We start from the raw sequence: 72,089 nt of genomic DNA, 5'->3' as shown, positions 1-72,089 counted from the left end.
TTCAGAAACGGAACAAGCCTGGTGCAATAGGCTCAGAGATCAAGACAAAGCATCACTACATCTGGAAGCTTCCTTACGCTCTCTCAGCACCGTCAACTGCCAAGGTCAGACCGGGGCCTGCCTTAAAGCAGCCTGGTTTATTTGGTGTGATTCTGTTCTTATATAAATGGAACAAGGTAACGTGACTTTTTTTTCTTTTTCTTTTTTTTTTTTTTGCATGATGCCCCTTCCTGTCAATGTCATTACGTGGTATCTACCTATGTCATCGTGCGTAGTTGCAACTCATGTGCTGAATATGCAACTTGTTTCCATTCAACTGTGGCAAAAAAGTGGGGAGACATTCATCTTTCCAGAACTGTGTTGAGATCATGTTCTAGAGAATCCTAAATTCAGCCTCTCCTACCTGTGTGTCTCCTGTTCCAATTTATGGTAGAAATGCAAACTGAATTCTTTGTAAAACATTGAGCATTTCAGGAAAAACTACACACACACACACACACACACCAAAAAGTGTAAGTTCTAGCTTTCTTTTCTTCTGCCTTCAATCCAACCCACCCTCTTACTGCTTCTCTGAGTGCCCTTCCAGAAATTTCTGTCTGCCCTGATAAATGCAATCTTTAGTAACGTGCTCTCTAATTTTGTTTCTACATGAATGCAATTGTTCTGCAATTTTTCCCCATTTATCAATACGTCCTGCAAATCCTCCCGTCGATTGCTCTCGTGGCTCTAAACTGCTGAACATTCTTTCGCTGCACAAAGACTCTGTGATTTATTTGGCCAGCCTCGTTATGAGGCGCATTCAGGCTCTCTCCAGCTTTCTGCTGCCTCAAACAGGGTGGCAATGAACATCGTTTTATGTGCATCTTTATGGGCATTTGCAAGTATTTGTCTTGGAGAGAAATGGAGAGGTGGAATTGCTGGGTGCACACATTTGGCTTTAAGTGGTTTTTATGAGGTCAGAGGTAGTGTCCAAGCCAGCGCAAATTCTGGGTAAAGACTGAGACTTACATGAAGGCATTTGACAGAGCGATGGAAACTCACTCCAGGTTTCAAAGATGAGACAGATGCTTGGAATTGGGGAGGACAAGAAAAGAAAGATCATTCAGTCTTTGCTAAGTGACACTTGGCCAGTACCTCCCTCCATCCCTTGGGATATTGACACTTTCCAGAGATTCCGTAAAGGGGAGAATCAACTGTCAGCTTGGTGGTTGGAAGTGGGATCTCTGAGACAGAGAGAACAGCTCACCAGGAACAATGGAATAATCATGAAAATAACACGGCAAACATTTGCCAAGCGTCACTCAGTTGTGACCACGTTCCCGGGGGAAAGCACTGTTTGAATCCCATTTGCAGCTGGGCACACTGAGCCTCTGCTCGTCAAAACCACACTGACACGCCTTGTTGGATAACTGCTGTGGGACTCCGTTCCTGAGCAAGCTCGATGTGGCTTTTGTCCACAGGAAGCTCACGTCCACTGGTGGGAAGGGACAACCCCGGGAGATCACAAGGCAGCAGGGCTCGGAGCTGCAGATAAGACCCCTCCGTCTTTTCTGTCCCTCCATACTGCACCAAATGCTGACACCCTAGCCCGGAAAAGGTGAGTCCTAAAGCTGCTTACCACCATCAGCACCCAGTGGGGGCAACATCGGGCTCACCACTTCACCCCCTCAACCCTTCCAACAGGCATTTGGGAAACTGAGGCTCAGACAGAAGCAACGTGCACAAGCCGCACAGTGAATAGGGAGCAGAGCCAGGATTTGAACCTGGGTCTCTGTCATTCTGAACCATGAAACTCCAGAACACAGACACAGACAGACATTCTTCAAAACCATCCAAGACCAGGTCATCGGATGTGCTTTGGACGAGGATGGACTGGGCTGAGGGCAGAAGTCTGTGGCTTTGAGCCCCAGCTGACAGTCCCCCCCACTTCACAATTAACAGTACGGGGCACAGCCCAGCCTCATGTCCCACGTCAAATCAATGCATCACGACCTCCTCCTTTTGAGATCGATGCCAACTGACTTTCTCATGAAGATTGATTATTACTCTATCTAATTCTTTCAATTTTTAATTTTCAAGTCAGCTACCAGGCAGGCACCAGGGTCTGCACCGAATTCTGCAGACCTCCGACAAACCCATCCAGGGTGGACCCTGGCAAACCCAGCTTGGATGCCTGGTCCGTGGTGCGGTGGGGGTGAGGGCACCCTTCCCTTGCCACTCTTTGGAGACCTCCGACACTAAACAGTTTAGGTCACATCTTGAAGAAAATTGCTCTATCCTTTCACCTTTAAGTGGATTCAGGCGCAATTAGTTGACTGGGGAGCGCGTGGAGGTCAAGATGCACACTCTGGGATGGGGGTTCTCTGGTGGTGAGTAGAGCCAGGGAGACAGGGAGGCTGGGGCGATCGGGTCGCGACCTCTACCATCTGGTACACGCGAGAGCACCTCGGCCGAGACTGGGGAGTGAGGTGCAGAGGGAGGTTAGGGAGGAGGAGCCTTTTTACTTTTAAAGATTAAGACTGTACAAACCAGGCCACCGGCCCCTCTCAGATGTCACGGGAGGAAGTGGAGGGGGTGGAAAGAGGAAGAGGGAGGGAGGAAGAGGTCAGGGCTGCAATCCCCACAGCCAGAAGACCCTCAAATGCTTGCAGATGGCATGCAAATAAGAACCGGGCACAAGCCACACCTGGCTGCCGGAGTGCTGGGGAGGAGGGCGGTTTCACTAGTACGCATGGTATTCCCAGTACCGGGGCTGATGGGAAGGAACCCTAATAGACAGCAACCCCCTTCCTAGGTTCCTAGAGAGATCTGCTCTGTCTTGGCAAAACATGAGCCACCTCCCTCCCAGGTCTCTGTGGCTAGACCTGGCGCCCTAAACTTGGATCCCTGAGAAGAGACTCCCTGAGAAGCATTAAACTTCAAGCCTAACTTGGCCCCATTCTTTCTCAAGTTAACAGAATACGTACTTTCTTTTCTTTTAATTGTTTTTAGCAAGAGAGCTATTCTGTTCTGCTCCAACCTGAGTGAGAGACAGACACTGCAACTCAGCCAGTTTCTAAACTGTGGTCATCTGGAAGATTCCTAGACTTGGATGCGTTCGCCGATGTGTTTCTGTTCTAGTGAGGGCATTGTAACCTCCTCCCTGGTCCCCAGCACAATGGACCAAGTTTGCCTTCACCCTCCGCTTCTTCCCACATCTCTTTCTTCTTTTATCTTTCTTGGGAAGTTTTCAAAGACACCTCTCCCAGAGGCCTAAGGCTCTGATGACGGAACTGACCCAGCCCCAGTGAGGTGCCTCCAGACGTCAGGCATAGGAAAGCCACCTCCCCACCGATTAAACCTGGAAGATATTGGACTTGGAGATGGTTGGATATCCATAGACAGGCTTGGGGCAACCCCTCAGCTGAGCATGGGGCTAGCTCTGTGCATCCATCCACTCTAGCAAGCTCAGTGTCTCCACTTCTCTCCATTGTTGCCAATGGATTCTTCCAAGATGGCGGTCACAGCCCAGGTGCCATGACCTGAGACAAAGGCAGAGGTGTAGGAGAGAAGACAGGCCTTTTTCTCCTCGGATCAACAAAGAAGCAACATTTCCAGAATCATTGTAGCCTCCATTCAGTTCTTGTTGAGTAAAATGGATCATATGTCCACCTCTAGACCACTGGTCAAAAGATGAACAAAATCTCTTGCCAGGAATATGGAGGATAGCTACCAGATAGGTGAACACCGTGTCCGTGTCACATCCCCACCACCCATTCTTTCCCTTCAGTGCCCTAATCTGGTCAACAATTCTGCCTTACATCTTGTCACCCATGCCAGTCTCATGGGCCACATCACCTAATAATCATGCCATCCCTGGGCTCACCTACTTCTTCCCAAGTCCTGTTCTGCAGGCCCCTTTTTTCAACCCCCGCCCCCAAAGTCCCTCATCTGATGCTGGGCACACAGCGGGTACTCGGTTAATGCCAAAGTTATTTTTTCTGTCTCTACAATGTTGCAATTCAAATTGATTAACCAGGAAATTTCCATTAAGAAATTCAAATTTCTAGGTTCTGGCCATTATTTAAGAAGAGATTAGTGGCTCAATTTAGAGCAGGCAGGCATTGGAGTCTTAGAGCCCAGATTCCAATCCCTGCTCTGCTGCCCATCAGCCATGGAGGTTCTGGGCAATCTGCTAAAACCAGCTGGAATTCAGTTTTCCCATTTGCAAAATGAAAATAATTTTACTCCATACCAGGCTGGACCTCAGCACTGGGGTTGCTGAGACGGTTAAGTTAGAGAGTGTATTCAAATAGTCGCGTGGCACATGGAAAGTAATGAGAAAAAGTCAGGTCTCGTGGCTAAGTTTCCCAAATGGCCAAGTCCATAGCTAACCCGGCCCCCACTGCCCCACCAGCTTGGATGTACAAATCAGGAACCTTCCTGCAACCCCCTGCCCTCATTTTAAAGGCTGCTCCACCATCTCCCATCAAATCCCCCTCAGGCGGCCGAGGAACTTCAGAGAGTCAACAACCTTCCCTTTGCAAGGTGAAGGTCACACCCCCGACCTTAGCAGTGCTGAGGGGTGCGTGGGGGCTCTCGGGCTGAAGCTGATTTCTATTGGCTTAGATGGGATCAGGCAAGAGCTCTCTGCAGCTTCCTTTATATTTATTTCTGGCCAGATCAAAGGTCCTGTCGGCAACCTGTCCTGATGTCTTCATTCCTGTTTTTCTTAGCTAAATTGTTTCCCCTGAATGGTGTTCACTCCAAATAAGCCCCGGAGAGTCACTGGGAGAAGGGGGTGGAGCTGGGGAACAGCCTGGCCCGACAGGCAGAATTTAGTGATGTCCAGCTATAAATAAGTGTACAGAATTATCCAGATCTCAATTGGCCTAGAATTAGCTACTGCTTTCCACAGTGGGGAAAAAAAAAAAAAAAGACAAGCTTGGAGTTATTTCTGGATTCCCAATTGGATTTCAACAGGTTTACAGGATGTCCGGTAAAGATTGGATTCATGACACACCAACAGTAGTCCCTTATCGGGAGGGAGTTTGCGTAGACGCTGCCCCTCCCCATGCCTTTATGAACTGCATCACCTTGGCAAAGTGCTCGCACCACTGAGTCTCAGTTTCCTCATCTGTAAAATCGGGACAATACTAATCTCTGCACCACAGAGCTGCTGAGCAGATTTTAAGTCAATGAGTGTCAAGGGCTTAGAACGGCACGTAGCCCAAGGTAGGTAGGGATTCACATACTGGTATTTATTGAACATTGGACACACATTCTCGTGTTCTGTCGCCATGGCAGCCTTTGAGATAGATGATAGCCATTTATAGCTCATTCAGCAAGAGAGAAAACAGAGAGAGGAAGAGTCTTGGGCCACTTGGCCTCCGCCAGTCAGTGGCAGGGTTCATAGCCCGGTTTCCCCGACTGTGAGACCAAGCCCTGTATTCTGCCTCACCCTGTTAGGCAGGACCAACTGTAGACGTGTTGACCCAGCAAGATGCCACGGGTTTACCAAGGGCAGACTGCGCAAGACTGGTCCTGCCGGCCTAGCTTTTCGGGGAGTTTTAAGGGGGTTACCCCAACCACACAAACAAGCGTCAGGAAGGGAAGTGAATCACTCTGCCCTTCTTCTCCGAGGACGGTGGCAGGCAAGCTCCAGGCCTGTGGAGACGTGAAGTAGGTCAGGCCACCAGCCAAGCCTGCGGGTAGCACTGGCCACGCCATCAGTGAAAGTTCTGCACAACTTATCAGCTGGGGAAGACCTCACCTACCAACAGGCAACACCTGAGAACAAGCACCCACAGCCCTGCACGCTCATGGGACTTCCAGAAAAATGTCCAGGCTTCTAAGGTCTAGGGGGAGGGAGTCCTGGTGCATCCTGAGGCCCCCGGATAAAAGTGCACCCTGCTAATACCTTCCCCATCGAACTTCAAAGTGCTCCAAACATGCCCATCACTTTCCTGCAACGGCCAGAGCAGACCTTTGAAGAGTTCTTTGAGGGTTTGCAGAGCCTCGGGGACATGAAAGACATTTGTCAAAACTGGACAGGGCAACCGTGGAGTGACTTGGAGCACCTTCCTCTATACCCCCCCCCCCCAAGGGCTTCGTTTTGATTTGTTTTTCTGTCTCTCTCTCATTTCTGATATTAGCATGTTCCCTCTGATTCATTGCTGCTTCTTCCAAACGTGCTGTGATTCAGAAGTCTCTAATCCCAGCAGAGGCCAAGGCAGGAGGATTGCAAGCTCAAGGCCAGCCTGGGCAATTTAGAGAGACCCTGCCTCGAAATAAAAATAATAATAATTATTATTAAATAAAATAAAAAGGGCTACAGATATAGCTCAGTAGTGGAGCATCCCTGGGCTCAATTCTTAGCACTGAACAACAACAACAAAAAATTTAAAAAACCCAATTTTTTTTTTCTGGCTTCCTGTGTTCCCTTGGAAGCAGTAACAACTCTTCATTGAGCAATCCCTGTGTGCTAAGAACAGCGTTTAGCACCTTTCAATGCAGAACACACCTGTGAGACATTACTAAAGGATTACTGGGCCCATTTTACAGATCAGAAAACCAAGGCCCTGGGAAACAAAGGAACCTGCTTTCAACCCAGTGCATAAGTAGAGACACTGAGTTTTGAACCAACAAACTCACATTTCTAGCCCCTGCTCTCCTGTTTCCCGTCTCTTTATTTCAATCTGTTTTGAAAAGCATCTTTATAATGTTTTTCCTGTCGGCACGTCTGTTTCATTTCCCAACAGCAGGGTTCATTCTAACAAGCGCTTAGGAAATAAGCACCCCGCCAGTGGGTCAGGCCCTGCTCGGGTGGATATGCGTGCATTCCCTTCTCTAAATCCTGCAGACAGACTGGTCAGCTGGGTGGCAGGAGCTCTATTAGAGAGTGAGCAAATATCTCACCAAGCTCAGAGAGGTGAAGTGCAGGGCCCAGGAACTGGTGGGCGGTGGAGCCAGATTCTGGAATCAGGTTTGTGGGCTCCTAAGCCCATGAGCTGGGTTCTCTGTATCAGCAACTCCCACCGGGTGTCAGCTTCTCATCTGGTCCAAAGTGGGCTTAGTGTTCCGACTGGGGAGACCCGGGGGGGAAAAACAAACAAACAAAAATCTAGAATCAAGGAGCCAAGTTGGTTAGCTCAGGGCTTTGGTCAGTGTGGATGGTCCAAGTTCAAACAGAAACAATGTTTCCTTTTAATGAATCAACTAGAGAAAAATGGAACAAAGAATGAATGGGCATGCCAATCTTTTACACCCAAGTTGACAAAGTTCCTTATTGATATGGGGACCCGAGAAATAGCTGTTGAATGAACACACGCACATTCTCTAGATGGATGTGCTAACATTTAATGGGCATTTCAAACTTCCTGTTCCCACAACTAACCTGCCCTCCCCCACTATGTATCATTGCTTGTTTTTTTTTTTTTGTTTGTTTGTTTGTTTTTCTTTTTTTTTTTTTTTTTTTTTTTGGTTTTTGCTCAAAACTGTGCAGACATCCATCCTCAGGACCTTTGCACAGCGTCCCCGCAGCCTGGAGTTCTCTGCCCTGGGAAGGCCCGTCCCCCTTCACCTCTCCACTGGCCCCTTCTCGTCAGCCTTCTCCTGACTCCCTTTTATAAAATAGCACCTTGGCACTCGCTCAGCAGCCGGCCTTCTGTGTCTTCCTCTCATGGCCTTACTGCTCCCCCGTAGCCCTGCTCTGTTTATATTTCTGTAACACCTGCTGTAAGGGACCAGGCTGCCCAAGGCAGGGGTGTGTGTCGTCCCCCCACCCCAAGAACTAAGTATGATGTCTCTCTACTCTTTGGAATATCTAGAGGTTCATCCAGAAGGGTGCACTTGACCTAGACCAGCATGGTCCCCCCGGACTTTCTCTATCTGTCCCACAGGGCAGCCACAGGCCACATGTGTCCTTGGAGCACTGCACACATGGCCAGTGCGACCCAGGAACTGCCTCTTTTCCATTCAGACTTGACTTTTTAGGTTTTACAGAAAAACTGAGCACCGAGGAGGACAGAAGGGGGGCTGCATTGTATCTTATCTTAGTTCCCTTAGAGAGCCTTGCTGCCCAGTGGGCATCCCCCTCGGGGGTCCGTGGGCGGCAAAAGCCTGCAGGACTCTCCCAAGCAGCACCTCAGACGTCAGGAAAGAAGGAAGTAGGCGGCGCTGGGAAGCAGAGTGCTCACAAGCCCTTGCCAGTCACTACCAGAAAGGCCCCTGGCCAGCTGGTGAGCAGTTGACTCAGCCCCCCGGGGGGGGCCTGGCTGACTCACCTGCCCTTCGCTCCCCTCTGTCTTCCCTTCACCTTTGTTGTCTGTAGGCCCAGGTAAGTTCCTTCCAAGTCAGAGCTGGGCCAAGAGCCACTTTAGGTCCTCCTGCCCCACCTTCCCTTCCCCATTCTGGCCTCACTATTTGAGGTCAATAATCTAGCTTGTGGTTTCCATAGCAACCACTAAAGCAAACAAGCAGCCCTAAACATAACAATGATCTCTCTCTCTCTCTCTCTCTCTCTCTCTCTCTCTCTCTCTCTCCATAACCATGTTTTATTCCATCTCCTTCACACCTACCATATACCCACACTTTCAAAATCTGTGTCTGTATATTTTTTAAAGGCTAAAGCACAAGGAGAGTCAAGCAATGGAATCCAAAAAGGAAAAAGAAGACAGTCTCGTCAAAACATAACGAGACGTCGTTCCAGGGAAAAGCAGAGACTATGGAGCTGCTATTAATGAACAGCTACTGCATCCTAAAGCAAAATCAGACTGGCAGGATTGGCAGCTTCTTTGCCACAGAAATAAGATCCAAGGCCCATCAGGCTGTCGATCCAGAGGGGTTCCTTACCTGACTGTGCCCACATCCAAGGGAGTCTCCCTGAGCTCTTTTATGGTCCAGATGGTACCCAGGGCCCCCTCATGTCTCCAAAGGAGCAGGCAGAGGAAGAAAACAGCCCCTGGGAATGATTCAGAAGCAGGGATTTCCAGAAACTCAGCAGGAGAAAGACTCAGCTAGACCGTGTCTCGCCGGGCTCTCTCTCCCATGGATGTGCGTCCTGGTCACTGAAAAGTTGGGAAGGATATAACACATAATTGCCTGGGTGGAAACTTGAGAGGCAGTAAACACATCTAGGACTAGGTAATTGAATGGAAGATGTGTGATCTTTAAACCCAGTTTGGGAGCTTTAGGGTGGACAGGGCATATGAGAGACTCAGACTTCCAAGGGCCAGGAACTGTCCAGTTGGTGCTGAATTTTTTCAGGGGGCCCACGATGATGGTTCTATTAGAGGACAAAACTGCAGAGTGGATCTTGGGGCTGCTACTGAAACTCATCCCTGCTGCTGGGGTGACTTGATATCAACAGCCAACAAGCAAGTCTCTTCCTCTTCCATCTCTCCCCCTCCCCTCATTTCCTTCCCACACCCACCTACCCGCTACAAAGCATTTCTCTAAAAAGTGGGTGCAGAGTCTCAGCCATAGCACCAGAAAACCACAAATAAAAGAATGGCATTGAAGATCAGAGTTAATACCTTAATAACCAAGTTCCCCGCCATTATACTTCAACCAGTTTCCCATAGTGGACATTTAGAATGTTTCTAATTCTTTACTATCATCGATGAGGTTCCAATAGTGAATCTCCTGCACCTATAACTGTATTTCAGATTATTTATTGCTGATGTATTCCCCAAAGTGTGATTAATTGGCTGAACAATATCTACATCTTGCAGGTTCTTGATACCTCTGGCTACAGGGTTTCCTTCAAAACTATGTTAACTTCAATTCTATCTATCAATAATAAATGTTCTAAATACAAATCAATGATTATGAAAATCACTTTGCATATATTCATTAATGCAGTTCTCTCAAATCCCCCAAATTTCTGTTTTTTCTCTGCTTACCATCAGTTCACCAAGAAACAAAAATGAACCAACTACCAGAAATCTTTTTCTTTCTCTGAGTCTTCATGAAAGAGTCACGATCATTCATTTGCCACACATCTCAGACAGTAGAGTCCTTGAAAGCAGGAACCGTGCTAGAATTCCTTATCATTTTTGTGATTTTAGCAACTTTTTATTAGATTTTAGGAAGCAGACACTCAGGCAAGGTAGGTTAAGCAAAGAAAGCTTATCATAAAAATCAAGGGACATCATCGAGCAAACCGAGACTATGCTTTATTTGAATCCCAAACAGAGAAGAGAAAGAGAAAGGGGCCAGAAAATATGCTTAAAGAAATAATCACAGAAAACCTCCTCCATGGATTTGGAAGCACAAAGGATTCCAAATCCATGGAGCCTAAAAAGATCTGCATTAGACACATTGTAATTAAATTGTCACAAGCCAAGACAAAGAATTTTTTTCCCTTTTTTTTCCACAGCCTTTATTTGGGAAGGAGGTGTATTTTATTTTTTTGTATTTAAATTTTTTTATTTATTAGTTCTAATCAGTTATACATGACTTAAAAAGCTCTTCAATTCATTGTACACAGATGGAGCCGAATTTTTCACTTCTCTGGTAGTGCATGAAATAGTCACACCATTCATGCAATCGTACATGTACCTAGGGTAATGATGTCTGCCTAATTCCTGGTCTTTCCTACCCCCTTTACCCCCTCCCCTCCTCCCCTTTGCCCGCATTCATCCTATGCCCACCCACCACCCAATGTGGATTAGCATTCACGTCTCAGAGAAAACATTCTGGCCCTGTTTTTTGTTTTGTTTGGGTTTTTTTTTTGAGATTGGCATGATATTCTCCAACTCTATCTGTTTACTTTGCAAATGCCATAATTTTATTCTCTTTTAATGCTGAGTAATATTCCATTGTGTATATGGACCACCATTGGACCCAGCTATCCCACTCCTCCGTCTATACCCTAAAGACTTAAAAACAGCATACTACAGGAACGCAGACACTTCAATGTTTATAGCAGCACAATTCATAATTGCTAAACTGTAGAAGCAACCTAGATGCCCTTCAATAGATGAATGAATAAAAGACAAAGAATTTTTAAAACAGCGAGAGAAAAGTAGCTGGCGGTAGACAGGGGAATCCTGCAAGACTATCAGCAGATCTCTTAGCAGAACCCTTCCAGTCCAGGAGAGACTGGGATGATATTATCAAAGTATAATAATAATAATAATAATAATAATAATAATAATAATAACGCCAATCAAGAGTATTATACCCAGCTAAGTTGTCTTTTAAAAATGAAGAAGAGGACCAGGGCCCTCTGTGGCTCAGTGGTAGAGCACTTGCCTAGCATGCATGAGGCACTGAGTTCGATCCCTGGCACCACATTAAAAAAAATAAACAAATAAAATAAAGGTATTGTGTCCATCCACAACTAAAAAAAATGAAAAAGAGATGAAAAAAATTTCCCAAACAAAAACTGGGTTCACCAAATGAAGAGTCCTAAAGGGAAATCTTCAAGTTGAAGCAAAAGAATACTAAATAGGAACATAACAAGCATATGCAAGTATAAGTCTCACTGGTAAAGCAAATACATAGAAAACACAGAATCATATGATACTGTAATGAGGCTTTTCATACCACTTTTAATACTGGTATAAAAAAGTTAAAAGACAAAAAGTATTAAAAATAACTATCACTACAGATTTATTTTATTTATTTTTGGGCATAGAACATAAAAAGAAGTAAAATTTAACATTAATTATATATTTTAAAAAGGGCAGGAGGCATACAGTGTAGAGTTTTTATAAGCAATCGAAGTTAAGTAGTTATCAGCCTAAAGTACACTATTTACAACTACAGAAAGTTTTACGTAAGCCTTGTGGTAACCACTATGTAGAAATAAAAGAGAAAATCAAACCGTATTACTGCAAAAAAAAAATCGTCACAGTAAAAAAGTGTCAAAAGAGGAATAGAGAAACAGAAGAATTTCAAAACAGAAAACAGCAAAAGTAAGTCTTTACCTATCAATAATAATTTAAATGCAATTGGATTAAATTCATCAATCAAACAATATGGAGTAGCTGATTGAATTTTTAAAAAGAGATCCAACTATAATACTATTTACAAGAGATATTCTTTACCTTTGAAGACATTCGTAGACTAAAAGTGAAAGGATGGGGAAAGATAGTCCTTACAAAAGGTATCCCAAAGAATACATGAGTGGCCACACTTTTATCAAACAAAATAAGTAAAAAAACTGTCATAAGGGACAAGAAAGGTTATTTCCTAATGTTAAGCTAGTAAGTTCAACAGGAAGTTAACAATTCTGTGTTGCATAGGTACTCCAGCTAATGTTTCAAACAATGACAAGAAATATTAATACACCTGACAGGAAACATAGGCAGGGTACAAAAGGAGAAGGAGGAGGAGATTTTAATAACCCATTTTCAATAACAGATAGATCACTCAGACAGAAAATCAATAAGAAAACAGAGAGCCGAACACCGTAGGGAAAATGGACTTCACAGACATATCCAGGACATTGCACTCAACAGCAGCAGAAGACACACTCTTCTCAGGTACACACGGAATGATCTCCAGGGTAAACCGTGTGCTGGATCACAAGACAAGTCTGAGCACACTGGAGAAGACTGAACCCATTCCAAAGATCTTCTTCAACCATGATAAAATCAAACTAGACATTTGTAACTAAGGGGAAAATGGGAACGTTCACAAACACATGAAAATGAAACAACAAGCTCTTGAATAATCATTGGGTCAAAGAAAACACGGAAAGGGAAATTAGGAATCATAGCATAAAATGAAAATTTTTTTAAAAAAATGATTTCTCAACTTAGGAGATGCATCAGAGACAGTATCAAGAGGGAAGTTTATAGCGAAAAACATCTACATTAAAAAAGAAAAAATTGATTAAGCAGGCTAAATTTTAATTCCAAGGAAAGAGAAAGTACCGGGTGTTGGCCACAGAACAGTAATCCCAGCTACTTGGGAGACTGAGGCAAGAGGATTACAAGATGGAGGCCAGCCTAGAGAGCAAACCAAGACCGGCTTCAAATTTAAAAATAAAAAGGGCTATAAATGTAGTTCAGTGGTAGAGTGCTTCATACACGAGACTCTGGATTTGATGCCCAGTGCTTCAAAACAAAACAAAATAAAACAAACAAACAAAAAAAACCCCAGCAAACTAAGCCCACATTTAGCTTAAGATAAAAGATTATGAATATTGGAGCAAAATAAGTGAAATTAAGAACAGAAAAATAGACTTGATTTTTGGGAAACTAAACAGAACTAGCAAACCCTGAACCAAACTAGGAAAAATGTAGATTTGAAAGAAGTAAAACGAGAGACAGAGAGAGAATGCATTACAACCAATGAACGAATACCAAAGAAGTCTCAAAGACCGTAAGGAATTGTTATGAAAAGTTAAACAAATTGGACACGAGGAGAAATGAATTCCTAGAAGTGTACCTTTTAAGACTAAATCAGGAAGAAATTGAAAGGCTTGACAGAGCAATAATAAATACGGAGAGTAAATCAATAATCATAAACCTTCAATCCAGAAAAGTCCAGGTCCAGATGACGTCACAGATAAATTCTATTCAACATTTAAAGAAATATTAAGCTGTAGATGTAGTTAAGGGGTGGATGGATGGGTGGATGAATAGATGGATAGATGGATGGATGGGTGGATGGATGGATGGATGGGTGGATGAATAGATGGATAGATGGATGGGTGGATGGATGGATGGGTGGATGAATAGATGGATAGATGGATGGATGGATGGATGGATAGATGAGTGGGTAGATGGATGGATGGATGGATGGATAGATGGATGATGGATGGATGGATGGGTGGATGGATGGGTGGATGGATGGATGGATGAATAGATGGGTGGATGGATGGGTGGATGGATGGACAGATGAAGCATGTGTGTTCTACATTGAGAAATAATGAATCAGAGTCTACCCTGCTCAGTCTCTCAGTTCTCAGAGTAGCTATTCATTTTCTGAGAGCTGGGGACAATAGAGTCTAAGCCAAGGAAGAGATGCAGTACCCACCAACTGTCTCTAAATAAATCTTTTCAAAGGAAGAACTGCATCGGGGCCCCATCCCACCGTCATTTCTGGTTTCCTAATATGAAAAGAAATGCATTTGATCATAACCCACTGGCACTGCTGGTAGCAAATCAAGGTCCCAGGAGGGAGAGATGGTATGTCCTTTCTTCTTTCCAAACCCAAGAGGAAGGTAATGGAGGAGGAAAGAGAAAGGAGGAGAAACAGGTCAGGAAAGGAAGAAGGAGCAGGTAAAAAGAGAAAGAGGGAAGTTCTGACACCTCCTAAGGGATTTCCAGACGTTGAGCACCATACACATAGTACGCCATTAGTCAGGCACCCCCAAGGTCCTGGGGCCATGATGGTGGATAAGATGGACACAGTCCTGCCTTCCGGAAGCTAATGGTGGAGCTGGAAAAGCCCATGTTGCCTAAGCAGGATTTGACCCCAGAAGGCTGGATTTTGAGTTCCAGAGTGCCAACCTTCACCCAGGAGAAAGACAAAGTTGCCAGGGTGACTTTACAAATGATTGATACAAAAGAATAATGATTTAAAAAATGAATGAATGAATGTCTCATCTCTCAACAGAACCTTTGCTCCTTCCTGGCAGGAGCCAGGCCCACTTCATTGCTCGGGGGCCACTCACTTCCTCCCTGTGACGTCCATGATGTGACGGTAGCAGGCCTCGTGCATTCCAAATAAATCCTATTACGTCGGCCCCAGCTTGACTCCCTAGGGAGAGAACGACCCCCCCCACCCCCCGTCAAACTTCCCTCTTGAGCCTTTGGGGATGAAATAAGGAGCCTGGCAAAACGACGACGCAGAGATTGATTTCCATCAGGCCTCCTCCACATGCTAATGACATCTGTACACAGTGTGTTAATGGTGCTCAGTTTCTAGGCAAATCCTGCTCTCCTCGGCTACAGGAAAGTGAAAACAACCTGAGAAGAAACGGGGATCACAAGGCCAATATTCACGTCAGCCATTAACTTCCCTCCACGGATCCACAATGGGCTAACTCCCTCAGAACTGCTCCAACCTCAAACCTCCTCCTTCGTTTTGAAATGAAGGAAGATGGTCCCATTTCTTGCTGTGGCCACTGTGCCACCAATGTCCAAATATCTGCCACCCTCTCCTGGCCTGAGCAGCCATTTCTCCCTGTTTACCTCTGCATCACAAATTGTCACCAACTTGCGCCTTAAAAGCAAAAAAGAAAAGTGTATTTTATTATCTCCCAGTTTCTATAGGTCAGGAGACGGGGCCTCACTTTATTGTCCTGTGTCCTGCTTTGGGTTCCTCACTAGGCAGCCGAGTCACCTGGGTTGCGGGCTCATCTGAAAGCTCAAGTAGGGAAGAACCCATTGCCAAGACCCCTGGACTGTGGGCCGCACCCAGTCCCTTGTGGGCTGTTGGCCTGAGGCCTCGGTTCCCTGCTGGCTTTGGCTGAGTAGTATTCCATCCTGTATTTATACCACATTTTCTTCATCCATTTATCTGTTGAAGGGTGCTGAGGTTGGTTCCAGAGCTTGGCTCTTGTGAATGGAGATTCTATAAACACTGATGTGGTTGTGTCTCTGTAGTATGCAGATTCCAAGTCCTTTGGGTATATGCTGAAGAGTGGGTAACTGGATCAAGTGGTGGTTCTAGTCCCAGTCTTTTAGACAAAGGGGAATGGAGGGAAGGTAGAAGGGATGAGAATAGAAAAGACAGTAGAATGAATTGGACAGAACTGTCCTATGTTCATACATGAATCCACTCTCAGTGAAACTCCACATAATGTACAACCACAAGAACGGGATCCTAGTTAGAATACTCTCTGCATGGAGAATATGTCAAAATACACTCTACTGCCATGAATATCTAAAACGAACAAATAAAAAAAATATTCAGACAAAAACAAAACAAGAATAGGCCTGCAGTTCCGACATCCATGAAAATCTGAAATAAAACAATTCCTCAGCCCTTAGGTTCCCACACAGTGGCCTACATTCCCTTAAATCACATCTATGCACTTTCTTGTTTACTGTTCTTTATGAGAGCTTTAGAGTTACACATAGTAGCTGGGTTCATCCCAACAACTCAGACAGCATGGAAGCTTTTAACTTGCTTCATGGTTGTCTTCACCAACGACCTGTTGAGTTCCGTGAGGAAAGGAAACTCATCTGTTCAGAGCGGGACCCCCCCCATTAACTAACTCAGAGGCCAGCTGACTCACTGAACGCTCAACACGTACGCTGACCTATCTTTGAAAGAATGAATGGCTAAGCCAAAGCATTCTCAGTGTCTCGGTGTGTTTGGACACTTTCCCCAAACTGAGCAACTTATAAAACACCCAGACTCTCATACGTTGACCCTCTTAGGCCCAACCTTATCCTTTCTGCCCTTTTTCAATACCAGGGCGAAGAAAAGATCTTGGAAAACCTAGAACATTCCAAAATAGCATGGCTCAAAAAGTAGACTCTTTCCTACCCAGCGATGTTGATTCATCAACCCATAAATCCAGAGGAACACTGAAGTCCGTGTTTGCTTTCAAATATTAGTTCAGGGAGAAGAGAGGGTTGGAGAGGGAGACGCTACTCTTCCTGGCCACTGCTCTGTGCCAAGCACCAGGATGTGTTCACACTTGGGATTGACGTGGCTGTAAAGATTTACATGCCCACTCTTCAGAGAGGGAAATAAGTTCAGAGAGGGAAAATGCATTCCCCGGTGCTGTGCTGCGAAGGTGGGCGGCACAGGGAGCTTCGTCTAGTCCTTGCTGATTTTCTGGATGGATGTGTTCTCAGGGTGGCTGATCCCAGGATTCTTGACGATTTGTCTGTTGGTTCCTGCAAGCCCTGGGTGCTGGCCCTGGCTCACCCCCGCCCTGTGCAGGAGGAGACTCCCGTGGCTCAGTGTTCTTTCTTTCATCTCTTAGCTTCTGCCAGATGGAAACTCCACGGAGCTATTAAGCTCCTGGAGGCGGAGGCCTTGCCAAGCCCAGAGCCTCGCTGGAAGGTAATGCTCAGCAAATATTGGTTGGGTTCTCGTGATTGGAATTTTCAAGGGCAATCCAGAAGGAACCACATCACCACTTGGCAGGACCTAATCAGGGACAGAGGAAGCCACAGGGACACACGCTTAGAGGCCCTGGAGAGCTCCCAGGTAATGCAGGAGTCAGCAGCAGAGTAAGCAAACAGGGCCACGACGCCAGCTCCGTGGGGGGTTGGCGGGCTCCTCTCTCACCTTCCTGCCCTCCCAGCCCCTGACGCCTCTGAGCTGTTTCCCAGCAGGTGGATTTGTGGACTTAGGATCTTGGGAGTCCCAGAGGAAAGGGTGGTGCCTGAGAGAAGCCGGTCCTTTTTCCCTACCCCCAGGCTCCAGAGATCTGAGAACTGCAGATGCTGGAGCTTGACAGAACATTCTAGAGCGCTCCTCTTCATAGATTCATTCAGTCACCACGTATGGAAGGTTGTGTACCAGGCTCAGAGTTCCTCAGTAAGACTCAGTAAGAGTAGGAATGAATTAGGCAAAGGCTCACAGAGTCAGCTGGCTGGTGGGAGAGAGAAACAAATGAGCAAAGCACAACGTGCTTGCTGACCAAGGGGACATGAGAGAGGCACCTAAGCCAGCCCGTGGTATCTGGAAAGGGCTGGAGGAAGCAGTGCTCAAGCCAGCCAGGTTGAGGCCAAAGAAAGGAAGGCTAGTGCCTCCTTTGTTATAGCATCTAGTTCGACATGTCTAGCCACCTTTCTGTATCCAATATCAAAGTCTGCTTTGTAACTTATTGCTCTGCAGCAGAGTACCTAGATTTAGAGGCTTAAAATAATTGCCATCGTATTGTGTGTATAATTTTGTGGGCTACGAATTGTGAGCAGGGCTCAGCTGGCTGGTTTGCACCATGAGGTATCAGTGGAGGGTACCCGGAGTTAATCAGTGGGAGAAGGGGCTGTCCTGGGCAGATCCAGGTCAGCTACATCTTTGAGTAACTGGTGACTGTTAGGTCGGTGGCGGCGACTTGGTGGCGACTTAGTGGCAACTTAGAACAAAGCAGCCCGCGCAGAGAAAGAACATCAATCAGATGCCGGCGGAAATGCCTGTCGATCAGCCAGATCTCCTGACTAACGCCTGTCAATCAGCAGGACCCCCTGGCCAATCCTGGAGTTCAGCCAACTCCCCTGACCAACTTCAAGGGGGCAAGGGACCCTAGAGACACCTTTTCCTGTCCCAAGCCCTTCCCTTCCTGCTGTAAGCCGCATAAAAGTCCAGTCTGGTTGAGCTTCCACGCGGTTTCTCCTCAGACCCTTCTCCTGTCCCCTCTGTGGGTCTGATCGAGTTCCGCCCGGGAGTGATATCTCAATAAAGCCTGTTCAGCAGCCCTTTTAAATCTGCCTCCTTTGGTCATTGCCTGCCTCAGCTGATCTGACAGTGACCAAGCTGGAATGGATGGAAAGCTGGGGTCAGCTGGGGGTGTTGAAGAAGCAGCACAGGACCTTGCCATATGGCAATCTCAGATAGTCTAATCTCATGCATAATGGTTCACAGTGCTCCCAGAAATAGTAGTGAGACAGGAAGTGAGGTTTCCAAGTTCTTAGGATGTTGAACCCCAAACCTGTCAAGATATCACTGTCGCTGTATTCTATCCACCGAACCGTTAGAAAAATCTCCGTATCCAATGAAAGGGAGGGTCCACCTTGCCATGGTGGAGCATTGAAGAATTTGCACACAGGGTTTTTTGTTTGTTTGTTTGCTTGTTTTTATAATAAGATTCACAAGAAGATGCAAAACTACTACAGGTTGAGTATCCCTTATCCTGAATACTTGGGAGCAGAAGTATTCCTGACCTTGGAATAGTCATACAGACTTTACCACTTAAAGTGACTCTAATCTGAAGATTCAAAAATCCCAAAATGTTCCAGAATCTAAAACCTTCTGGAGAATCACATCAAGGTTCAAAAAATCTCAAGCTTCAGATTTTAGAGTTTTGCATTTAGGGGTGCTCAATTGGTAGAGAGGATTCCTTTTACTCTTTATCCATTTTCCCCCAAAGATAATATCTTATAAAATGATACTATTGTACATGACCACATGATATTGTCAAAACCAGGAAATGGACTGCAACTTTCATGATATGTACTTGTGTGTGTGTTTGTATGTGTATGTGTGTGTGTGTGTGTGTGTGTGTTTGCAAAGTACCAGGAAATGTTATCATGCGTGTAAGTTTGAGTAAGTACCACTGGTGATGAAGATATACAACTGTTCTGTCATCTCAAAGAACTTCCCTCATTATGGGAGATTTTAATCCACATGAGAATGGATTAATCCACATTCTCAAATACCTGAAAACGACGCTCTCGGTTGAGTCTCAACACAGCTCTCCAAAACCTGGATGACCCCATGGCTGACCCTCAGTTTCCTCCTCTGTTAAAATGGTAAGCAATGCCCAACCGAGGATTCCGAGTGGGAAATCAGTGAAACTATGGAGATCAGAAAGCCCAGGTCACAGATCCGACTTCAGATCCCTGCCTGATGCCTCACTATTGCCAACCCTGGCAAATGAGCTTCATTCAGTTCGTTCCTCAGTAAGACTGGGATCAAATGGCACGCACATCGTGAGAACATGGTGAGGATTAGGGGAAATCATGTCGGCCAAACCCCCAACACAGCACTGCCAGAGGACCCTCTGGAGTCCCTCTCTCCTTCTTTAGGATCTTTCAACTCATCTGCAATTCTGGCATCTTGAAGAATTTGCATAGCTCCCTACCGGGCTTCATGGTAATTAGTTTTGATCATTTGTTGTGTAATCCATCAGATAAAATCCTCAGAAGATTGTTAGCAAGGTATTGTTTGAAACAATCCATTCCTTCACCAATTCTGAAGCAAACCATCTTCCCCCCATTTCCCTGAATCATTATAAAGGACACGCCAGGACACAGCCCTGACATGATTAGAAAAACCTCCATGTGAAAAAATCCAACTGTCTTATTTCCATAGGCACTTGGAAGATTCTGTCCAGTTGTGTGCGCCTTCACCACGTTTCAGTCAATGACAGGCTGCATGGACCGCAGTGGTCCTGTAAGTTTATAATCCAGCTGAAAGACACCTGTTGCCCAGGGATGTTATAGAGTCATAACATCATAGCACACATAAGGCTTTGCTCATGGGTTTGATGTGATGCCGGTTTTAATTTTGTTCGGCCAGTTATGCGAAAATAAAGCATGTGCAATTATGCCCAGTACAGGCCACTTGATCATGAGGAAAAGGGACTATGCTATTGGTTTACATGTTTATCATACTATTCAATTGCTATTCTAGAGGGCACTCTTATTCTACAAACAAAACATTTCTGTAAAACAGGGTACCAGCCTCAATTTTTATTTTTTACTTTTATTTATTTTATGTTTTTTTTACTTTCTGCATCTCTTGAGCACTGAGCTTTTGGCCTAGGCCATCTAGTTTGGGGTAAGTACAATCTAACTTGGGTGCAAAATCATGAAATCATGGAATGAAGCGTTTCTCAGAATGTGTCCCTGTTGGTAAGTGACCCATGACTACATCTGGTTCTGCATCCGGGGTGTCAAAGTGAAGTTTCCCCACAAAGTCCCCGAGGGAAATAGGAAGAAGGTGAGGTTTCCCTCCAACGTGAAGGAAGGAGCTGTTCTCCTTTCTCTTGACTCCGGCGTCTTATCCTCAAACATTTGCTCTTCAGCTCCCTGACAATTTCCTTCTCCACAAACACACCCTACAGTCTGAATTCATTTCTGATGAAGAGAATCGTGGGACCTGGACTCAAGATAGGATGCCACCCAGCGTTAACAAAGTGTCCTAGACCAGAGGCCTCGATCCTGCTCCCTGTCCCTCACCCCCAGCCTTCCACCTCCTTGTGAACATCTCAGGAGCATCCCCCGTGTGGGTTCCTGCAGGCTTAGAAATATGGCATTTCGATGGCTTCACTTGGGGAGAATTTAAATGGAAACAGCCCCGTAGCGTGACTTCAGAGCAAAACAAAACCAAAACCAGCTTCTGAGAGCCAGTCATCATGACCAGGCCACCTTGGTCAGAAGTCAAATCATGACCATTTGCAGGAAACACGAGCATTCTTCTGTTCATCTCCCCTTTGAGGGAGGCTCGTGGCTCGGCTGGGTGAAACCTTTGGCCCCTTTCCTGGAACATGCTGAACTTCGCTTTGTACATATTTACTGGAGAAAACACACAGGTGTCTGTTTTCTGTTCGGACTGGAAGAAGCATCAAGTGACAATGATCCGTCCCATCCGTGGCCAGATCAGACTTCCCACATCTGTAGCTGGGGACATTCACTCGGCTTTGGCACTCCTGCCCCCATGCAGGGCCACCTCCCTGTTAGCTTTAAAAAGGAAATAACCCTTCTCACACTCACTCTGAGGACTTCTGCAAAGATGGGGTGATGCAATAGGATTTGTGAAACAATGCATCTGTCACTCGGATGTGCTTTCACTTTGCTGGGAATCTTATTAAAATGTAGGTCCTGACTCCATAGGATTGGGATGGGTCTTGAGGTTCTGCATTTCAAGGTGATTCTGCAGCTGCTGGCCTGGGAACCACATTTGGCACCAGAAGGTTTTTAAAACACTTCCCTGATGGAGTGTTGGAACAAAACATTAAAGCTCTTGGCACATATTTTCTTCTTGGAAATAATATCTACAGAATATCAAGACTATCTTGGGCAAAGCTTTAGAATTCCTCATAACCAGTGTCCTGGTTCAGCCTGCCTCAGGGTGAGTGAGCAGTATGCAATCAGCCCTCAAGTTCTAGAATCAAAGCCAGCCAGCATGCTGATGGGCTCTCCTATGGTGTATCAGTTAAGTATGGCTGCTGTAACAAAAGATCACAAGCTTATGAACATGCAACACCACAATTTTATTATCTTAGTTCTGGAAGTTAGAAGTCTGAAAATGGATTTCTCTGGGCAAAGCCTCAATGGGTATCATGACTGCATACTTTCTGGGAGTTCAGGGGGAATATGCATTAATTTGGCTTCTACAGCCACTTACATTCTTTGGCTGGTAGACCCTTTCATCTCTGAAGCCAGCAACATTGCATCTTCAAACCTATGAGTCCTGTTTTCTCGTTACTTCTCCTTCTCTGACTCTGACACTTCTGCCTCTCACTTATGATTTCCCCATCTCAAGATAGAAAATTGAATCACATTGACCAAAGTCCTGTTGCCTCATAAGATAGTATAGTCACAGATTGGCTGGGGAGTAGCTCAGTGGTAGAGTGCTTGTCTAGCATTCATGAGGCCCTGAGCTCCATCCCCAGCACCATGGAAAAAATACTTATATATGTATATATTCATACATAACTTTACATAAACCTATATTCATATGCATTTGTATTTATGTATATTTACAAATAAAATATACATATTTACACAGACATAAATAGTCACAGGTTTCAGGGATTGGGACATGGCCATACTGGGGGCATCATTATTTTACTTTTATATCCTATATCCTTTCATGAGTCCTGGTGGAAGTCTCACCCTGGTCAAGGCTGGGATGTAGAGAAGTTCACCAACCTAGGAATCAATGGACAAATGAATGGATAAAGAAAATATGGTATACATTCATGATGGAACCCTGTTCATACACAAAAAAGGGATGAAATCCGATCATTATGGATGTAACTGGAGGTTATTGTGTAAAGTGAAATAAGCCAGACATGGAAAGATGAGTACTGAGTGACCTCAAGCATGCAGAAGCTACGAATGTTGATCACCTAGAGGTAGAAAGTAGAGTGCCTGTCACTGGAAGTTAGAGAAGATATTGTGGAGGGGATAGAAATACGAATTACCATGATTTTATCATTGCATATTATATATATATATAATTATCAAGCTGTACTCCATCATTGCTGAGAGCCACAGCCGGAGTGGCCCCTGGCATTTTGCCAACAGTATTGGTTGACAGGCAAGGCATTACTATCCGCCTTGGCTGCTACTTTGGAGTTCTCGTGGGGATTGGGCGGGGGGATTCCCAGAGAGTTCCCATTGGTTGGGGAAGTGCAGGAGGAGGGATTTCCGGAGGAGATATTTCCGGTTGCTGGTCCCTGGAGGAGCCGCATGGCGGTCGGCAGAATTCCCGGGAGCGTGTGTGGAGTGTGCTGGTAGAGTTCAGAAATAAAGTTTGTTCCTACTTCAGTGGCTCGTAATTTGTGCCCAGCCAGACTGCGGCACATCATAAATGCAAATATCATGTTACTTAAAAAATGAAAACAATTAAAATTTATAAATGGTGAATTGTAAATAAAATGTGATAGTAGAAAGAATGAAGCTTCTAGAAGTTACCATAGGAGTTCTTTTTTTTTTTTTTTAATGTTTTAAGGCAGGGAAAGGTTTTTCTCATGAGATACAAATATCCCCTATCAAAATCAACCTAAAAATGAAAAGATATGTGTATGTATGAACACACATGGATGTGTGTCTAAGAACTTTTTGTTCATAGAGGGACGTAATGAAAAGAGTTAAAAGGTAAGTGACAAGAGTAAAAAGGACACATTTGCAATGCTTATACCTAGTGGGAGCTTCTATGCAACATACGCAGACTGTGGAATAAATCAATAAGAAAAAGAGAGACAACCCAGAAGAAAAATGGGCAGGAGGCAAGAACAGGCATTTCTTGAAAGATCTCCAAAGAGTAAACAAACATAGGAACAGGTAACCAGCTCCAATAGTCATCAAAAATTGCTGCTTAAAAGTACAAGATACTACCACACAAATAGCTACCAATTTAAAAGTCAGACAGTAGAACGACCAGAAAAGTTATTGATTGACGGTGGGAATGCTATTTGGTGGGAGGACTTTTGAAAGCAGCTTGACATACATATGAATCTGTACATCCTTGACCCAGCAATTGCTTTCTTAGATGTGTACCTACCAGAACTAAATGCACCAAGGGTCAAGGAGAAGAATATTCATGGTGACACTATTCACACTGAACCCACGCTGGTGACAACCTAAATGCCCATCAACAGAGGTATCAAGCAATCAGCCATGATCAGTTCCTATAATGGCATGACACGCAGCAATAACCAAATATCACCATGCACAACCAAAGCAAAGCACACAGACTCCCAAACCCTGAGCTCCCGATGGTGTCGAATGAAAGACGCCAACACCAAAGGAACACAACTAACTGACACCAAGTGTAAAAGCAGGCCAAAGTAAGCTTTGGCCTTCAAAAGGTCCAGAGATGGGTTAACTCTGATGGAAACCTGACAGATAGCAATTGAGAGGAAGCCGGAGGGAAAGTTCTTGGGGAGCAGTGTTCTATTTCTCAATCTGGGTGTGGCTGATTGGATGTTCTCTTTGTGATTTCCTCGAGCTGTTCATTTAACTTTGTAAGACTTTTTTTTTTTAATTGTTTTCCCTCTAGGTACACTTTAGTTCATAAAAGACTTCAAAAGCCAGAAGACCCCCAGGGTAGCTGCCACCCTGCCTCCCATGCAGCCCAAGCCCGGGGAGCTGTTTGCCTTAGGATTGGGAGGATCTCTGCTCCCAGGCTCCATCCCCAGACCTCCCTGTGCGGCCCAGCAACTTGGATACCTCCGGTTGGCCTTCGGCCAGCTTCCTCCACTTCTGGGGTCTTTTGTGCCCCTCAGGTGGAACTGTTTTCCGAGCATGCTCTAAACCCTGCCTTGGGGGCCTGGGGGGCCTGGGTTTTGTTTCCTCCATGTCATCCCTCCCTGTGGGCTGCTTCAAATGAATCCTGTGGACGACAGAGAAATAAGAGAGTATTAAAAATGTCAGAGCCAGATCCTGAGCTGCACAGCTGGGTAAATAGAGCCAGTGGAGATGTTTTTATTAGTGGCTTTATGGTTATGCTCACTTAAGTTATGGATTTACGGTGGGGGTGAGCGAATCTTCTACCTACTTCCGGACCTGCTCAGATCAAATCATTCGGCACCCTTGTATTTGAGGACAGAAGATACTCGGTTTCCGGGGTGGGGGTGGGGGCACGGGTGCGGTCACCATTTTAGGAAATTGTCTACCTTTGCACTAATCCTTTACAGAGCAATTTCCTTCCTGGTGGTGCAAACCTAATTCCCTTTCTCTTGAATCTCCCAAGGGAGCCTCCCCTCCCTGCTCTCCCCTCAAGAAGAATGGATATGGCAAAAGTTTCTTGGTTTCTATATGAGGGAAGTAGAAAGGGGGTGGTGTTCTGTACAAGATGGAACTTCTGTGATCGAATGTCATGGTCAATGTCCTCAGCAGAATTCAGAAATGAATTCTATCTCTGCAGTTACAATGCCCAGAGCCATCTTTCAAGAACACCCATGACATGGGCCAGAGAGACCAGATTTTAAGTTCATGTTTACCAACATCATAAGCTACACTACCTTGGAAAAATTATTTGAAGCATCTGTTTCCTCATCTGTCAAATATAAATAAAAATTGGACTTACATAGGCCAGTTGTGAGGAGAAAGTAAATATATACCTATAAAGCACTTAGCATAGTACCTGGCACAAAGTAAATCCTCAATAAGATTAAATATGAACAATGGAAGGTAAGCTGTCCCAGAAGATGTAATATTTGAGTGTTATCTCAAAGGATAATAGTAATAGTTCAGGATATTACCGTCTTATTATTGCCAAACAATCTACCTCCAAACTCAGTGGCTGAAAACAAACACCATTAGATCATGTGTTTTGTGAGTCGAAAATTCAGACAGAGCCCAGAGGAGATGGCTGATCTCTGTGACACTGTATCTAGAATTAAGAGAGAAAACGTGAACAACTGGGACTAGAGATTCCACTTCCAAGTGTTTGGTGCCTTGGCAGGGAGGACCAGGCTGGAAAGCTAGGCTCAGGAGGGACTGGCAGCCGGTGTACAGACCAGAGGCCTCTCCAACCTGGAAGCCTTGGGCTGTTGAACTTCTCAGCTGGTAGCTCAGTGTTCCAGTGTTGAAAGCCAAAGTTGGATTGCTCTTGATGATCTAGCCGTTGAAATCCTGTAGTACTATTTTTGCCACACTCCATTGGTCAAAATGGTCAAACACACTCATGAAATTCAATTGGAAAATCACAGACCCCTTTTCTCAAAGAGAAGGATGGCAAAAGATTCATGCCATTGTGTGTGTGCATGTATGCATCTGCGTGCTTGTGTGTGTGTGTGTGTGTGTGTGTGTGTGTGTTATCACAGTGTCTACTCTATGTCAGGGTCCTGAGCTAAATTCTTTTTTTGTGATTGCTGTTCTCATCATTGTCCCCCCGTTTGTTGAAAATATCACAGCACAGCAGAAAGATTCAAACACGGTATTTTGAAATTCATCCCAGTTGTAGGCTGAGCATCCTGAAGGTTGGTGAGACACCAAAGTCAGAAGCCCCAGCATTGCCTCAGGGTGGGGACCTACTCTAGTATCCCAGGGCTGAGACTGGGGGGGTGTCATTCTCCTTTCTCTCTCTCCCTCCTGCGGCTTGATGGCAATGCGTCTCGCTGGGCCATCTAGGTCCACTTCACCAGATGGGTTACAGCCTGAGATCTTGTTGCAGGGCCTCAGCCTGGGAATTATGATGGTCACCTTACTGCTGTGCAAGTCCTGCCCAGGCTTGTGTGGCCCTGGGCCAACCACTCCCTAGTTTGGGTGCACACATGCCTCTTGTTGGGGGGTGGTCCCTGGTAAAAGATCCTAGGCTGAACTCCTGTGGCGCAGGATTTCACCTGATCCTTGCAGTGAACCCATGAATAAGAATGACCACTTTCACTTTGTGCTACATGGATAAGGAAGCTGAAGGCCAGGTTGTCTCCTGCTGAAGGTTAAAAACCTGGTCATTCAAACCTACCTGCATTTAAACCACGTCGCTCGAGTCTGGAGTTGGTGCTACGTTAATCCCATAACATTAGATCCCCCATAAACAAATCTATTAATAGATGATAGAAATGATAGAAGGAAGGAAGAAGGGGAGAGAGGGAGGGAGCCTGCCCCTACACTAACTCTAGGAGGAGGAGGAGAGAGTCCTTAGGAAATGGAAAAACCACAAATACCCCGAGATGGCCACCTGAGAACATGAACCAAGGTCTCAGAGGCGGTGTCTACAAGATGCCAAACATCTGGCTACTTCCAAATATTTGGACAATGGACTACCATATTTTGTCCAGCTTTCCTTGCATTTGTTTGATAAACACAGCTGTCTTGAAAACTAGTGGTAGGATCTTTGTCTGGGCAGAGTGAGTCCTGAGAGATCTTTCTCATGCAAACTCAGTGCAAATTCATGAGCCCATGGGAAGGTACCCAAGTGGTTTGGGCATCTTGATTTCAGTATGACTTGAATAAAATCTATTCTGATTTAAGGAAGATGTACCTTAGGATTCAACAATCTGCCTCCAAAACAAACCTACACACACCTCTCACTGTGCTGATTATGGTGGGGGGAGTTGGGATCTGCCTGGGTATCCACCCTTATGGGAATGACACTGACACTCCGGAGAGTGTATACTGCAGAACCCGTGCATTGACTGCAAACAAATAAATACACGTGCACAATACAAACATACATTTTAATATATTCACACAGCCACAAGGAGAAATCTTAAAAGCATGGTGCTGAGTAAAAAATGTTAAGCAACAATTTGGATGTGTGCATGGCTAATGCCTATAATCCCAGCAACTGACAGGGAGGGGGTCCCCAAGCCAGGAGGATCGCAAGTTCAAATCCAGCCTCAGCCATTTGCAAGACCCTCAATAACTTTGTGAGATCCTGCCTCAAATTAAAAATAATAATAATAATAATAATAAAATTCTAGGGATGTAGCTCAGTGGTAAAGCAAACCTGGCTTCAATCCCCAGTACCCCCCCCAAAAAAAGTTAAGTAACAAAGTGAGATTTATTAAGCGCATGTACTGTATATTTTATAAGGAAAAAATGCTTAAGGGCATATTTTAGACCCATGGAGTAAATGCCTTTAGGTGCCTTTAGTTAGGGGGAGAGGTCAGAGTGGGGAGAGGGTTGGGGTGAAGGATGTAAATATGATACATAAAATACAACATATACAAATACATATAATACATGCTCTACAATATATACATGCGTGTGATACTGTAATACAATAAACAGTGCACACAGTGCCATCCAAACATTATAATACAGTGCATACATTATAATGTGATACATGTATCATCCTATAGTGAGATGAGAGAGGCGCCTTGTGTATACTAAGACAGGAACACGTGGCCCAAGGAGGAACTTGCCACCTCTTCTCAGCGCCCAGGTGAAAGGAAATCCTACGTAAGCTTCCATCCAATGACATCGCTTCCAATGCCAGGAATTCTTTGGCTGCACACAACACCAGCTTCTGACCAAAGGTCCACGGAGCAAAGTTGAAGGGTAAAAGAAGCATGGCCTTTAAAAAAAATCCGTTCTCATGGGGCGATCTTGGGCTCAGGCCACGTGTAAAATATCCTGCCAGCTTCACCTTTGGGGCCTCCAGGAACCCGATTTCCTCCTCCTGTCCCGGGAATTTACATCTCAGCAGGTGATCCTACTGTGGTCCCCCAGGAGGGAGGGAGATCATTTTTCCAGAATGACTTGCAAACAATGGATGAATTTCCATCTTCCCAGAGGACAGGTTCTGTGTGTGTGTGTGTGTGTGTGTGTGTGTGGTGGTAGGGGGTGTGTGTTACAGCCATGGGCTCTGCCTTCCATTTGGTCCCAAGCACCTTGGGTACTGCAGAGGAAAAGAAGTCTTTTTCCATTTCTAGGACCATCCATGCTTTGTAAAGTGTCCTCAGTATTATCATGTGAGTTGTGTGTGCATAAAGGATTATTATCCCTATAAAAATGAAATTAAAAAGTCCATTTAGCAAAGTGCATCTTTTGAGTCCTATACTGAGATTTGCAATGCATTCTTTCTCATGTACTATCTGAAGTTCTACTATTGCAAAGAATAATTTTATTGATAGATTTATTACTATGTGTCACGTATTTACATAAAGGACAACTCTGGGTCCACCTGTGTTTCACACACTGTTTTATCTACTTTACTGACAAGGAATTGAGGAGCGGAGGTCAAGTAACTTGCAGGAGATCACACACTTCATATGTGACAGTGCTGGTGTTTGGACCTTACCACTCAGTTTCAAAGTGTAACCTGCTTACTTTTCTACCTTGGGCCATAAATCCAATAGCTCATGTATGATAAATAGGTAGATAGATAAATAGATGATTGATAGATAGATTTCCCTTATAAATACATCATTAATTCATTTGTGCATTAATTCATTAAGCATTCATTGAGCACCTGTTATGTGCCAGGAACCATTTTAAGCTCTTTAGTGAAGAATACAAACCTGGACGTTGGGGAAAATAATCAAAGTTTCAAATACTAGTTTCAGTACTCTGTAAGCTTGGCTTCCCCAGAACTAGAGTGAGACAAAGATTTCTGTGTCCTTCTTTGGTGGCAAGTGAAAGATGAGCCAAGCATGGAGAAGGAAGGAGAGCCAGTGTAGGAAGCCTGTCCCCGAGCAGACCACCCTGAGGGGCAGCAGGCACTCTTCCCAGGCTCACACCCCTGTCCATCAAAGGTGCCTCAAGTAGGCATCTGCGTCTCCAGGCTGCTCGCCGCAGGAGGTGGGTTGGTTCTTGGACGTATCCCATATTTTCACACCTGTGTGCAATCTGCTCCGACCCTGCATGGAACCAGCCACCCAGAGGCAGCTGGAGTGGAAGACAGACAAGTCCAGGGATCAGGAAGTGTGTACCCTGGGTCTCTTAATCAAGGGCCGAACTGTGGAGTTCAGGAGTCAAATATTAATGGAAATCACAGCATCCCTATGACTGTGCCACTTGCCACACAGAACAAATTTGTCACTGGCTTCCTAAGGGAACATGCTCCACAAACCTTGCAACAGGGGCAGACGAGGCCCCAGTCCCCAGCCCAGGAGGCAAGTGTGGAGAGGAGGAGGAGCAGAGGCCCCGTCTGAGTCTGGTTGCCAGGTTACCCCGACAGAGCCTGGTGGATGAGCGGGGTTCAAACCCAGCTCTCCAATGCCAGGCCTTTTCCTTGGTAGGGGGCAATTCTGAATTCTTCCCCTATCCTATTTCAGAAAAAGACAGCTGGGTGGGGGTCGAACAGCTGCCCTCAGGCTCATAAAAGATGAAGTCCTTTGCCCCCCACTGCTGCAGGAGGAAGGGAACGAATCCTTTGGTTCTAACTGGAAAAAAAGAAAATCTAGCTAAAATATTGTGGGATAAGGGAGCCATATTTTTCCAATTCCGTTCAGGAAGGGATTTAACCCGTCGGATATCCACTTCCAGAAACCATCCTTCAGTTCTGGGTGACAATCTTCTTGGTGCCTCAGTTTGCCTGCCTGTAAAATGCAAATAATAATGGTGCCTGTCTCTACAGTGAGAATTAAAAAAAATCAGAACTGAACATAGTAAGGAATCCAAAAAATTAATTATTATGGTCACTGGTCACTTTTAGACTATTATTACTGCATGTTGCCGCATGGTCAGTTTCTCTCTAAGCAGGTTAATTGATCAATTCACAATAAGTCATTTTCCTTCCCCCAAGTTTTCAGAGGTCACATCCAAGGAAGGGTGTCTTTTCTCCTCGTTGGTTCTTTCTTACCACACACCTGAAGCTCCCCAGGTGCACAGTGACTTCCTGTGTCCAAGCCCGTGTCCTCGCCCTTCTTTCCACATAGAATATTCTCCTCTCCCCATTGACTAACCGACTCATTCGACGAGACTTAAATCCATCTCAGAGCCATGCCCGTGGTCCAGCCCAGGGGACACACAGCTGAAGAAGATGGGGGCCCACCCTAATGTCACCCTGTCCTTTAAGGCAAAAGTCCTCTCCAGTTCACTGTAGCCAGCCGGGCAGACAGGAGCCCTGTATTGACCCTGGGGCCTCTTGGGGCTCAGCGGCCAGGTCTGCTGTGGTGGACGAGGAGTCCACCAGGGCAGAAGACAGATGAGAGGCATCCCACCTGTGGTTCCCGGTCAAGGAGAAATTTGACCCATCTATGGGGTCCTTCTCAAATTCTCTTTCACACTAGACCACATTCACCCATCCTCACCCCAAACAGGGCACTCCCAGTGCTGTGTCACTACCTATTACAGGGCTCCTATTTCAGCTTCATGTACCTGACAGTGAGGCCCTTGGGAATGGAGAGCCTAGGAGTGGAGACGCCTTACCACCCCTCCTCGTTCCCGCCCACCGAGCTCAGTGCCTGTGTAGGTTAAGAGGTACCTTCAGGGCCCATTGAAGTGGTGCGGGCCTGGAGTCGCAGCTGCTGGGGAGGCTGAGATGCAAGGATCCAAGTTCAAGGCCAGCGGGACCCTGTCTCAAAAAGAGGAGTTATCTTCAGAGACAGAAAAATGAGGCTGTCTGGTTTCCACTTGTTGTAATTGCCAACATGTTTCTGATGGTGGTGCCAATGCCTGCAGGATAGTGGCAGTGTTGGGGATGGGGTTACTGCTGGTGGTGGTGGTGGTAGTGATGGTGGTGATGTTACTAGTGGTGGTAATGGTAGTGAAAGCATATGGATTGGTGGTAGTAGTGTTACTGCTGCTGGTGGTGATGGTGGTGGTGGTGGTGGTGGTGGTGGTAGTGGTGATGGTGATGGTGGTTATGGTAGTGGTGGTGGTGGTGATGGTGATAATGGTGGTGGTAATGGTGGTGATGGTGGTGGTGATGGTGATGATGGTGATGGTGGTGATGGTGGTGATGGTGATGGTGGTTATGGTAGTGATGGTGATGGTGGTGATGGTGGTGGTGGTGGTGGTGATGGTGATGGTGGTGGTGGTAGTGGTGATGGTGATGGTGGTTATGGTGGTGGTGGTAGTGATGGTGGTGGTGGTGGTGATGGTGATGGTGGTTATGGTGGTGGTGGTGGTGATGGTGATAATGGTGGTGGTAATGGTGGTGATGGTGATGGTGATGGTGGTGATGGTAGTGATGGTGATGGTGGTGATGGTGGTGATGGTGATGGTGGTGGTGGTGGTGGTGGTGATGGTGGTGGTGGTGGTGGTTATGGTGGTGGTGGTGGTGATGATGGTGGTGGTGATGGTGATGGTGGTGGTGGTGGTGATGAATGTGGTGGTGAGATTACTACCGTGGTGTTACTTCTGTGGTGGTGGTGGTGGTGTTACTACTGGTGGTAATGGTAGTGAAGGCGTATGGATTGGTGGTAGTGGTGTTACCGCTGGTGTCGATGGTGATGGGGACAATGTTGATTGTCCCTAGTGATACATGTGGTGGTGGGGATGGTGACAGTATTTCAGACTGGTGGCTTTTTCCTTCCACCTCCTAACAAGCCAGTTGGAATCTGCTCCTATATTGTGTTGAAGGAATTGATCACATGAGTCTGAGGTGATTTCCCATAACTCTTGAAACCATCCATAACAGCATTTTAATACCTTTCCTAGGGAGCCAGATTTTCAGAAATTGATGCAACCTAAAAGAAAGAGTTACAGAGGTAGCTGTAACAAGCCCAGATGTGTCGGTACACTTGAAAGTAAATTTTTTGCAATATATTGTATTGTAACTGATTATTATGCTTCCAAAGATAGCATACGTGTGCACGCTCTCCTGAGGGGACCCTGCCACCAGCACTGGGGCCACAGGTTCTTCTCCCTCACTCCTGACAGCCACCCTGGATGTTACGCTCTAATTTGCCATTTTACAATGAGTGAACGAAGACTCAAGGAACGCAGAGTCTCTAGCACAGCTTAAACACTGTCGATTTATATCCTGATGCCTCAGTCTGATATCCTTGGTGTGCAGGGCCTCCCAGGATCTTATATCCTAGAGGTGAGAATACAGAGATCCATTTCAAGTCTCCACATGAATAGCTCTTGGTGGTCCCAGTGTCCACAGGCCACCAATCCCCCTTCTCATTTCTGTTTGTTAAAAATGTTCTAAATGGCTTGGCCAGTGAGGTATACCTGTAATTTCAGCCACTCGGGAGGCTGAGGCAGGAGGATGGGAAATTTAAGGCCAGCCTCAGCAAATTATCAAGACCTCGTCTCAAAATAAAAACTAAAAAGGACTGGGGGCGTAGCTCAGTAGTAGAGCATCCCTGGGTTCAATAATCCCCTTTATTTAAAAAAGAACTGCAGTGAACTTCCTTATAGTAAATTGTCGAGGTCATCCATGATTATTTATTAAGAAAAATTCCTAACTCAAATATTTCTGGATCAAAGGAAACAAACTTTTAAAGCAAAACTGCTTTCTCATCTATACTATTTAAAATGGGTCCTTCCCAGGAATTTGTAGGAGATGCATATAGCGAGGTTACATGGTTTCATTTTCATAATTATCAATGTAATATGGCAAACATTTCCCTCCAAGTACTTTTAATTCACTTTTCTTTTGACTTTGTAAGTCATCTTCACCCAAGAGAAAAAAGTCTCCTTGGAAAAAGTATTATGCAAAGTTTCCTTTTGTTAAAAAATAAAGGAAATATAAGAAAAATAACATTAACATTCATGGGTGTTTATGTTCATGGGTAAATGTATGTTCATGGGTGTTTGGAATATTTTTTTCTCTATTTTTCTGTCTGTTTGAATTATTTAATGGTTAAAATGAGAAGGGGGATAATGGGAAAGTCCATATGGTGAAAGTAGAGGGGACACTAAAGAAGAACTTGCCAGTTGTCCTTGGGAGAAACTTAAAGAACTTTCAGCTGAGCCTGGGGGGAATGGGGAGGAGTGTGCCCAGTGGAGAGACTGGTGGGGGACTGGAGCTCCAAGCGGGATAAGCAGCTTTAGCAAAGACACGGGGCATGGAATGGCATGGCACAGCCAGGAACACCACAGGCCTCCTGGACCCGCCTCTTAAATGCATGTCATTGATGTTCTCTGCTCCTCTGTTTTCCCATCTCTAAAATGGACTGATACAAACACAAGCATCCAGCGTTATCATCTTTGTCTGTGCTGCCACAACAAAATAGACCATAGACCGGGTAATCTGTGAACCACAGAAATTTATATCTTACAGTTCTGGAGGCTGGGAAGTCCAAGACCAACAATAGAGCTGGCAGGCGCTGTGTCTGGTGAGGGCCCAGTCTCCATTTCCAAAATGGCGCCCTGTCTCTGCATTCTTCAGAGTGGACCAAGCTGTGCCCTCTCATGGCAGAAGGGTCAGAAGGGCAAAAGAAAGCTCCCTGTCACTGTGGGTCCTTTTATAAGGAGGCTACTCCCAATTCAGGTGGGCAGATCCTCTGTGAATCACCTCTCCCAAGGTCACACCTCTTAACCATGTTGCATCGTGGATGAAGGTTCAACATGAATTTTCGAAAAGACACCATCATTCCAACCATAGCAGTTAGGAAGACTCTAGGATAATGTACTTAGCACAGCACCCAGTACTTACTTAGTAAGCACTCAAAAATTATGAGCTATAAAGAGATGCATTTTGATATGATAGGTGCATATTGGGGTGGGCAGATAGAGAGAAGCCACCATACAACTTATCCGTTCAGTGTTCACGGAGCAGGAGGACACAGAATTGAGCATCATGCCACCCTGTCTTTGAAGCATGCTCATCTAACATGGCTAGAGAGGAAGGTGGAATCCTTCCAATACTGGGGTTAAATGTGGGTGTCCACACATGGAGGTATGGTCTCTGATCTGGAGGAACTCTCCAAATGCCTTAGACCTTTACATATTCACAGTTAATGGTCACTGGGTGTCATATTTGGTAGACGTGTTGCAGTAGTTCTCAACGTCACCCCTAATCTGGGGTCATACATTCCCCACTTGGTGACTGATCCTGAGAGACTGAGGGGTGGTGAAATGCAGGGGTTCAGAGTACAGACTGCAGAGCTAGACTGTGGATCCAAATCACATAACCAAATCGTACATTCACGTCGCAGCAATCCTAACCTCGCGTGGCTGCCGGGAGGGTTAAGTGAGCACCTGTATGACAATCATTTAGGATGCCGCTTTGAACAGGATAAACCCCTTTCCTTTTATGTTCCAGAAAAACTTGATACTCAATATTTGTTGAATGAATGAGTAAAGTCGTTCAAGCAGAGAGTAATAGAGGGTACTCAACATTCTAGAAAAATCTAACCTGAGAAGCACCCACCCTGAGGGCAGCCGCGTGCAGAGAGCCTTGCCTCACATTGGTCAGGAGCCGGCAGGAGGAACCCCCTGGAAATCACCTGTGTAAGGAAACAAGAAACGCAGCCCCCCCCCCCCCCCCCCCCGGGTGGCCGGTTTTATCAGACCCTGATGAGAATCCTGAAAGAAGGAGCTCAGCCGCCACATTCTCCAGCTGAGAAAAACGAGACGCCTGGGGGCTGCGTATTCTAAATCGCCCAAGCCCGGGGTGTGGCTAAGACCCCAAGAATCACTGTGCCTAGTGACTGTGGACAAGTGACTGACATTGCCTCAACCTCAGTTTCCTCGTCTGGTAAATGTGGAGCAATGATCCCTCTGTCCCCGGATCCTGTAAGCTTCACGAGAGCACGTAGGGCCTGGCATACAGGAGAGGGGAGCCGGGGCCACCTGTGCCCAGAGTCCTGCAAAATTATTCATCTGACCTCAGCTCGCCCAGTGGCACTGTGGGAAAAAAGTGCACAGAGCTGAGGTCAGTTTTTCCTAAGTAAAAATAGAATCTCGCTGCCCAGGCAAGATGCATCCAGTCCACAGGAACAGGAAATGGAAATGCCCAGAAAGGGAGAAGGAGCCACTTTACCGAGTTAAAGCCCTTTCTCTAGCTGCCCGCTGAGCTGTCAAAGACACCAGAAGGAACCTGCTTACAGCTGAGTGCTGTTGGTTCTGCATGAATTTCCTCCAAATGGTTTTGGAACAATGACCCACATCAGTGTCCTAGGTCACTCAAAAGAAGATCAAGACGGGCACGGCAGCGCACGCACACCTGTATTTCCAGCGGCTCGGGAGGCTGAGGCAAGAGGATCGTGGGTTCAAAGCCAGCCTCTACAAAAGTGAGACCCTGACTCTAAGTAATATACAGAATAGGGCTGGGGATGTGGCTCAGTGGCCCCCCCCCAAAAAAAAAAAAAAAAAAAAAACCATCAAGAGAAAGTATAGCAATAAGCAAAGCCCAAACCCCAGGGACTCTGCCTTGAGATGCTCACAGGAGAACATGGAGACTTTCATTTGTTTTCGTTTGGTCCTGGGGATTGAACTCAGAGGCATTTAACACTGAGCTATATCCCCAGTCTTTATTTATATATTTTTCACTTTTTTAATTTGTTCTTTTTAGATCTACTTGACAGTAGAGTGTATTTTGATATATTACACATACATGGAGTATAACTTATTCTAATCAGGATCGCACTCTTGTGGCTGTACATGATGTGGAGTTCCATGGGTCCTGTATTTGTACATGAACATAGGAAAGTTATGTCCAATTCATTCCACTGTCTTTCCTATTTCCATCCCCCCTCCATTTCCTTCACTCCCCTTTGTCTAATCCAGTAAATTTCTATTCTTCCCTCCCACTTTGTTGGGTGTTAGTATTCGCATATCAGAGAGATATTCGTATATCAGCCTTTGGTTTGGGGATTGGCCTATTTCACTTTGTATGATAGTCTCCAGCTCCATCCATTTACCAGAAAATGCCATGATTACATTCTTCTTTATGGATGAGTAATATTCTATTGTATATAAATATCACATTTTCTTTATCCATTCATCTGTTGAAGGGCATCTAGGTTGGTTCCATAGTCTAGCTATTGTGAATTGAGCTGCTGTAAACCTTGATGTGGCTGTGTCCCTGTAGAATTTAAGTCATTTGGTATAAACCAAGGAGTGGGACAGCTGGGTCAAATGGTGGTTCATTCCCAATATTCCGAGGAATTTCCATACTGCTTTCCATAGTGATTGCACCAGTTTGCATTCTCACCAGCACATAAGAGTGTACCTTTTCCCCACATCCTTGCCAACACTTATTATTGCCTGTATTCTTGATGACTGCCATTCTGACAGGAGTGAGATGAAATCTTAGAGTAGTTTGGATTTGCATTTCTCTAATTGCTAGAGATGTTGAACGCTTTTTCATATATTTGTTGATCAATTATGTTTTCTTTTTGATATTGTCACGACTGGCAACTACCTGACTTCTTGGACCTTTAATGTGGGCCATGCCTGTGTTCTGACACCTTCCTATGGGGTCCTAAGGCAGGTCCTCGGATGTGCTAGAAGGCTCCAGGTGTCTGCTGGAGGGGGTCACCTATTTCAGAGCTCTGAGCTCAGGACCCTAGGGAGGGCAGGCAGTTAGTGAAAGTCAATTGAATGCATCAGAGACTCCAAGACCACCCCACCAAACCTCCCGTTCCCTCATTCAGTCGCTCAGTCAGCAAGCATTAATTGAGCACATATCAATGACACGTGGGACACGGAGCCAGAATTCAGTGTTCGTTGTTGCAAGAAACAGAGAAGCCACGGACCTGGCTATCTGGGTGCATCCTGGGCTTCACTTTGAGTCCTCTCTCCCTCTCAGCACACACCTGAATCCTCACCAAATCCTGGTGATCCTGCCTTGGAGGTTTACCCAAATCCTATCTTATCGCCTCCACCAGGGCCCCCAGGCCCCGCCTGGACAGTCGCCCGACTTTCAGGTGCACTCTGCTTCTGTTTTGCCCTGCCACACTCTGATCCTCATACAGCACCTGGAATGTCCCTCCCACGCACTGACCATGTCACAGTGAATCCGCAGCCTGAGTGACCCTCAAGTCCCCGCGCATCACTCCTGCTCGCCTCCTGGACCTTGTCCCCTCGCACCTCCCGGGCTCTCTCTGCTCCGGCCTCAGAGGCCAACTTGCTGTTCCTCAAACCCTGCAGCCATCTCTCTCCTCTGGCCCTTTGGGTTCCCCTCCTCACCCTGTCTAGAACGTTCTTCCTGCATAACTGCGTGGCTTTTCCTTCTCTCCGCCCAGTGCGGGTCAGGACTCCTCGTCCTCCACCAAGGCCATCTCTTCTCTTCGTGTTTGTAATGGCTTGCTACGTCCCCAGCATTTGAAAGGGAGCGTCGTGAGACTGGGGGGGGGGGTCCCCATGGATTGATTTCCACCATGTCCCTGAGGGCTTGGCATGTGGTGTACCCAGTGAGTGGCTAAAGGGAGAGAAGGAAGGAGGTGGGGGAGGAAGGGAGGTGGGGACCGAGGGAAGAAAGAGAGAATAAATAAGTGAGTAAGGAAATGGCGGGGACACGTCCCTGTCACCTAAGAGCTCACAAGCTCCTTCCTGGTTCCGTCCTGCACTCCTGGAGGGAGCTCCCTCCCCCCCATCTGTCCCTCCCTGTGTCACCTCTCCTCCCTCTGACCCTGCCCCCCCCATGTTACAGATTAAAGTAAGCCAAGCTGGCGTTGACCGACTGTCAAACACTCTTTGAGTCTCCTCAGAACAAACAGATTCAGCCAACTCTTCTGTTTGTTTTCTTCCTTCTTCTGTCCTTGGAATTGCACAAGAGGTCAGGCAGACGGACTGTCACCAGCTCCCTAATGCCCAGAAAGAGGGTCCAGGGCAGGAACACACACACAAACACACACACACACACACACACACACACACGCCACTGTCTGTCCTCCGACAGGTTTGGCATTTCCCCTGTGGGACAGGAGGAGGCTGACACCCAGAAGGCCCCCTGCCTTCACTGGACATTGAAAACAGTTGAGATCAACAAGAGACCTGTCCCCCGCCCTATGGGATCCCTTCCTGGAGGGTGGGGGTGGGGGTGGGGACTGAGGAATTTTTTTTTTTTAATTTTGTTTGGAAATTAAAAAAAAAAAATGTTACAGTAAAACATCCATGTGTTTTCTCTAACAAAGAGAAAGCCACAAGTCCTCAATGAAACCTTATGTACTCCAAAGAAAACAATGGCCGTGTGCAGCTACGTCCTACAAACATGGATTCATTCAACAAACATGTACTGTGTGCCTTCTGTGTGCCAGACCCGGCCCTGGATTGCGGGGAGGGGTTGGGAGGGCAGCATGCTATGCTGGGTAGAAGCAGACCCTAAGGGAGGTTGTGGGGGTCCTGACCACACCTGTCATCTCACATAACCTTCGGAGGGATCATCCTAGGTCTGCCCTTCTGTGGCTTAATTTTCTGTATTTAAAACCAGCTGTTTGGACACAGTGGCACAGACCTGTGGTCCCAACTACACAGGACGGTGGCTTGAGCCCAGAGTTCAAGACCAGCCCAGGCAACCCTGGGAGACCCTGTCTCAAAAAAAAAAAAAGGATCTTGAACCCTCTTCCTTATCAGCCCTTAGAGTTCTGCCTCTTGAATTTCAAAATTTGCCAAGCTCCCTATTGTTTGGAGGCACCAGTGTGTATTAAAGTTCTCTCAAGGTGGACGATTGGATTGTTTCCAAGCTGATTTCTGGAAGAAAGGGGTCGAGAACAGAGGTCATGGAAGGAGCTAAGGATTTTGAATAGGTTAGGGCTAAGCTGGTGTCGTCCCTTCGATTCCTCCTTCTGCCTTCAAATCAAGCAATTTCCCAAAGCCACACAGAGCTGGGGACATTGCTGACATTCGCTTGGTATAAAGCTATGTGCCACCTTAAGCCCTAACATCCCTCTTGGTAAGTGGCACTTATCCAGTTCTGTTGATTTCTGCCGTGAGGTCGAATCTTACCTTTCTAGCACTGAGAACAGGACAAGGGACAGAGGCCGTGCTTCGTAAAGGCCTGTGGAAGGAGTGATTGACTGACAATATAGCAGAGGGGAGAAAGTGAATGGACAGGTGTCGGGTGGATGAATGAACTCGTGGGCAGCTGGGTGGAAGGATGGATGCAGGATTCGTGAATGTAGGGGCTGAAGGTGGATAGACAGATGAAAGTTACACAACAATTTGAAAGAATGGAGGTGGTGTGGCTCAGAGGTCTTGTGCCCAGCTAGCATAGGCTAGGCCCTGGGTTCAATACCAGTGTTGGAAAAAAAAAAGAAAGAAAGAATAGATAAAGGGGGACAGACAAGCCAGGGGTGGCGCACGCCTGTCATCCCAGCGACTGGGGAGGCTGAGGCAGGAGGATCGTGAGTTCAAAGCCAGTCTCGGCAAACGTGAGGCCCTGAGCAATTCAGTGAGACCCTGTCTCTAAATAAAATAGAATTTAAAAAGGGGCTGGGGATGTGGCTCAGTGGTTTAAGCACCTCTGAGTTCAATCCCTGGTACCAAAGGAAAAAAAAAGCATGCAGACATGAACAAGTGAAGGAGTAAAGGGTGGGTGAGTGGATGCCAAACATCCAATTTTATACATTAACAAATCACAAAGATGAAGGCTTAGCAAAGTAGTTAGTTGGTTATTGAAGAATCCCGCCACGAGGCTCCTTGGATGCACTGAACAGCACAGTTGGGTCTGCACCCCGCTTACGGGGGGCACTTACCGCAGTGTGGTAAGTGGACACCCCTGCAGCTCATTCTGGATGGATCTTGGTGCCTCGTGCACCCCGGGTTTCCAGCCGATGTCACTATGAAAGTGATGAACACAGAGAAGAGGTGCCGGGGTCCTTGGGGCCAGATGGGATCCGCCCTTGCCTCCCAGTGTCTAGACCAGAGGGTGTGACATGCCAGGAGCCCTTTGGCCCTGGAAAACCACAGCTTAAGACGGCCACCTTCATAAACCCGCTTCCCTTGTCCCGAGTGTTTAAATGCCACAGCCATCACCAACAGACGAGGAGGCCCTGCAAGCCTCCATAGGCAGCATGGTAACCATTTTTCCAAAAAAGTCACAGAGATTAACAAGTCACTCCACTTTGGATCAATGCTTCACCAGGCTTCTGCCCCAACCTGTCTGTCAAACCCCTTTGACCAGGTGCCCCTTGGTCTCCTGATCCCTTGGCCCAGCCCCCATGGGCCGTCAGTTAAACAAACCTCACAGGGCGCCATCAGAGCATCTCCCACGGCAAACAAGCTTGGCCCCAGAGAGACCGGCAGCAAGGACGGCCGGAAGATTAAGCCAGCGTGTTTATCTCCAGATTGTCACCTGATGCTGTCTTTGAGAGTTGGCAGTCAGCACAGGGATCTACCTACCTCTGAGAAGAGAGGGGCAAGTGGGATTCACCCAGCACCCACCCTGGGCCCCCGGTGCTATGCTGAGCTCTGTATGATGTCTCCTTTTATCTAAGAGGTGGAGACAATTTCCAGATGAAAAATAATGAGACTCCGAGAAGTGAAGTAGCTTACCCAAGGTCACACAGCTAGCAAGAATGAGGATCTGAGGTTAGGTCTGCCTTTTTCCTGAGCCACTGTAAAAAATCTATTGCAATTTGTAGTTAAAAGGGCAAACGATGAAACCTGTCCCCCAGTTCGATGTCCTTATGATGGAAAGTCCTACACACAAGGACCTGTGAATGCATTTTTCTTTTGGTGTCAAAATAAGAAATGTGTTAAAGAAAGAGGGTCTTCCACAACCCAGTGGAAAGAGAGAAGGAAGGGGGCTATTGTTGAGTGACCCCTATGGGCCAGGGGCTCCTGATGAGGAGCCCAAGCCCAGGGAGACCCTGTGCTCATGCAACTTGCAGTTCAATAAGAAAAAGAGTGCCCAAGCAAGGTCCTCACGAATCAATTTGCCATTGCAAATGCTGAAAGGGAAGTCTGGGGGCACTGCAGGGGCACAACAGGAAGTCCCCAAGAGACCTGGGATTCAGAGAGGGCTTCCAGGAGGAAGGGACATTTGAACTGAGATTGGAAACACAGGTAGACATCCGTCCGATAAACACAGGTGGAAAGATCTTTTCAGGTAAAGAAATGCAAAGGTCCAAGCATTATGTGGCACCTGAGCGTGAGAGTAAGTTAGTGGGGCGGGATCAGGGACAGAAAGAGCCGTCTGGTGAGAAAAGACGGGAGTTCTTCAGAACTAGCACGTGGGGCTTGGTGAGCCCCTGAGATGGACCCAGAAACACGTTCTCCAGGTCCCCTTGTAAGGAAAAGGTTGCTCCAGTGGCTGAGAGCCCTGTCAGCAGGTGACCTTCAGCCATCAGCCCCTTCCAGGACTCTCCCTGTAGCAGAGGCTAGCCCAAGGTCACACCCATCTGTGCCTGGGGTCATAGGACACCTGTGTTCAGGTAAAAGAAGGGACAGCAGGCTCCCCAACAGAAGAACCCAAGGACTTCCTGGGGTTCCCACCCTCTCCGGACCTACAGCGGCCACGTGGCATGTCCCCATGGCAACAGGAGAGGTGGAGAGACTAGGGCATCCTTCTCTCCAGCCTCGAGGCTGCCTTCTGGTCTGTTCCAGGTTACAGAGACAGGATGAGGTGAGAAGCTTCACTGTCACTGGGCATCTCAACTTGCTAGTCCAGTGCAGGTATGACATAGTCATTGTTTCTAGAAAATTCTTTTCTACATTCTTTAAAAAAAAAAATGTGTGCATGGCTTAGTCCTAGGTATTTGAGAATAATGTCTAAGATATGGTCCTTGTCTTCAAGGACCTGCTTGCGATGGGTAATTATTTCTGATAAAAACACTTGAGTCCACTACAGTGAGTGCGATTCACTTTTCAGCCATTATCTCATGAATTATCTCCAAAAACGTATGGAAAGAGTAACATCGTCACTCTGTTTAGAAGAAGTGGGATGCAAAAATGTTTGGCGCATGGCAGGTGCTCAAAGAGTACTGGATGGACAAGTAAGGAACCATCCGGCTGGGAGACAGACCAGCTACCTCCTCGACCCCTCCTGCTGCCCTCAGGTAGACAGCTGAGGACGCTCCCCAGTTCCCCTGCAGCTGGGTTCACTTGAGACCTAGTTCTGGCCACTGGGATGGGGCAGAAGTGGTCAACTTCACATCCGGGCCTTTCCCATAAAAGCTGCCCCTGGGATCCTCCATCAGTGAAGTGGAGAAACTGGGGCCCTACAGGACAGCAGAGTCACAAAATGGAAAGACCTTGAGCCTGTAAATGACCGCATAAAAGTCATCCCACCAGTGAGGACCACCTGCTTCGCCTGTGGAGTGAAACGGATGACTTTCCATCAGGTGGGGTATTGGAGCTACTTGTTACACAGCAAGTTTTTCCTGCCTCTGCCACCCGGTTGCTCCCTACTGTTGCTGACTTCCAAACCCATCACTAATGAGTGCTACAGTATGGACCCTAAGTGGCCTCTAAATGTCCATGGGGTAAAGGCTTGGTTCTCCCACGAGGGAAGAGGAAGGAGGGAAGGAGGTGATGGGATGAGTCCTTGAAGGATTAGTGGGACCCCAGCTCCTTCCTCTTTCTCTATTTTGCTCTCTGGCCATATAAGTGGATCTACTCCATCATGTGCTCCCACCATGATGTGCTCTAACAGACCCAGAGCAGTTGGGCCAACAATTAATGGACTGAAATCTCTAAAACTGTGAGCCAAAAGAAACCTTTTCTCTTTATAAGTTGGACTCTCCAGGTATTTTTGTCATAGTAATGGAAAACAGGCTATTAAACCTTATAACACTTTCATGTGAGTCAGAAAAAGGTACCTACCCTACTCTCCTTGCGGACCCTGTCCTTTATCCCCCTGCTTCTCATCAAGACTGACAGTTTCCCAGACATCAGTCATTCTTGTATTACATTGGTGATTTCTGCAACAACCACATACCCACTATGTGTTGTTGAATACATTTTTCCCCCCAAAGGGCAACAGTAACTATCTGTGGCTACAGTAATTGGAGATACAGGTTCTTTAAGTGACAATAAGAACAAATCTAAGAATATAAAACATGGCTGCTACATTCTAGTTGAGTAACTCTGACAAGGTCCCAGTCCCTAAAGGTTACTGTCTTTGTGATTGAAAGAGGGCAGGGGTTGGGGGCAGGCGAGGGTAGGAGCATAAAGAAGTAACAGCATCAACGTCAAAGCTGCTACTTGAAGACATTAAAAGGCATGAGTGGGAACAGAAGACGGACTGCATTTTTCACTGTGTGGTCTAAGGTATACAATATCCTCTCCTTGTCCCTCTCAAAAACCTCTCCCACAGAAGAAACCCTGCTCTGGAAGGTCACTAAGATGAACCGTGGTCAGTTTCCAGGTCCTAAATTCATGCTTAGAACCACTGACATCCAGAGGGTCTTTGGCATTTCCTTTTCCACCCTGGTTCACCCTGCACCACCTCTACTAGCCCTGGCTTGCAAGCGAGCAGAGCCCTGGGGGCCTTCCCGCTCCTGGTTTGAAAACTGGGAAACAATTCACCCAGGTTTTCCCAGGTAGGATCACCCTCGTCATTTCTTTGCACGACCCCCCATTCATCTGCTCCAAGATCCTTTTCCCCCACACTCTCTCTGTCCTTTGCCCCACCACCCAATCCCAAGAAACCATACCTTGGTGCCAAAGATGTTTGGCTGCAGTATAGTGTAGATTCCCAGGCCCCACCCCTCTGAGTCCTAGGGAAAAATCAAAGCACACGCCCACACACCCAAGGAAGGGAGGGGCTCTTGTGTGTGTGTTGTGTTATGTGTGTGTTTGGGGGAGTGGTTCAAACCCTTCTTCCAGCCTGCTTAACCTGTGGCTATCATTAGTTATTATTTTAATGACTCTGCAAGTGGATCTGCACAAAAATAGTGTGCATAAGATCTAATAATTAATAAATAATAATATTTTAAAATACACAAGAGTTGTTGTTATTCTAAAGCTCCGCCCAGAGATCCCCTACTAAACTTGAGTGAATTGCATTACCTTGCCATTTTTTCTTAGCTTATAATATTTCAGCTTGACGCCCCCTGACAGTCCCATCTAGCCCTCAATGTTTATGACTTTAAAATTCCACAAAGTATTTACAAAAGTCCCTACCACTGGAGAGACAGCCTGGAACTCTGCCACCTACTAGCTGTGTGTCCTTGAGCAAGTCACTGAACCCCTCTGTGTTCATATCCTCATCCCTATAAATAGGGAGAAGGACACTATCTAGCTGGTAAGATCCCAGGGAGGATTCAACAGGTTGGACCCATTAGAAACATTTCACGCAGCACCTGGAATGAAGCAGGAATTAAACACAATAGGGGTGGAAACCACACAGGTGACTATGCCTTATCATTTTGTGCTGAGGAAATTAGGGAAAGTTTTGAAACAGCTCCTGGGAGATGACATTGAGAGGGCATTTAGAGAGGATCACAATGACCCTCCTGCAGAGATGGTGGTTTATGGTCATTTTAAATGGGGCCATGTCAACAGGCCTGCTTTGTGGGGCACAGAGTAGCTTGTTCCAGTATATTCTTTTTCCATGTGTGGGTTCAGAGGAGAGCTCAGAACCCACTGTGGTATGTGGAATGGAAACATCAATCTGACTACCTGCAGTCTGCAATCCACAATCTCCAATCCGCAATCTGCGATCTGTAACTGCCCCAGCGAACACCCAGTCATCCATTTATCCTCAAACCATTTAATCACCTATGCATGCCTGTGTATGTGTCTCTATCGTCCATCCATTAATCTATCCTTTCAGCCATTTACCCCTGCAGCCCTGCACCCACACAGCCATTCATTCATAAATATATAGTATGCATGCACACACAATACATATACACAACCACTGTCCATCCATCCATTTATTGATTCACTCAGTCACCTAAAAAGCCACCTTATCTGTTGGCCTAGTCACGCATACCCACACATACACCTGCGCGGACACACATCCTCTCATCCATACATTCATATACCTTCCTCCTGTATATTTTTCTACTCGTGCATCCATTCAAATGCCCATTCATTCATCCACACACTCATCCATTCATTCCTGAAGCTCCTTATGGATTCCTCCCTGTCCATTCACTTGCCAATATGCATACACACAGTGCACACGGCCTCTATCCATCACGGGTCCACCTGCTCTTTGCAAAATCTTGAGAGATACAAAGAGAGAGTTCCCTCATCTGCATCTTTAAGGAGCTCAGTCATTATATTGAACGAAAGCTTTCAATAGAAGGTGCAAATTCCTGCCATAGAAAGTCAAGGGACAAAGATGGGAATGGGGAAAATATAAGTTTAATAAATGTAATGCTAACTAATAGACCACTCACATGTCCCTAGTTTGTTTTTATTTTTTTAATATTTATTTTTAAGTTTTAGGTGGACACAATATCTTTATTTTACATTTATGTGGTGCTGAGGACTGAACCCAGCGCCTCATGCATGCCAGGCGAGCGCTCTACCACTGAGCCACAACCCCAGCCCATGTCCCTGGTTTATATCTTACACTTCACACCAATTTTATGAGCACCAGATATTCTTGTTCTCCTTTGATGATGAAGAAATTTAGGCTCAATGAGGTTAATTAATTCTCATGCAGACAAACAGCAGATACCTAGCCCAGCTAAAACTCAAACGCTCTTGTCTTAGAGCCCCCAACACTCACCCCTACTCACTCATTCAAAGGGAAGCTGCAGGGATAAAAATAGAGGATGTCAGAAGCACCAAGGGACCTCTAAAGACCCCCCACCCAGTCCTGGCAGGTGAAGGATAGCACAGGGGGCATGTAATGGAACACTTCCTTTTAAATAATTATACCTTTCAACTGGAGAAGGAATAGTAATGATTCCATCAAAGGTGTCTGTATCCTGATCCCCAGAACATATAAAAATGTTTTGTCACCTTGTGAGGCAAAATGACTTTGTGGATGTATGAAACTAAGGACCTGGAGATGGGAGATTGTCCTGGATAATACTGGCAGGTCCAGGGGCATCTCAGGGTCCTTACAGGAGGGGAGGGGAAGAGCCAGGGCCAGAGAAGGAGATTCAAAGAAGCAAAATATGATGCAGGGCCCAGAATGCAGGTGGCCACTAGGAGCTGGTAAAGGCAAGGAGATGCCTTCAGAAGGAAAACAGCCAATATTTTCATTTCAGCCCAGTGAACCTGATTTCAGACCTCTAACCTGCAGAACTATAGTAGTTTATGCTATATTAAGCTTCTAAGCATCTGGTAATTTGTTATAGCAGCAGTAAGAAACTAATACGTACCATTTGGGTGTTGTCTTTAACATTTTCTCCCCCAGGGAGTTATTTCTTATATTCAACAGCAGTTTCCCTTCCGATTTCATTTCTCAGAGCATCAGCACTGAATAATTATTTTAAATAGCTATATAAAGATACAATTCACATGCCTTATAGTTCTCCTATTTAAAGTGTATGATTCCATGATCTTTAGTATATTCACAGATAGGTTCATCCATTACCACGTTCTCATCCCCTCAAACTCCAACTCCATACATTTTAGCTCTCACCTGCCTATGCCCCCAACTCTCCTCCTAACCCTAAACCACCACTCATCTTTTTCCCAGCTATGTAGGATTTCCTGTTCTGGATTAGTTATATGAATGGGATTATATGATACATGGTGTTATGTAATTGGCCTTCCTTCACTTAGCAGGGTTTGTGAAGTTCATCCTTACGTTGTCCTGCCTGAGTCCACTCAAGTGCGTATGAAGTAGGATCTCACTGTGGTTTTAACTTCTCTTTCCCCCATTAGCAGTGATGTCCACCATCTTTTTTATGTGTTTACTGGTCCATTGTTTATCCATTCCTTGAAGAAATGTCTATTTTAGATCCTTTTTCAACTGAGTTATTTATATTTTGTTGAGTTGTAAGAGTCTGTACGGGTTCCAGATACTAACCCTTTATCGAGGATATTTAGAAAAATGTTCTTCTACTCTGTGAATTATCATTTCACTTTCTTTTTGGTTATCTTTAGAAGTACAAAGGTTTTTAATCTTGGTGAAGTCTAATTTGTCTATTTTTCTTCTTTTTATTGTAGGTGATTTGGGCATCATTTGACTACTTATTTAAATGAGAAAATAATATCTGTAAAATATTTAGCACAGGAAATGACATATGGTAAATGCCTGCTCAAAACTGAGTTGCTACTGTTAATGATCTGAAGAGGCTGTAACATAGTATCTATTTCAGGACTTTGAATGACTACCCTGAAAAATCAGGGTATCCTCTATATTCTCATAAGGACAGCAAGACCTGAGAGAGGTTACATAATGCAGAGGGTCAAGCCAGGATTCGCACCCAGATCCTATCAGACTCTGAGTCCTGTGCTCCTCCCAGTTTCCAACACCAATCAGCCTCAGTACTTTTCTGGGCCCTCTGAGCCAGGAAAAATTGGGTGCCTGGCTTAAGTGAGAGCACCATCACTCAAGAAATAGAGCATGCTCACAGGAACACGGCACAGTGCCTGGTTGAGGAGGGGACAATGACACTCTGTAAACAAAGCATGCTCAAAGAAGGACAGGGTTCTGTGCTGAGGTAGCTGCTACAGGACAGAGGGGCTTGGAGAGGGGAGAGAATTCTGCCTGCAACACCTAGAGAAAATGGGGAGTGGGGAGTGGTTCATGGAGATGGGACCTGGGTCCTGAGTAAATAAAGATGGGGAGGCAGATAGGATAAAGAAACAGCACTGACTCCACAAAAGAGTTTGTGTTGGGTCAAAGGGGACACAACCTCTAGTAGGAAATAATGATGATAACAACCAGTAGGACATCAATGATTATTCACATGCTAGGCACTATTCTAAAGCATATAGGAGCTCACCTAGTCCTCGTCGTGATCCTGTAAAGCAAATAACAATTATCATTCCCATTTTATAGGTGAGAAAACAGAGGCACAGAGATAGATACTCCATGATTTGGCCCAGGTTACAAATTAGAACTGAGAGAAAACCAAATTCAGCTAAGGTTACTACAAATGGTAGAAGGTAATACGTTAGTGAAATTGTTGGCCACTAGAGGAAAGGCTATAAATCTAGATATTCTCAAGTCTAATCTAGACATTTTGGGATTCAGATCATGACTCTACCTGCTCCCTGGCTTTGAATCCTATACAAGTTTCGTTTTAACTTTCCTGAGTCCAGTTTCAGTTTCCAGAGGATCGATGTGAGGATTTCCAGAAATCAGAGTTGCCAAGTTGATTGTATGTAAATTTGTAGGGTGCTGACATTATTTTCTTTCAGGTCAAAGGTCTTTGAAACCAGCAGAGGTCCAAAGACATGAGCAAGAAAATTGAGGAACCTTGGAATACCGCCCTTGGACATGAGCCCGGGGAGGCAAACCCCAGCACGGCCACTTCCTAGCTCTGTGCCTAGAAATAGGTCAGGGGCCTCTCTGACTCTCACTTTCCAAATATAGAAAGGGGCAGAAGTAAGATCTGTCTCCAAGGGTCCTGAGGAGGGCAAACATCATGATGCCACATGAAGAGCTGGGAATAGGCTGGCCCCGTGCACGTTCCTGGGAGGGTTCACTGTCTTTATTGCAAAGCATGAGGCTACAGGCACCCCAAGACTGCAGGGCAGAGCACAGGAGTGATTCCCAAGGACAGCCGGCCCTGTGCATCAGACACCTCCCGTGGGAGGCTAAGGGTGCCTGCTATCATGCTGCCAGCAATAGCTGCGGGTGTCATGGCCTTGGAGCCTCCTGCCTCCCCACTAGAATCCAACAGTCCCCGAGCACTGAGGACAGAAGACAGGAGGGCCTCCATCTGCAACTGAAAAGATGTCAGCTACCACCCTCAGCCCCGCCCGTGTGCACACAGCCCATAAAGCGGGCATGCACATGTGCACATGTGCACACACACACAGAGCCCAGGAATCCACCATTGTGTGATGGCATCCTGAACTTTCTACTGCTCCAGTTGGAGTCAGCAGCAGCAGCAGCAGCAGCAGCAGCAGCAAGTGATTACTTCCCAAGTCCTATTTATGGCAGTTTTGTTTGGAAGGCGTCAGCGAGGGGGTGGGGAGAGTAGGCGGATATTGTTGTTTTTCAGAAAGTCTATTTAAAAAGCAGAATGCGTGATCCATTGGGTTTGAAACAATAAGGATAAGCAACGCTGTGGGTGATGTTTTTCCCTCCGTTTGGGCTTTTGTTGGGCTCAAATCTGAAATGACAGTGAACATGGGTGTCCTATTGCACAGCTGGATAAGGGTCTAATAAACCCTTAATTTATTAAACAGATCAAGCCATCTTAAACGAGATCCTAAATATCTGAATTGGCTCCTGGGGGACCTCTGCAGGAGAGTTCGCAGGTGCCCTTGGCAGCTGGGCTGGGATCCCAGTTCTCCCCGTGGGTCTAGTTGTGGGTTTGGCTCCTTCTTTGTCCTCTGCCCAGGCAAAGGGTGCCCGGCACCTTGATGGACTTTCCCTCACCGGGCAGGCAGAGAGGAAGCAAATTTGGACGCTGCCTTTTACTTGCGGTGACAAATGATGGGAGCATTCTGAGCCTCCGTGTCCCTAACCGATAAGGGTGGTAAGAATCGTTCTCATTCATGTGATCATTCATTTGTTCAAGTGCTTTTTGAGTGCCAACCTCCGGGGCGGGCAACATTCTAGGCATGAGCAAAGAGGAATGGAAAGAGACTCCATTCTTGGGCCACAGGTTAGACCATAAACAAGAGAGCAGGAAAACTTCATGACATGTCACATGGAGATCAGTCCAGCAAGGAAGGGAGATGGGGAGGGCGAGAGAGACTGTGTGTGTGTGTGTGTGTGTGTGTGTGTGTAGGGGGAATGTTGGAGTGGTCCCTTTATAGAGTACCCCAGAGAAACCTCACCGAGGAAGTGACATTGGAGACAAAAACTGAAGGTGAGAACAAACCATAAGAGGGTTTCAGGCAGAGGGCCAGCAAGTGCAAAGGCCCCCAGGTAGGAGTTTGCTGGGTGTATTGTATTGGGAACCGTGAAGGAGGCGGGTGGGCGGGTGGGGAGCAGGTGGTGACATCGAAGAGAGCGGTCCACAGGCCTCATAGGTGTGCAATGGCCAGGTTTTTGATGGTGAACACATGAGAGGGAGAAAGTGAGTGGACAGCGTATGCAGAAACCAGTCAGCCATCAGGACACTCGCACTCAGACTTGCCCATGGACTTGCCCAAGGTCACTCTTGTGAAGAACTTGAGGTTGAATTTCAGAACCTGCCTTGTTATCCCAAGGGTTCATTTTTTTTTTTTTCCTTAAATCATTGACAGGGATGAAAATCTCCACTGATGCTGTGAGAAACAGAACATCCGGTGGTCCATTTTCAGAATATCCTATTTAGCTTTCATTGGAATGTAGGATCCAATTGTGGCTCTTTTAACTATAGCCCTCCCCTTTGCCCTCCCCAATATTAAAATGAACCAATCACGTAGAAGGCAAGCCTGAGCTCTTCCTATCAGAGCAAGGGGCAGTGCTGCCAGGGATAACAGGCAGACCGCCTGCCCAGTGTGCTTCCTTGCCAGACTTCGGGTAGCCCGGGCTTCTGCAGAGGTGAAGTTGGCCTTGCAAGCCTTTGAATCCCTGCGCACTGGCACTTGGGGATTTGTCATAAAAGCCCTCCCCTCCACCCAGCTCCAAATGTCTAAGGTTGCCATTGTGGAATGAAGGACTTGTGCTTGTCATCCTACAACTCAAGGGACAGTCCCACCACCACCACCAAATGACAACAGAGTCCAGGTTGGGAAACTTGGTTTAGGGGCAGGGCCCTAAATCTATCCTGTCCTTTCTTCCTCTTCAAACTCCCATTGTTCCACACCCCCACGTGGTGATTCCCAAGGGAGGGTGGAGAGCTGATAGCAGGACTGAATGGGGGGCGGCACCCACCGCCCCCTCCACCCCCTGGGACCAGGTGGGGTTCCTGGCTCGGATGGACCACTCAGCCCTGCTTCCCCTTCCAGAGATCTTTGTTGAAGGTATTAGCAGGGACTGGGGAAAAGGGTGGAGCTGGAAGCACAGTTTTCCAAAATAAAGTCATAGATGAGAGATTAAGATCCAGGAGACTGCCCAACCCCCATCCAAGCACAAAGCCTTCATGGGGCTTCCCTTCAGCATGGAGGGTCAGCAGATGTGATCAGGGTGACCCGGGAAAACAATATCTTGGTTCAAACGGGAGGTTGTTTCTCCAGGGCAGAGCTCAGTACTCTTCCATCCAAACCAGTCCACGCCCCATTCACAAGGCTCTGGCTCCAGGGACAACTTCCCAAGCCACTGTGGAGGAGGGGTTGGAATTGAGAGCAAGTTTTAACAGCGCTGCCAGCCTGTGTTTCATTCACTCACTCAACAATATTTACAGGGGTCCACAGTGTTTCAAGGTCTCTTATCAATTATTTGTGTTCTGTGCTGGGGATGTGGCTTAGTGCTAGAGCGCTTGCCTAGCACACACAAGGTCCTGGGTTCAATCTGCAGAGCCACTAAAACAAAACAAACAAACCAACAAACAAAATCAACTATCCCTATTCTGAAGGAGGTACTGACCATCTCAAAGATCAAAAAAAAAACAGACTCATAGGAGGAGAGCATATTGCCCAATGCCACAGAGCAAGCTGGGGAGGAGAGGGCTCAAATCAAACTATCTAATTTAAAATCTGAGCTTCTCTACTGTGGCAGTGCCCAGCCCTGCAAACCCTAGGAGACTTTACAACCAACACCTAAGACTAGATGTTAAGAAGCCCGGGTATAGGAATGATCAGGAACCATCGTTCATTTTTGTACCTTATTTTTCAAATCTTCTCAAAAGAAGAGCAAATTGGAGTCTGTAGTCTTGCTAACAAAAAAATAAGGGCAATAGATTCCAGTAATTGAATGAATACCACGTGTTCATGTATTACATACCATTCATCCATACCATTCATTCAGATCTGTGCTATGATATTGAGATTATCGCTGCTCCCATTTCACAGGTAGAAAAATCCAGACTCCTCGAGGCCTGTCACTAAGAAGCAACAGAGTCACAGCTGAAAGTGAGGTCTGTCTGGCTCCAAAGCCCTCAGAGAGCACAGCATGGGTTTGGGTCTCTGCCTCATCTTGGGCTTCTTTCTTCTTGGGCTAAAGCAGCTCTGAGAATTGCAACCTGCAAGACGGACGTGGGCCTGACCTGCACCTGTGTCCAAGACCTTTCTTTCCTGGAGAGTAATCGGGCTTTTATACAGCATCAGGCGAAGATCCCCCAGCTTGGCCTTGAGAATTCTCAATAGGAACAGGCCACCCCACCCCCCTTGCCTGTCCACGCCTGCAGATTTTCTTAAAATTCAGACATCAGGGAACTCACTTAGACAAAGTCTCATGCTGAGCCCTTTGAAGAAGGATGTTCCAGGATGGTCCTTGCCATCATTTTAAACTGTTGCAAGATCAAGTCCTCCCCACCTCCACCTTCCCCTCTGATTAAAGCCTCCACAGTTGAAGATGCTCATCAGACCCAAATTTCTTATATAGCCCCTGCTGACTTGACCAAGTCGTCTCGACCTCTCCAGCGGCTTTTCAAACACCCTGTACAGTCCATAGGCCTTTGCATTTATTGTCTCTGCTTGAGATACCAATCTTTCCATTCTTTCCTGGCTGCATCTCCTCCTTAGGTATGGCCTGGTGGGTAGATGGGAGCTATATAAAGTTTTAGAATAGAAGAGTTTGCCAGAGACAGGATTCACTTTTTTTTTTTAAGTTATAGACAGGCACAAGATCTTTATTTTGTTTGTTTATTTTTATGTGGTGCTGAGGATCAAACCCAGCACCTCACATGTGCGAGGCAAACACTCTACCACTGAGCCACAACGCCAGCCCCAGGATTCACTTTTAATGAGCACCTAAAAAGGGGCTGGTGGGGTATGACCTTCAGTTTACTCCTTTCAACCATTCCATTAGGTTGGTTGTTTGATAGATGAGGAAACTGAGGTCTAAGCAGGCCTTGTCCCTTCCCAGGTTGTCCTTTCTGGTTTCCCAGGGTGAGGGTCAGATTTAAACCTCTGCCCGTGGTCTGCCAGCTCCTGTTCCCAATCCATGCCCTCAGTTAGAGCCCTTTGAGTTGCGAGCTTGGAAAACTCTTGCAAGATCAGTTCTGGGGCCATTCAGTAGTCCCCAAGGAAGGTGGCAGTCTTCACAAAGTGTCATTCACCTCCCAGGGGGCAGGATATGCCATGATTGGACTTTGTGGGCAGTTGACCAATTTACTGGAGCATAAAAGAACAAAAACACCCAAGAGAATAGATCTGTGCAGTCAATCTGGGGCTTACCGGCTTGTCGCATCCTAGCTACCTGTAATTACAATCCCAACCACGAGGAATCTGGGCCAATGGAGGACAAGGAGTCCCAACAGTGGCTGGCTTGGTTGGCGACCTGTCAAGGTGGTTATGATCCTACCTTCAGCCTTTCCAAACAACCTTGAGCTCTGTCAACTGGCTCTGAAGACAGCTGTCCTTCCCAGTTATCTGCAGATGTGCAGCACAGAGCGGAAAATCCCAACAAGGCTTACATTCCCACCCAGGGCTTGGTGGCAGAGAAGGTGTGTGGCCTTTGATAGAGTTGTCACCGATGCCTACAAGTCCAGAAACACCCCCCAGCAAAATCCCTTCAGGAGCACAGAGGCGGGAAGCGAACTCTCTCCTTCTGATTTTGGATGGCCAGGAAGGCTCACTTGTCCCATCCTACAGGGCACTTTGGAAACCTGCTAGTCTGAGGCATGACTGACAAACTGGTTCAGGAAAGGGTCAGATGAGAAATATTTCTGACTTTGTGTACCACAGGATCTTTGTTCCAATTACACAGCCCCGCCCTTGTACCACCAAAGCCTTGGGAGAGAGCCTACAAGTGAAGGAATTCACTGAGCACGGCCATATGTCAATCAAATAGGCAGTGGTTCAAGGTTCGCATCTGAGCTGTTGTTCCTCAACCCCGGCTTTGCAAAGCATGAGACCGTCTCATGTCCATATCTTCATTTCACGGAATTGTCTTTCGTCCAACATAGAAAGAATGAGGAAATTTTTTCCCAAAAAGGGAATGAATGGGATTTTGAGTCCCTGGGTCAGATCAGAGACAACTGAGGGAAGGTCAGACCCGGTCACTGTTGCATCCGTAGTGTCTAGGAAATGCCTGGCACATAGTAGGTGCTCTATAAATAATTGTTAAATGGATGGATCTGCTGAGCTTCTGGCTATAACCCAAAAACATTCTTAGGCAGGCTTTTTTCTGCCCATTCAATTTAGCCTGGCACGTCCCAGGAGCCTCAAAAGGGATCAGACTGAAGTTCTCATGCTTGGCAGAAGCCCTGCACTTGGACTCCAAGACGAGGCAGAGTCGTCCTACCCTCTCGTCCCCTGAGCTAACCTCGCTGGTTAATCTCCAGTCAGGGATGTAAGCTGGTTAAGCAGGGAACACTTCTGTGAGCATCACCACATGAATCACTGGGTGACTGTTCCATCTTTAATTGCTTCTAAAAAGCAGACCAGCTTTTCCTAATTGGTTACAGTGAACATGTGTTACTTTTGTAATTTTTCTTTAAAAAAATTTAAAAAAAAAAAACGCAAATTCTTTCCGTGTGCAAACTGGAATAGGAAACCGTGAAGAGATGTTGTCTAAAATACTTTGACCAAGTTTCTACACATTCAGAGCCGGCGCTTGATTGTTAATAAATGCCATTGCCGGGTGCAGCCCCCAGCCCCTTTGATGGCGATGGTTTTGGAACTCTGCTTCTAGAGATCTGGCCGTAGGTGAGTCCAACGCAGGTAGAACTAGAATCAGGCTTTGGCAAAACACTGTCCTATTCAATGCCACTAATTGACTTTTGTCAACTGCTACAGCTTGTAAGAGGAAAGTCTAAGACACCAAAGGCCCCCTTCCCCAAAAAACAGCTCTACATTAAAAAAAAAAAATCGCCCTGGACATTCTGCGGCTGCCCGCAAGGAACCAGCCTGTGAATCACCTTTTCTCCTAGTTTATGTCTAGGTCGTCTGTGTTCGAGGGGCCTCCAACTCCAAAGCAACTCGGGATTGCTTACTCACGCTAATTGCCACCTCGGGCTGTAAATTTCATGTTAATGCTCTGCTAGGTGATTCATGTGGTAAATTACACACTTGAGATTGCACCAAGATTTGCCCTCTAATCCCAAACTCACTTAACATGCTCACACACCCCCAGAACTGGCAGCTGGGAAAGAGGGAGCAGGGCCGGGGGACCTCACCCGATGCCTCTCGAATCCCTGTCCCCACCCCTTGTTCTCCTTGGCATCTGTCCTCCGGCCGTTCTGACACTCCCTTCCCTGCAGCAGGCAGGGCCCTACTTGCAGACAACTGTCCTGGCCACGTCATCCTCTCCCAGGGACAGCTTATGGATTATACCGCACTCTATTTAATAGGAGGAAGAAGGTAGATGGACAGGGTTCGACCTTCTTCCCACCTCTTGACAGGTGACTTCACTTCCGCCTCTGCTGGGCTTACCTGGCAGAAGCCTCCGGATTAATTTTCCCAAAGCACCATTTGGATCCAGTGGCTCCCAGGTCAAGCATCTTCCAGGGCTCCCTCTGGCTACAGTTTAAAATCTATACCCTTCCAGTGGATTTTCCCTGTCCAGCTCTGCTCTGGCTTATCTACGGCTGTGTAGCAAACCACTCTGAGCTTAGAGAAGTAAAGCAGGGACGATTGTGTCTTCTTCTTATCTCCTCGTGACCTTCAGAACCAGACTTGGTAGCTTCATTGCCAGGCAACTTGCAAAAAAAGTGCCCATAGTCAAGGGGAGGGGGCTGCCGTCCACCACGTGATAAGAGGGGTATCGGAATTTTCGGATGTTTTGAAGCCTCTAAGTCTCCAAGTCACTTTCAAACAGATGGGCCAGAATTTCCTTTCTCAAGCAGGTCATTAGTCTCCAGTCAAACTATTCTACTAATTATTAAAAAAAAAATGACATCCCCAACTTGTCCAGTCTGAACTCTATGCACCCCCTTATCTCTGGAAGGAATGCCCCACCCTGTCTCTTGGCAATCACCTGCATGACGAAACCCTTCTGCCTGTGCAAGGCCAATGCATCCTTACACCCTCCATGAGCTCAGTTTCTTTCTTACCACTTAGTGTCTGCTTGACTCACTGGGCTGTCAATCACACTCTGACAGGTGATACCCATCCCATCCCCCATCTTGCTATTTGGTTCAAATCTTTTAGGATTCAATTTCTCCTGTTGGGAGGCTGCATCTCCTTAGTTCCTTCCTTAGAAAAGTCTTCTTCGTGTTCACCAGTGACTGGGGGCTCACGCTGTACCAGCCACAGTTTGGGGTCCTCTGCTGACTGTAACTGACCTATTCTGGCTGAGAAGCTGGAAACACGGGGATTAGTAAGTAACTCATTATACTGATAAGAAACTAAGGCAGGATGGGCTGCCTTACATGGTCCCCAGGCTCAGGAGGGACAAGGGTAGAGTTCAAACCTATTTCTCCCCATCCCCAGACCCCTCTCTTATCCCTGTTCACTCCTCTGTTACTTTTAGCTACTCTTTTCCCTCATCTTAGGATGCTCAAGGAACACAGCTGATTTGATTTTAATTTCTCTGCCTTGATGGATTTTAATGACTTTGCCGGGGACCTGTCTACAGGGGCAGACACAAAGCAAGCACAAAGGAATTTCTCAGGCATGAATAAAAGTGTACCCAGATACCATTTGTGGTTTGATGGATAAAAAAAAAAATTAAAATTAAAATAAAAAAAAAAAAAGGATTCTCCTTGCAAGGATGATGGCACAGGTTGTAAAGCCTTTGAAGGAATCAGCCAGTCTCCTAGGGGTTTGGTGACCTTTCTTACCTGGTCCTGACTCTTTCCAGCCACAGTTTCTCCAAGCCCCACAAACAAACATCACATCCTCAAAGCTGCAGGTTTCCAGAGGAGTCTCCCACCCCACTGCCCTTCAAAGCCACATGAGTCTCCCCAGTGATGCCATTATAGGTTGGATTGTGTCCCCTAAATAAAGAGGTAAAGTCCTAGCCTCTGGTAGCTCTGAATGAGACCTTATTTGGAAGTGAGGTCCTTGCAGATGAAATCCAGGTAAGAGGAAGTGATCAGGTGGGCCCTAAACCAATATGACTGATGTCCTTATAAGCAGAGAAAAAGAGACAGGAGGGGAGAAGGCTGTGTGACAACAGAGGTGGATCTTAAGGTGATACAGCCAAAGATAGTGCCAGAAAGATTCTGTTGGCAAGCCTTTGTAGTAAACATGGCCCTTCGGCCACCTGGATTGTGGCCCTCTGGCCTCCAGAGTTATGAGGGAATAAATAATCATTGCCTTAAGTCATCCATCCAGTCTGTGGAACTTTGTTACAGCAGCAACAGGAAACTAATACACACTCTATCCTTTTTAATTGCAGGGTTACACTGGAACAAAGTCATTTGTGTGCTTCTGGAGTGAACCTCTTCCAAAAAAGTGGCAACCCCCAGGAGGACATCGGTCTCATTTTGCCTACTGCCATTCTCATGGGGAGCACACAGTAGGCCCTCAAAAAGTAGTTCTTGCCTGCATGCATGAATGGAAGGCCTTTCTCCATATTAGCTAAGTCTCATTCAGGCCTGACACACTTTGTGGAGGCCCAGGACCCCACACATTCATGGTGAGGATGACTTTTTTTTTTTTTAATATTTTTTAGTTGTCAGAGGATCTTTATTTTATGTATTTATATGCAGTGCTGAGAATTGAACCCAGTGCCTCAGACTTGCTAGGCAAGCGCTCTACCATCCAGCCACACCATCCCAGCCCTACAGGGGCCCATTTTGCTGGAGTTTCTCTCACTGGGACACACGGTGAGGACTGTGTGAATTTGGAGGGACCTGGAGGCTTGTAACTTTTCCGCTGTTAAGTGGGTACCCTCTGGATCATCAGGGCCCTGCCCTGTAAGCTCCTCACCTCTGAGCAATTAACTAATGGGTAGTTGGAAGTAATCAAAGACTCCCATCACCGTCGGACAGCCAGGCCTCCTTTGGCATTGTGAAAACAAAGATTATCTGCAACTCACAGGCCTCGAGACCGGGCAAATACACCTAAAAGCTCCACGTATTGACTCAGACTCCTGGCCTCAAATTGAAGAAGGCACAGGCTCCAGCTGCAGACACCTGAGTCTCTTAGGGGCAGAACGGCATTCAGCTGCTAACCTTTCTCCTAAATTGCCCCTCCAAGACAGACCATTATTATAATGAAATACCCGAGCCGGAGCATTCTTGGTTTGGGCTGAAAGGTTTTCTCTCTGCCTGTTCTGCTCACAGGCGCTGCCTTCATTTGGGGAGCTTCCCCTGGGCTGTCTTGAGAGGGCTTCGACAGGTCTCTTTATATTTTATTTGATTTGCTTCATTTCAGCGTGTGGGTCAACGTGCCCCACTCCTAATGATGATGGATACTGGAAAAGATGGGGTAGCCCCAAGAAAGGATTAAGGAAAGAGCCATCATCCCAGTGAGGGGGAAGGAGAGGCAGGCCTCTGGTTCTGGAAGGCACCGCATCCTCCTGCCCCACGAGACGCTGGGGGCCGAGGGAAGAGGTCAGACCCAGGGGGGTTGCAACCTCTGAGGAGGGGGGTGGCTTCAGGAGCTGGGTTGAAGTGCAATGCTAAATTCTGAAACCCGGAGAGCTCACATTCAAGGAAGAAAGTTAGCCCGAGGTCTTGCGTGCCCGTTGACCCCTGAGGTCCTGGATCCCCTGATATCTGTGTCTGCCCTCTCTTCCAGCATCCAGGTGCCACCCCAGAAGTCTCAGATGGGTGGCTCCAGGGCCAAATCTGGCCTTGGTTTGACTCTGCACCATGTGTGATGGTTTTTTGTTTTGATTTGTTTTGTGAATGCTTTTTTGATCAATAATCGAGATAAAGAAAATACGGGGCTGGGTTTGTGGCTCAGTGGTAGAGCACTTGCCTCAAATGTGTGAGGTACTGGGTTCGATTCTCAGCACCGCATATAAATAAAAAATAAAGGTCCATCAACAACTAAAATGAATAAATAATACAATTTTTTTTAAAAATAGGAAGCTTCACATACAAATGTCCAGTTCTTCTTGAAAACTCAGAAAACCTTGCCCATGGGGCTGATTCTCCACATGACAGCCACTTTGGAGTAGAGTTGGAAAGCAGCCTGGGCCACCTTCCTCGGGTCTCTGGGACCTTTCCACCTACCTTTAACACAGCCCTTCTATGTCACCCTTTCCACAAGGCTTTCGATGCCTTCTAGACAGAAAAATTCCCACCCAGGTCTGTGTTTCATTTTGCCTAACTCATTTGAGTAGAGTCTCTGTCAGTCTGGGTTACCTGAATAACTCCATTCATCCCTCATGATTCAGCACAAATGCCACCTGCTCCAGGAAGCCTTCCCTGATTTCTCCCTTCTGCCTCCTACTGCCTTTTCCACTCTGTTCCCCCTACCCACGCTCTGATCATCCGGAATCAAAAGCTCCGTTTCTTTGTCCCTCCTGTTGGGCAGTCAGCTCAGTGTGGACAGAGATTGCTTCTGAGCTCTGTGACCCTAGTGTGACACATGCCTTCTGGCAGCCCAGAGGAACTGTCTTGGGAAGTATCTGCAGAATAGAGAGAGAATGAGATAAAAAGAAGAAAATAACTCAGGGCAGCCAGCCCGCATACTAGTACCAGGGAGACAGAGTGGCAACAGTAATGAGAATAATAATGGCACCTAACACCTGCTGGGGGCTCCCCATGTGAGTCCTCTACATATTAATTCATTGTGTTAGTTCAGATCCTCTGAGAGGCAGACCTGGAAGGAATGAGATGGGCTAAGAGATTCACTGGAGGAGATGCTTTATTTATTTTATTTATAGTATTAAGGATCGAACCCAGGGGTGCTTAACCACTGAGCCACATCCCCAGCTCTTCTTTATACTTTATTTAGAGACAGGGTCTCAGTAAGTTGCTTAGGGCCTTACTAAGTTGTTGAGGCTGGCTTGGAATTAAAAAATCCTCCTGTCTCAGCCTCCCCAGTCACTGGGATAACATGTGATAACATGTGTGTACCACTGTGCCCTGTGGTAGGGGAGATGCTTATGAAGGATACAGGGTAGGGGAGCAGGGCCCGAGGTGGAAGGAGAGGGCAAGAATGGAGGACTGAGCAGGAGGAGCCTGAGGTTACGGGTCTGAGAAAGCCTCTCGAGAGTGATGGGACTTGTACACCAACACTGCGCATCCGGGTGTCCCCAGAAGAGCTGGGCTCCAGTATGTGCTCCACCTTTGGCTGGGGGCCTGGGAGAGCTGGTCCCCCATGGTGGAGAACCCGAGGTGGGTTGGCAGAGGGGTTCCCCAGATGGTCCTCTGTCCTTCAGCAGGCAGGTCTGGGTGGCACAGCCTCAGGCAGCAGCACCCAGTTTATCTCTCAGCAACTCCCAGGAGCTGCTGTTACCACTGCCAGTTTTTTCAGGGGAAGAAACACCGCATTGGCCAAGTGGGATGCGTTGACCCAAAGTCCCAGAGATGGTAAAGATGGAGCCAGATACCAACACCAGAGCTGGCTCCCAGTTCTGCACAGGGGGCCACCCTGCCCTGGCAGGGTCAGCAGCCCTGGGGGAGCAGCAGTGTGGGCTCAGGGTGGCGCGGGGCCCATTGTAGGAGCAGGAGACCCTGAGCCCAGGAGGCCCACCCAGGCTCAGGGCCTCTCCTGAAGCCCGAGGAAGGACCCAGCCAGGCCTGCTCCTGCGGGTTTAGTGGGGGGTTTCCCCTGATCTTGGTCGGTCTCTCCCCACACCCCCATAATAATGGCAACACAGATGACGTCAGCGACGGCTTCTCCATGGTGGGACACTGAAGCCCGGACACCTCTGACCTCTAGCCTCCCAGCGGCCCTGGGAATCGGGAGCCTTCATGCTCCCCATGGCACCGAGAGGGAGACGGAGGCGCAGACCCTCGCCCAGGGCCACAGCTTGGAAATGGCCAAGCCTAGGCGCACGCGGGTGGCCCGGGGTTAAGGCATCGCGCACCAAAGCCAGAAAAAGAAGAAATGGAAAAGGCCCCGCATCTTTGCATCGGATCCATGGATCCATCCAGAGCTGTGGCCCAAAGCAGCAGCCTAGTGACATGCAGGACGTGCGCGTCGCTCCCACAGTCCCCGGCCCCCTGGCTCGCAGGAGTCCAGGGCGGGGCGGTTGGCAGGTGTCCCCGGGGCCTCCTGTCGCCGCAGGTGGCCGGTGCGGGCGGTGGCCGGGCTCTGGCGCCCTGCGTGCGAAGTCGAGGCCGCGCCCCCGCGCCCTGCTCGCGCCCTGCCTGCCGCCGCCACCGCCCGGCCGCCCGGCCACCGCGGCCCCGCAGACTCGGCGGCGCCAGCGCACCTGCAGCGGGGCCGCGGCCCTGATAAGGGCGGGAGGGACTGCGGCGGCGGCCCCTCTGCTGTCCCCGCGCTGTGCCTCCTCCAGCCTCCCGCTTGCCAGGGCTCTCTCTCTCCTCTCTGCCTCTCCCTTAAATCTTCCTCCTCCTCCTCCTCCTCCTCCTCCTCCTCCTCCTCCTCCTCCTCCTCCTCCTCCTCCTGGCCCTCTCCCCCTCCCCGTGGATCCTCCCTTTCTCTCTCCTTCCTCTCCCCTCCATCCTTCACCGAGTCGCCCTCAGCCCTTTCCTCTCTTGTCTTTTGCTCTTTGACCTCTGCCTCCTCCATCCTTTCCTCCCCCTCCCCCAGGCCCCTGCCTGTCCCCTGCCCCTGGTCCCAGAATCCTGGACTCTTCTTCCCCCCCATTGCATGCCCTCCTTCAGGAGCAGCCAGCCCTCCAGAGCCACTGGAGGGGACCAGCCCGACCCCCTGCAGGCGGCACTCGGCAGGTGTCCTGACATCCGTGGGCAGGGGCGCTCACCTGGGAGCCTTTCATCTGAGGCTCTCGGTGCACTTCACAAACAGTCGTTAAGGCCGCCTGGGGGCAGGTCAGGGAGTGTGGCAGCCGGGGCTGTTTGGTCATCTCCATTAGCAATATGCACCCCGCTCCCTTAAATGAGTTCAGTGCTGGGACAGGATCTGACTGACGCCCAAAAGATTACGGTCTCTGGGGTTGCACAGGCCAAAGATGACAACCTGATAGCGCAGGGACAGGAGCCTGCGTGGCTTCCTTCCTGCACAGCAAGCCCCAGCCAGGAGCCTAGGAGCCCACCTGCTCTAGGGGTCAGAACTGGGGCTGGGTTTCTCAGATTGGATGCTGGCCTGGGGGTCCGGCTGGTACCCGGGGCAGGCAGGGATCCCAGCAGCAGCACGCCCCTTTGCTCTTGGATAGATTCTAGAGTACCAGGAAGAAGACGGTGAAGCAGGCTGTATTTGTGCATCCAGTTTTCCTGGGAGCAGTGTCCGTGGTGGGTGCGTCAGCTGAGGACAGAATCTGCCTGGCATGGACATCTCAGGAGCTGGACCCCAGGCAAAGCTACTGGGCAGAGAAAGTAGTTCCTAAAGGACACTCCTTGGCAGCTCTGCCTTCTGACAGCAGTTCACGTCCTTGCGGTGCCATTTCTTCCCACTGTCTATTGAGAAAACATATTTCAGGCTCCTGCTCTGGTAGCCGCAGTCACAATTAGCACTGAACTGATGGTACACGTATCTCCTTGTCAGTAAAGACAGAGCATGCATGCAGAAACCTCCAGGATGGTCAGACTGGGGTAAGGTGACACTGATAGAGTGCTGTATCCATGAGAATATTCTTTCACCAATTCTGCCTCTGGTATAAGAAATTATTGGTCTAATTCTCTCATTGAAACACCTTTGCTGTGTGACCCCAGTCAAATCACTTGCCCTATCTGGGCTTTATCCATAAAATAGGTAATAAGACCTAAAAGGTTTCTTTGACCATTCCAGGCCTCTGACTGTGCCATTGCTTTCTCTAATCTCATGTGCATTTCTCCATAAAAGGGACCTAGTATTTCTTTAATCTCCAGCGGCAGGCCACATTTGCTGTCCCAAGTCCTGTTTTTTTTGTTGTTGTCTTCTTTGCTGTTTGTTTTCATTTTTGGGGGGGTGGGGTGGGGGTGGGGGGTTGTGTTTTTCTAAAAAAAAAAAAAAAAAGACAATAGTAAAGCTCTATGATGTTTTGAAATACTCATGCTAGAATAAGTAGATCCTCAATGTGTAATGAAATATTGAAATCTACTCATTTTCATAGAACACACTAATTTGCTGTTAAGGAGCTGAAAGGTTTTTAAAACTTGTTTGGAAAGAATATTTGCAGATATTTAAAAAGATTCTTCCTAACATTACTTTATTGTTTTCTTAAAAAGCTTTCTTTCTCTGCTTAGCAGGGGGCCAGCTCAGAATAAGATAACAGGATCCATTGCAGAATCTAGAGGAGGGGTAGGCAGGTGTTGACTCCATTCTTTTCAACTTTTCTGTTTGTTTGAACATTTTCATAATAAATGCTGGGTATGAAAGTCTAAGAGGTCCACCAGCATCTCAGAGAATATTGGGTCTGTAAATCAAACTTCTTGTCAAAGATCAGTATCTAGCTAATAACGAAATTGCATGAAGACTCTGACTGCCCAGCCGAGTCTCTTTGAGGAAGAAGAAAGGCAGCTTGCGTGGCTGCCTCGGCTGGGAGCTAGCCTGGAGGAGCCCAGGAGGAGCCTGCCGTGGAGAATTCTAGAATCTGATTAAGCACGGACCGCTGCCTCAAGCTCTGATCTTGGGTGAGTAGGTTTACTGCTCCGTGTCCTGTTTTTCCCTCAGTGAGATGGGAGTTGATAACGCGGGGCTGTTGGGTCCAGCAGGCAGATAACTTCCAGAAAGCCCTTTGAGCTTCTTGTAAATCGCAGTGGAGATATGATTAGGCGCCAGTGTGGTGCAGAGGTGTGTGCCTGGTGACAAGTGGCAACCACCCCACCTGGTGCTGTTGGTCTCATCTCCCTCCTCTGTCCCTCCTCTGTGGCCCCCGCCACCCCCACCCACCCCCCCCCGACCCCCCCCCCCCCCCGCAGCTCCCAGCAGGACGTCTCTGTCACCACACTGTCTCTAAACAGCATCTCTTGCCATTCCGGCCTCCACTCTCTGATCCTGAACCACATACCCTGAAATGCCTTCTTCTGAAACCCAGTGGACCTGGTCACAATATCAGTAAGAACCAGCCATTATTAACAGCAGCCTCTGTATGATCCGAGAGCCCCCGGGCCAAGTTCTCTGAAATCATGCTCTCATTTCATCTTCACATAAACTCTCTGGGGTAAACACATTTATTATCCCCTTGTGGCAGATATTCTTAAGATCCACCCCTACCAACTCCAAAAATATCTTTTCCTAACTTATCTTAGACTTCATTCAGTTTGCGTTTTATCCATTTCCCTGATATTTCAGGGGTGCACATCCATCTATCTGCAAGGTGTGTAGTTGGGTAAACTAGCTGCTGTAACAAGTAAAACTCTCAAGTCTCAGTGGTGTATCATGGTAAAGTGACCTTCTCTACAACACAAGTCAGAAGAGGGCTCGGTTCCATGGGGTCCTTCAGGCACCCAGGATCTTGCCACTTGGTGTCTCTGTCTTCCTCTCTGCCCTGGGAGTCTCCTTTATTGGACAAGTGGATGGGAGGGCAGGGGGCAGTGTTCAGGATGGTGCATTTTCAAGGCCAAGATTGAAGACTGGGAATATCACTAATGCCCACCTGATTTGACCCAACTCCTGGAGATACTGGGAAAAGTAACAGCTTGTTACCAAGAGGAGAAAGGAGAGAATTTGGGGTGGACACCAAGAAGGTTTTGTCCCAAGCTATCAAGAATACACAGATGGAGAAAAGACATGTTCTTTTTCAGTTGATGATTCCAAGGTTGAGCATTTTCAGGGCTGATTACCCCCCCCCCCCAGCCCTGAGCAACCTCTTGCAACTGATCTTTCAGTCATTACCTGATACAGCTGATATTTCCACCCCCTTGAAGAGAAGCAGATTTAAAACTACCTGCCCTGGAGATCTTAACTCCCTGCTAATGGAACTTCCTCAGGCAATAAAAGGAAGCCCATCCACTGCCAAGTTCAAGACCTCTCAGAGATTCCCCAAGAATGTCTCCTCTGCTGGCAAGTCACCTCCTCTGCCACCATGATCACGGTGCTCTTTGCAGGTTCCTGAACACACTAGGCAGTTGAACATACGCCACTCTGTAGCTAGAAAACCCATCACTAGGCCCCAACAGCAGCCCCAGAGCCACCATTTCAGGAAGTACAATAAAGAACCCAAGTTGTTGGCAAATTGCATTACCTAACTGTTTTCTTAGCAATGATCGAAACCTGAGGTTGGACCATGTGGCTCAGGGGTGAATGAATGAATAAAGGCCTCAGTAGGATCAACAGTCAGTCAAGAGTCTGCCCACCAAGCAGAGGGCTATTTCAAGGGTGAACCTGAGGGAAACACTGTGCTTAGAGGAGGTGCTCTGTGCATGACATACTCCACTCCTCACCTATTTCAGTGGCTGTACCTGCATCCTGCATGTCCTGTCCCCAGGTCCTTCATGTCCTGGTTATACAGTAACCCCAGAAATAAAACTCATTGCACTCTTGAGACAACACTGATATCATAAATGAGGTCATCTTCTCCTGCCCCCGCCTTCCATTCAAGTCAGTTCTGTCCGTGTTCATTGAGAAATTTCAAGTTCTCGGGCACACTTATACCTTCCGGAGGTCTCTGAATTTTTAAGAAAAAAGCAAGGACAATATACTTGATCTGAACCCATTCATTCCAAATGTCCCGCAAAGAACCGTGCACAGGGAGGTGTTTGTGATTTGGAAACTGCTTTCAGCCCTACCATACCTCTAAAGATTCTGTTTACCCTTGACCTCGAGTCTCGGTGGTAGAGGCCAGAGATGCACTATAGAGTACAGAACCCCCTGCCCGCTAGGAAAGAATTCTCCAGCCCCAAATATCAATCATGCTGAGGTGGAGAAACTCTGGGGTAGAAATGTACGTAGCACTATCTTAAAAGTTAATGAATATCTTCATTTGTAACTTCTTTTATTGTTTTTCACTATGAACTTGGAATATTTAGGTTTTTCCATTTTTCTTCCTTATCAAGTTCAATAGCACATCCTTTACAATTTTTTTCCTCTGAGAACATTGATTAATCTTACTTATTAAACTATGGCCATTTTTGGTTTTTATTTTCTGATTTTATATTAACTATTTGTTCGCTTCTGCTTTGACTTGGTTGGTCTCCATGTTCTTCTTCTAACTTCTTTCACTAGAAAACAGGTATGAATCCACAAAATCCATTGTATGGGAGGTCCTGAGTGGCACACACGGTGACCTAAGGTGATTTTAATCACCAAAGTCACGCCAAGTGGAAGGGGGGAGGGGGAGGCTGAGACACACATCTTGACCTGTTCTCCATCAGAAATTCCAACTCCAAATCCTGGGTCCAGCCAACTCACTGTGTTTTAATTAAACCCGCTAATGTCCACACGTACACACAAGAAGACCTCCCACACACACACAAATAAGCAGAAATTTAGGTGTTTGGTTTTTTTTTTTTTTTGATGATATGTTAAGTCAGGTCTGTCAATGTTCATTGAGGGATTTCAAGTTCTCGGGCGCTCTTGTATCTTTGACTTTAATGACAGGTGGGATAGAGGCAAGCAAGTGATGGGAAGACATTGGGACAGCTGGAAGGTACATGCAGCTCAAGAAAACCACCAAGAGTGAACGGGAAATGTGGTGCTGGTGAGAAGACAGAGAGCAGAAGACAGACCTTGTCAAGGACAGGTCTCTGGGAGCAAAGGAAGGTGATGCCTGATAACGGTGGTCCTCCCAGCATCCTCCCAGGTGACAGACACTGTCACTCCAGCTTCCCAGGTGGGGATGTGGAGGAGGATCAGAAAGTCGGGGAGGTTTCCAAGTCCAAGAGCTACAGGAGACAAACCCCGTGCGTTCTTCTGATCCCACAAACCCACATCTCCCCCGCTCCACCAGGACACCGCGCTTCCTTGCAAATTACCCCTCACAGGTAAGAACTAGTCCAAGCAATCACTACAAAGCAGCTCCCCAACCCTCCGCTTCGAGGAAAACACCCACAGCTAAGAATTCGGCTAAGCTGGGAAAAGTCCGCAAGAGGAACATAAATCTCTAATTTACAAGAGCAAGGAAAATCCCCCTTGGGAAGGTTCTGGAGACAGCTCACAAAGGCAGAAGTCTGGGAATTTAGAAAGAAAAGCTAAAATGGGTTCAGTGACGAATCTCTTGAGTTGTCACATCCTGGGGGCACCCACATCCCGTGGAGATTGATGGCAGAGAAGCTTATTATTTATCATGTGAATGTTGCCAAATGCCCAATGGGGCGGTGAGGGCGGAGAGGACTAAACTTCCCCTCTCTGTGGCATCTCCATGCAGTTGGGTAGCTCTGCCTCTGCTTGGGTTTTGCCTAGGAGACTTCTTTAACTCAGCGGACCACCCCCGGATGTTGAGATCTAGAGATTGCCAAGGAATGACCTCTGCAGAGAACTCAGGGTGAGGCGGAGGAGGCAGTCCACTAACGAACAGCTACAACAGTGTCCTCCACCAACCGGATGTTGCTGCCAAAGAATAGTGAGGTTGGGTGGGAGGGGAAGTGCTCCATGGCTCCATTCCAAAGGTGGGTCTCTCCACCCCATGGCTTCTCTGAACCTTAGCTCTGCCAAGGTCTCTTAGTAAATTTCCCCAAGTGGGATGGAGCGAGTTTCTGCAGCTACAGAGGGAAGAGCATTCTTTGTCCAAGGAACAGCTTAGAGAATGGCTGCTCCTCATCTCTGCTGGAGGAATCTAGCATAAGGGGGAGAAGCGCTAGATAGGATTGGGGTGTGTGCAGTGTACAACTGGAGGTGAAAGGTAAAATTGGGGGAAACCTGGCAGCGATGAAGAAGGACCAATTGAACAGGTAGAGATGGAGGCAGGGACATGAGCAATACCCCCAGTCAGGACTCGGGGTCACAGATCACCTGGAACATTTAGAAGGTGGGCGGGGAGCTGGGAGAGGTTCTAGACTTGCAGAGCATGGTGCGTCTGTGCCTCACACCTGAACTTCACCTGCTGCCTTTGCAGAAGCAGCAAAGCCACCTGGGAATTCTCTCAGACTGAGACCGGCCTTTCCTATTATTTATTTATTGGGGGTAAGGGGGTACCAGGGATTGAACTCAGGGGCACTCGACCACTGAGTCACCTCCCAGACCTATTTTGTACTGTATTTAGAGACAGGGTCTCACTGAGTTGCTTAGTGCCTTGCCATTGCTGAGGCTGGCTTTGAACCCGTGATCCTCCTGCCTCAGCCTCCCGAGCTGCTGGGATGACAGGCATGTGCCACTGCGCCCGACTTTCCTATTATTTCTAAGACAGTAAAGTCTGGTGGGTGTTGGAGCTTATCCATGGGTTTCAGAAAATCCCAGCTCTACATCTTTCTATTTTTTGACCTTGGAGAAGTCATCGCTTCTGGCTTAGCCCCGATTTCCTCATCTAGAGACCCTGGCTGGTCTCTATACTTTCTTTGCGGTGGGTGGGAAATGCTTCACAAGGGTTAGGACCATGGACTCCAGCCAGACTGCAGCTTACAAATTCTGTGATCTTGGGTGAGTTACGTAAACTCTTGTACCTTCGTATTCTTATCTGTAAGTTGGGGGTTAAATTGTATCAACCTCATAGAGCTGTGAAGCTGAATTGGCTTAATTCTACAGAACCATTTCAGCACATGACAAACAGCTATAGACGTGTCTGCCTGTCCTCAGCAGATGGCTTCTTCCTCTGCTGATAGGCTGTGACCCAAACGTGAGTCCCTACAGGCTGCCACTTCCCTGTGGGTCTCACTGGTTTAGAGACAAGGTGGAGAATCTATTTGCCTTTTTCTTCTGGGACCCAGGAACCCAGAGACCATACACTCACCACTGAGACAGGCTGAGCCTCTACCGAAATTGCTGAACTCAGACAATGCCCGTATGTTCTTCTTCTAAAACTGGGTGGGGAAATTTCCTTAGAAGCTGAGTAACTCTGTCCGTGTTTTCTTGCTGGACATCTTAGATGTATTCATTCTTCCCATCCACAAAGATTTACTGAGCCCCTGCTGTGTGTGCAGTACCCAGCAGGCAGTAAAAAATAAGACAGTGTGAGCTGATCCTCATAATTATGTGTTTATGTAGTATACATATGTATGTATGATGCCTATCGTGTTTTGTGTATGTACATGTGTACATAGGAACACACACAACAGTTACCCACTTACCTGTAGTAATTTGCACAGATTCAATAACCTGTGGTCCCCCTGTGGTCCAAAAATCTTAAGAGCAAAATTCCACAAATATCAATTCATAAGTTTTGATGTGCACGCCACTCTGAGTACTGTGATAAAATCTTGTGCCATCTACCTCATCCCTGCAGGGACGTGAATCATCCCTTTGTACACTGGATCCACATACCCCTCTGATGAAAGGGACTACTGTATATATGACAAAAGGTGAAAATCTAATAGGGAGACAGACATATTGAAATAGGTTTTATTCTGGTGAAAAAAAATAAAGAAAACAACCAACTGAAATAAATCAGATCTGCTGCAAAATATTTCTTGCTATGAACACAATATATATAGATTTTTTCAGTTTAATCCAATTTGACAACAATTCAATGAGCACCTACTAAGTATATAGACCCATGCTAGGTTCCCTGAGGATTCAGTGATGAATCAAAAGCTCCCCTCCTGAAGCTTAAACTCTGGAATGAATTATGAGCCAAAGATGTTTTTTTTTTTTTTTTCCTCAAAATGCCCGTTGCTAGCAGGGAGAGGAAGCAGTGTGGCTTTGTGGGTGGTGCCTGGAGTCTGCTCTCAGGTCACCTAAGTGCAGCCTACCTGCATCAGGTACCTCCTAGCTGCAATCTGGTCAAGTGACCTCATAGCCTGAGTCTCAGTTTCTTCTTCTGACAAACCATGCATAAAATGAGCTCCTGCCTCACGGGGTGGTTGTGCAAACTTGATAACGTATGGTGTGTCATGGCTGAACAAGGGACCTGTCTTGCGTAAACACTCCCAAAGCTATTATTATTGCAAGCATTTTAGTGAGAACACAGGAGTCGAAGAGCATTATTTTAAAAGCACATTTATTGAATTAGTAAAGGGCTGGATGTCATGAAACAAGACTTTATTAGGATTTTGCTTTTTTTTCTCCAATGGAAATTCTTGGTTTTTTCCAATAGTCAGAATGGACCTCGCTGCCTTTCCTTGCAAAACTGGCTTACTTTGAAAGACCCTGAACTCAGCTTCCTCTTGCCTTAAGACAAGTCCTACTTGTCAACCTCTATCTAGGCTACAGGACTTATTTAACGTGATCAACTGTCCCAGGTCTGCAGGGCCTGAAGCGTTTTCCAGGATGTGAGACTTTCAGTGCTAAAGCTGGGACAGTCCTGGACACGCCAGAATTGTTGCCCCCCCCCCCACTGCCTGGCATTCTGACACAATGCAGGGTGCAGGTGCACATGTCAAGTCTCTGTGTGCATGCACATGGCACATGGGCATCACATAGCCGTGCCACACATGGAGGACAAGGTCCATGTGACAGAGTGCCAGGAGCATGGGTACATCCACTCTCATGGCAGTGTCTCGGCCACCACTGCACGCACTTGGTGACTCAACAGCCTTCTAAGCAAGAAAGGACAAGAAAGATTTTCAAGCCTTCTGGACCTCAGCCTCCAACTACTCAGGGCCATCCTGGTTGACAGTCATCGTGACCCTTGAGTCACTGAGAAGCTTCAGGACATGGATGGGGAAGGAGAACCAGCAGGCCCATGTGGAGTACCAAATGAGAACTGTGGCTTTGTTCTGAGGGTAGGTGTTGGATGCAAATGTTGGCTCTGTTCTTTCTAGCGATATAAATTTGGACAAACTATCTACCTACCGCTTCGGAGCCTCATCTTCCTCTTTGGAGAACCACATGAGATAACCCACGGGCACAGAGACAGGACATCATCGATGATGACCGTCCTGACAGTCCTCGTTACTACTGTATTGACATTCTCGTGAATGTTATAGACATCATCACAGACTGGGAACAAGCTCTTCCTCAGTTCTTAAAATAGCTACCAAATCTCAGACCAACACTTTCAAGAACAACAGCAATAACTTGGAAGTGGTGGTGAGTCTATTTACAAGATTTTTTTAAAAAAAATGATGCTTAGAGAGATTTAACATTACAAAAACATAATTAGGGTTTTTTTTTAATGTATGATTTTTTTTCCAACCATGGAAATGACAGTTCTTCCAAATCCTCTTGTTCTAATTTAATCTCTTCCAAAGTATGTTCAGGGAAAGTGTGTATGCTTTCATGAAATAAATAAATAGAGGAGATTCAATTAAATGGGCTTGGGAGACATTGAGCTAAACCAAATTTTAGTGTTGGTTTTTTTTTTTTTTTTTTTTTTTTTTTTTTTTTTTTTTGTCTGCAGGACTTCTCCAAGATCTTACTCCATAGATCAGTTGCATGACCATCCAAAAAAGAAAAGAAGTTAGCTGCAGGCCATGCTGTCTTATTTGGCCATGCTGTCCATTGCCTGTGGAACATGAACTAGTGGACTGGAAGAGGGTAGATTGAATT

The sequence above is a fragment of the Marmota flaviventris genome, chromosome 1, assembly GCF_047511675.1.
Source record: "Marmota flaviventris isolate mMarFla1 chromosome 1, mMarFla1.hap1, whole genome shotgun sequence".
NCBI classification, from domain to species: Eukaryota; Metazoa; Chordata; class Mammalia; order Rodentia; family Sciuridae; genus Marmota; species Marmota flaviventris.
The sequence above is the reverse complement of the archived record's forward strand: the minus strand, read 5'-3'. Positions refer to the sequence as shown.